Source organism: Calypte anna, chromosome 6, assembly GCF_003957555.1.
Source record: "Calypte anna isolate BGI_N300 chromosome 6, bCalAnn1_v1.p, whole genome shotgun sequence".
Lineage (NCBI taxonomy): Eukaryota > Metazoa > Chordata > Aves > Apodiformes > Trochilidae > Calypte > Calypte anna.
Window position 1 is genome coordinate 28,503,182 of NC_044252.1, and position 61,024 is coordinate 28,564,205.

At 40.1% G+C, this 61,024-nt stretch overlaps 3 protein-coding genes across 3 annotated transcripts in view; all 3 read left to right on the plus strand.

Annotated features, from left to right (window-relative positions):
- The window catches only part of LOC103525227 (pancreatic lipase-related protein 2), a 14,894-nt gene extending 11,048 nt beyond the window's left edge, over positions 1–3,846 (plus strand). The window contains exons 10-12 of the mRNA XM_030453234.1: positions 1,097–1,208; positions 2,814–2,978; positions 3,783–3,846. Of these exons, the coding sequence (XP_030309094.1) occupies positions 1,097–1,208; positions 2,814–2,978; positions 3,783–3,846 (341 nt within the window). The remainder of the gene's footprint in view (positions 1–1,096; positions 1,209–2,813; positions 2,979–3,782) is intronic.
- A 13,013-nt stretch (positions 3,847–16,859) lies between these two features.
- On the plus strand, positions 16,860–31,006 carry LOC103525226 (pancreatic lipase-related protein 2). Its single transcript, XM_008490160.2, has 13 exons — positions 16,860–16,880; positions 19,737–19,785; positions 20,591–20,745; positions 22,073–22,198; positions 23,519–23,653; positions 25,467–25,575; positions 26,190–26,306; positions 26,387–26,509; positions 27,362–27,480; positions 28,309–28,438; positions 28,747–28,858; positions 29,665–29,832; positions 30,943–31,006. Exons 1-13 carry the CDS (start codon positions 16,860–16,862, stop codon positions 31,004–31,006), a joined length of 1,428 nt encoding a protein of 475 aa, XP_008488382.2.
- Positions 31,007–33,763: 2,757 nt separating this feature from the next.
- On the plus strand, positions 33,764–48,796 carry LOC103525197 (inactive pancreatic lipase-related protein 1). The gene is made up of 13 exons (XM_008490114.2): positions 33,764–33,776; positions 34,152–34,200; positions 35,384–35,538; positions 36,048–36,173; positions 38,201–38,335; positions 39,440–39,548; positions 41,304–41,423; positions 41,668–41,787; positions 43,130–43,248; positions 44,356–44,485; positions 45,572–45,683; positions 47,338–47,505; positions 48,689–48,796. The coding sequence occupies exons 2-13, from the start codon at positions 34,152–34,154 to the stop codon at positions 48,750–48,752; spliced, it is 1,407 nt and encodes a 468-aa protein (XP_008488336.1). The 5' UTR covers positions 33,764–33,776; the 3' UTR covers positions 48,753–48,796.
- Positions 48,797–61,024: the final 12,228 nt, after the last annotated feature.

Genomic DNA, 61,024 nt, shown 5'->3' on the forward strand with positions numbered 1-61,024 from the left:
AGAAAGTGCAAAATTTCAAATAAAAAAAAAGCTATTGTTTCTATTGACAAAAATGTATAAAGCTGGATTGTTTCAGGATATTTTTGCAAAGTTTGTCAAGTCAAATGGCAGACAGTAAAAAAAAGTAGGTTTAATTCTGATTAATGCAGAAGCAGGAAATAAAGAAAATTCAAAGTAAAATGTAAGTCATCTGAGGTGATGAACTGCAAGGGCAATACATGAGAGAGAGTCTTTAAGGTTCTTATTCCCTAGGCAGTAAAATCTGAAAGCAAATTCAGGAAGAAAAAAAAAGAAATCTTGCATCACATCTCCATAAGAGCAAAAATTTAAAAGAAGGAATTTGAGTACAGAGAAACTGACCATTTTTCCAATCAGAATGCACATATTCATTTCAACATTTACAAACTGTTGAGTTCATAGAAATTACAGCCTGAACCCAAATATAACCTTATGAAGTGGGTGATGAGATCCTCTTTTTAACAGTGAATCAAAGCCAGTACAAAAACTTCCCAATCTTGGTTGCTTAAAATCAAGATATTCTCTGCCTGAGGCCCTGCTTCTGCCTTGGAAAGACATGTGAGGTGACAGGATCTCCTGCCACCTCTTGGGCTCTGCACAGGTATAAAAAAAAACCTTGAACACTCTTGATATAAAGCTCATCCTGGGAGAGATGCTGGTTTTGTTTAATGTATTTTCAACAACAGAGCAGTGCAGGGGATCTCACTTCAGAGTTAAGAGCTGACAGGCTGCCCCTGAGACCCCTGGAATTGCTTAGAATTGTGAAAAAGGACAAAAGTAAAAGTGAGTCCATGTGGGAGAGCAAGGAGCACTAGTGGCCATGGAAAATTAAATACTTGGCATAGCCAATAGATCAGCAAAGATTGCACCTGCAATTTATGCTGCTGTCAAGGAAATAATGCTACCAGAATCACACAGAAGTAATATTTGCCTTAGTAAAAAATGACATTCTGTTTGCTTACAAGTGCCTTTGCTCAGTCCTTTCCTGTCCCTGAAAGGCATGGAAACATAAGAAAAGTTTTGCCATTAAAAAAGAAGTCACTTTACAACCATAATCTATTTAATTTGTCTTTCAAAGGCTGGCGGAAAGAGATTCATGTCAGAATATCTGCAATGGAAACCATGAAGGCAAATATAGATGTAGCCTTGACTGGAACTAATGGGATCAGGAAAAAATACACAATCGACAAGTAAGTTTAACATGTCTGTTGAAAAAAAATGGCTTTATCATGTTAATCATATTGAATTTATTAGCAGTTATGTTTACATGTGTCACCTTGTTCTCTGTGACTCATGATTTACAGGGGTAATTGAAGCAGCTGATAAGTGGCTGAAGTTCCCTATGCTACAGATTGTGATTAAAATCTGCTTGCTGGTGTCTCAAGCTGTGTATTCTCTTTTCTGAGGATGATGGTTAGCACAGCAAAGTGGGCAAGAGTAAAGAACTCTGATTACTGCTGAGCTCAAACATTATTTGGTGGTCTTAGAGAAGATAAAGAGCTGTGAGATGTACAATGATTTAATCTGGGGTCCCTGTCCACTCATCCTGGCCTTTTCCAGTAAATATGAATTTAAATCTCATAAATTGATCCTTGTCAAGAGCACAGTTTAAACACTGCAAAACCACCCCCCTCTCCATTTGAACATAGCCCTGTTACTGGTCTGTACCAGGAGTGTCTCTGACTGCCAAGACACTCCTGCAGGGATACACCTACAGATAATTTCTATGTTAATGTCTCACTGTAATGTGCATTCCCTTCTAATGAATACCAACACCACAGAAGACATGAATGTAAACTATAATTTTCCATTTTCTTCATGGCTGAGAACAAGCAGAAACTTTATGAGAACTTTATGACTTGGATTACTGAAAGATAGAGCTTATTTTCCAAAACTAATATCGAGAACAAACCCAAGGCAGCAGTGACAAAGGCTGGGCTAGCTAATTCAGTGTGTTCATTCTGAGACATTTGCACAGATCTGTTGATCCCTCTGAGTAACCACCTCCTCCTTAGGTACCAACACTGGGTTGAGAAGCTGAAAGCCTGTAGTAGGATGCACAATAACCTCCCAAGGTTAATACAGAGACTTTGTGGCCTTCACCAGTATGCCTGGCTGAAATCTGCACCACAGACTTTAGCCAAAGGGGGAAAAAAGTGACATTTAATCCTCAGAACTTCCTCCAGGTACTCAGGATAAGTCATGTAGGGAGAGATAAGGCAGCCTTAACCCTGCCACAATAGCTCCAGGGAAGGTAAAATTGCAATACTGATTTGGAGGAAGATTTCATCTAAAGTGTCAATGAAACATTCCTTCCTAATCCTTACAGAAAGGTTAAATGAAAAGTGCATTGCATTTTGTGTGTGTAGTTTTTTTATCTTCCCCTAAGTTTAGTTCTGTTACAATACTCGTTCAAAAATATTTTATATGTTTTATATCTTAAGAATTTAATGTCCAAGGAGTTTATAAAATATTTTGCTACATGGACTGAATGATTAGTCATCAGAGAGAACAGACCTTGGTGTTTCTGGACCTGGGACATGATCCCCCCACTGCTGAAAGCATTGGACCTGCATGAGGCTCAAATTTTGCCCAACATCTGTGATTGGCAATTCTAAAAACTAAAAAAAAAACTAAAAAAACCACAAAAAACTATAACAATAGTATTCAGCTCTCAGAAATAGTATTTAACTCTCACAGCATCTCACACCTCACTCCTCTGCTTAAACTGTAGAGTTTTTTTTCCTCCTTTGTAACAAGCTGAGAGCATCACACCTGAGCTTCTCTTTTGGCAGGGGCACTTTCGAACCAGGCAGCACTTACTGGAACAATATTGATACAGAAATTTCTGGGAACATTACAAAAGTTGAGTTTCTCTGGAAAAAGCATCTGGGTCATGCAGACAGAGGCCGCATGGGAGCTGAAGAAGTCACAATAATATCTGGGGAAAATGGCAATGTGTGAGTCCATAATCTAATGATCTTCCATTCAGTGGGTCTGGTGGGTGGAAGAAACAGAGCATCTTTGCATGGTATCATGCCCTTTAAAGCAAGTGGGTTTAAGTATTGAAAATAAAAGCCAAATCCCAATTTCATGGCAGCACCTGGGTGTTGGGCTGACTACAGTAACTCCACCAGCTCAGCACTGCAGTCAGATTTCCCCAAAGGACAGACACATCAAATCTGAAATTTTGGGAGGGTGTAGCCCTGCACTTGTAAGACAGGCACAAGGTTTTCTTCTAAACTTCAGCACATCAGAAACAGCACTGCATGGTGCAACATGGCCTTGGAGGGGTACTGGAGGCTGCCTCTAACCTGATCCCACAGCCCAGGTGCCCACTGGCATCTGCAGAACCCTGGGCAGACTCCTGGAGCACATCTCTGGAGTTGGTTTTAACCAAAACCAATCCAACTGCTGGGTCCTGAGACCTCTCTTTTGTTGAAAGCAGAGTGTGGTACGTGGGGAAAATGGAGTGAGGGATTCACTTCAGAAAAAAAAGCACACACCTTGTCCAAATTAAAAAGCTAATGGAATCAGTCTTCTAATCCAAGCCTGTCTTAGAATTTCATAGTAATTTACTAAAAAGTAGTTCTTCAAGAAAATATTAGATAATACACACACCTTTCATTCTCAAACTACTCAAACACACTCTTTGACCTAATACAAAATAAAAATGGTGTTTCTAGTTATTATCTTTGGCAGCTGCTTAACAAATGTTCCACTGTGCTGAAAAATATATCCTGAAACTTTTCCTCCCTCCCTAGGTCTGTGTTCTGTGGCTGTGGGACTGTGAGGCCAAGGACCTGGCAATCCCTGGTGCTTTGCTGAGGCTCCAGAAGTGATGCTGTGGTTGCCCACTGTGGCAACCCCTGGACTACCAACACCTCCTCAGCCAGCTGCAAACCTTTAACAAGGCTCCTTCAACAGACAGGAAAAATTTGCCCAGCCCTTCACAAAAGCTATTTCTAATTTAGTGGTATCAGCTTTTATCCCTACAAGGGAGTTACACTGCTGGGAATTCCAGTTACAGTGACAGCTTACAAGTGTTTTACCAGTAGCCCGATCATACAGTGTGATGATGTTTCAGAACAAGGGGAAAATAATAACAGAGGGAAAAAATGTTCCAGACAACAACAAACTGAAAAAAAAAAAAGAAAAAAAAAAAAAAGAGAATAACAAAACATAATGAGGAAAGGAAAATGAAGAAGAAAATAAATATTTTTTAAAAAAGAAGAAAAAGGAAGTGTTCTTGAATTGTACCTGCTGACTTGATTAGAAAAAGGACACTGCTCTGTTTTCAGGAGGATCTGATTCTATGTCAGAAATCCAAGAAATAATTTTAAGTATAAAAATAATCAGAGTCTGAAGGGCATTGCCCAATATGTTCTTCCTTCCTGAAGATGACATTTTAACAAAACTTCAGCAGCCTATCCAAAGGACTGCATAGGAGCTGGGGCTGCATTCTGAGTTGTGCAGCATGCCTAGAGAAAATCTACCATCAGAGTTCACCAAGTGTCAAGCAGGACAGCTTAATGCACAGCAGAATATTTGGTTGTTGCCTTTTTCCTGAGGAAGAACTCAGGATGTGCTGAACACTGCTGGGCTGGGACTCGTTGTACCTGGCAGAGGCACCCTTGTTATCCCAACTTTGTTGCACTACTGAGGATGTTCAATTTTCTGGTAGCTTTTAAAATAATTATTTTCTATTTCCAACTAAAGCAGATATTTCCACCTCTACCCTGCCTTTCTGAAGCCACTGAAGTTGGGCCTGAGCTGCATTATTTGCATGTCTACATAGCATTGATCCCCCCAATCTGGCAGCATTTTGATTATACTGGCTAACAAAACCAGACTAGTAAGAGTTATCAGCATCAGCCCACATAAGATAAGTTTCTGTTTCAAAACAAGCTACCCACAAAAATCCTTTCGGTTTTTAATTGCCCACTGTGGCCTCAGACATGCAGCTGATTTTTAAATCTAATCATTGGAGTGCAGAAATCCTGTGTGTGAATCAAGTTGGGCAGCTCTGTTCTGTCCCATCCTAACAACAAGCTATTCCAGAATACTACCAGTGAGGTTAACCAGAAGGTGTTAATGAGATGCATTACACAGGGATAAATGTGAGTGATGAACAGGTGTGTTTCAAATTATGCAGCAAGAATTCTGAGATGTCAGAATCCAGTCACATCCTTTGAAGTTTGCCAGAAGAGCTTGCTTAGGAGGTTTGCAGCCAAGATGACAAAACTCTGTGTCCACCTTCTCAGGCTCACTGCTTTGGTACCTTCATCATCTCCACCCATGTGCAGTTGGATCCAGAAACCATCCCAAGCAGGGAAATTCTCCTCCTCTGCCCCTCAGGGAAACTCCTTAGGCAAGCCCTCTTCTTGGGTAAATAGGGACTCCCCTTTTTTGCACTCCCCTGGAGAAGCAAACAACTCCCCAGATACTTTCATGCAATTGGGAAATATCTCTAGGTAATAATTACACCATCTGTAACCCAGCATCCTGCAGAAATCAGGCATGGGTCTCTGTCCCACAGTCACACAAGCATAGGAGGCTTGGTGAAGGAAGACTTATTAACCCTTTCTTACAGTAAGGAAATGAAAAAAAAGAAATGGAAATATTTTCCTTGGGATCATGAAAAAGTGTGCACCAGGGCCAAGCATTGGATCAGGTCACCAGATTTAAGGACATGAGACAGATGTGAGCAGGGCAGTGGAGGCCACTGCTTCCCCCAAGAAAAAGGCAATGCCCCGTTGAACTCAAGACTTCCATATAACCTGTCCCCTCCTGCCTCCTTACTTGGTTGTGCCACTTTTGCAATTCTAAAAATGAATTTGATGTTCTTATTAATTCTTAATCATATTCTTAATTTCAAAAATATGAGATTTCTTTTTATTTTTAAGCTATTGCTTTCCATTCAGCTTTTTTTTTTTTTTAAAGCTATTGCTTTCCATTCTGACAAAACAGAGCAGCTCCTGTGGTCCAGTGACTTCTGCTACAAGTGTGGTCCAGCTTGAAGCACACACTTAAAAATACGCTTTTTCTTATCCAGTCAGTGTGACTAGAAATAAAATTTTGCATTAATTTCTTCCCCTTGTGTTCTTCTGTTTTGCATTTTTGTCATACACTCTTGAGTTAATTTTCATTTTTGGTGTAGTGTAATGAGGCAACCAGGTGCCACTAATTGCCAGGGAGTGGCATGAGCTTGTGTCAAGCCCACCTGTGCCCAATTAGGGTGGGCCCCAACTGTGCATGAGCAGGACCCGGGGGGCCAATAAAAGGCATCACAAAAAAAAAAAAAAAAAAAAAAAAAAAGAAAAAAAGAAAAGAAGAGGAAAGGGTGAGGCTCTGGTGGCACAGCCTGCTAAGACCCAGTACTGCAATGCCAAGGCCCCGGGGGTTCGAGACTCCTTAGAGCCTCACCCTGAGGGCGATGAGCGCTAGTGGCACAATGAAGGTAATACAGTGCTCCAAGAGCAACTGACCTCTCTTCTGGCTAGCTCAGGGCTGAGCTGAGCCTGTGCTTCAGGACTCACCTTTTATTGGCGCCCTGGTCCTGCTCATGCACAGTGGGGGCCCACCCTAATTAGGCAAAGGTGGGCTTGACACAAGCTCATGCCCACTCCCTGGCAATTAGTGGCACCTGGTTGCCTCGTTACACTACACTTTGGTATGGTAAACATCAACATAAAACATCAACAAAAAGTAATTCTTTGCTTATGCAATGGTAGACAGAGCAAGAGAGATTTGTTTTTATGAGCTAAAGATGAAAAAAAAACAAAAACAAAAATACTAAATGGTGATAGCAGCTCCATGTTGCTGGTACCTAATAGTCTTTCTTCTGTTTCTTTCTGTATTTTAAAAATTAAAATTGATGTATGAAACCTTTGGATTCTATCACTTTGTATTAATGGAGTCAGTCAAAAGAAATACATGGGTTTGATATTCCACAAGACACTCTACCTCTGACAAAGACTGGAACAAGCAATTCTTTCATATCTCCACTGCAAGGTAAGCCAGCTTTTTCAAACAATTTAAATTTCATCTTCAGAATGTCAAGTGAGATGCACAGTTTGATATATTTGGCTGTCCTGCTGTAAGGCAAAGCTTTTTTTAATCAAATCTGCATCACTTTTTCTAGGTTTTTTGTTTGGTTTTTTTTTTGGTTTTTGACATATTGAGATTTCCATTCAGTCTTTTATGTTATTTAAATATTCTGCAATATTCTGAGTGCTTCAGAATTTCATTTAATACTCCTTAAGCATTTGTTCACTGGAGAAATTATGTCAGAGTTAAATTACCAGCAAAGCCATTACCAAGCATTCAGCCTCAGTCCCTTTTCCCTCTCCTGACACTCTTTTGGCCATGGGGTGAGGGAAACCAAACACAGATATAAACAAACCTCTTAAATCTTTCATAGAAGAAAGGAACAGCAACAATGAGTAGTCCAAAATACTAACTCTCTGCTCCACTTACATCATCTGTATTTACTTTATATGTAACACAAGAAAAATAATTTTAAGAGAAATAGTATGCTAGTCATAAAGTGAGATATTCAGGTATGCTAATGAGAAAAAAAGGCCATTTTTATCTGAGTTCTCCATAACCAGGAATAAAATACTCTACTGATTAGCACAGAAGACTGTCTTCTTTCCAAAAATCACAGTCTAAGAAAAGTCCTCCATAAATATTTGTAAGCCTAGAAACAAAAGAATAAAATTAAATACTGACCTCAGTGTTCAGTTTAGGCAACTGTCACTCTTCCCACTTTTGATCCTATTTATTTTAGTTCTGCAAGTAGTCAGGTTTTTTTCATGCTACTCTTATATCCTAGAATATATTGATAAAATCCTGATTGCATCACAAATTTGCAGGAAAAAAACCTATTGCTTCAGTTCATTCCAGAATTCCCTTTTGAACTTTCAGCTTTGTTAGAGACGGAGCTTGACTCACTTGCACACAAAACCTTCCCCTATGCCTTCATTCTGCCTTTGAGATTATCTCCTTACTGATCATATCATGTTATAGCCCAGTCTTGCCACTATCTTTCCTTATAGAAATTCCATGGGAAACTCCATAATTTTATCCAGGAAAAAATACATCAGGTTGGTTTTTTTTTCTAGGTACTCTATTACACCTGTTCCTACATGATTTTTTAATAAGCTTTTGTTTCTTCAGGCTCCTGCCTCAAGAAAAGCCTATTCTCATCCACATGGTTGCATTTTGAAGTTTTCCTGACTTTTCACTGTACATTTAATAGAGTCTTTATCTTTGACATGACTGAAGTGAGTGAATGATTAAAGCCACTCAGTTCCTGAGAATGCACATCCTGAAGGTACCTTCTGGTAGATCTGTAATCTTTTTTAAATTTTTTTTCAGCTGACAGTTGTATCATACCAGTTACCAACACACTGGTAAGATCCCATTGCTTGGGAGCAAGTCTGTTTTCCCAGCTAACAATGCTGCAGGGCCATCACCTCTCTCTCTTCTCTTGTATTTCCTTCTGGATATTTTTATAGATAAATTATTTACTTGCCATTCCCCCACTTTCTTCCCTCAATGAAAGTTATGCATTTTTCCTACAGCAGGCTCCAATTCTCAAAATTGTGTCTGTTACATAGAGGGTAATATAAAATCTTGGGAAAGTGACTCAGCTGAGATTTTAAAGCAGTCAGAGCATTCTGTGTAAGCTCTGACAGTTCTGTTTGGCAGGCTCCTGGAACAGAAGCAAAAATTAAATAGAATTAAGAAAAAAATTAAAATCTTTGAGTTATTCTCCCAAACCCAAAGCTGACTGGGGTTGGACTGGCCTCTGGGAGGGTAAACAATTGCTCACTGACTTCTCAATAAATCAACCTACATGGGGTCTCTACAAAATCACTGATTCTATTCTTTTGTATTAACTTCACAATTTCAAATCCTCTCCAAGCTGCTTTAACTTCTTCTGCTTCCAATAATTAGGAAGCAAAAGTTGATAGGATGTCCAAATCTATTCTTCTGCCTTTTTTTTTTTTTTCCAGGCTAAAACAGATCCAAAGAATCTGTTCTTTTATCTTTAATTATCAAAAGATCTAAACACTTCCAGAAAGAACGTGCCTCATCCCCACCCTCAGCACAAACAGAGCACACCCACATTGCTGTGCTGCAGAAAAACATCTCTCTCCTCCCAGCTACCACAAGGTTGGATGGAGCAAGTCTCTTGCAACACCGGAAGCATAAGCAATATCTAAAAATGCAGCATGGCATTGGTGTCAGCCCCCATTTCATCTCGTAATCCCTCCCCCCCCTCCCCTGTTTTGTTTTGGTTTTTTTTTTGACACTAAGGAAGCTTGGGACCTAACATAGGAGATTCTAGAGCCCCAGAAAGGTAAATACTCTCTGAGTGACTGGTTTGCTGTTCAGAGCATTTCTTTTACCAGGCTAAACATTCACAAAGATTTCTCTTTGCCTCTCAATCTTCCAGGCAAAATCTACAGTTATTCTCTTCCATGCTCATCTGCTCCTTTCAAAGAAGTTTAATGTTCTAGACTTAATAGCAGCTCAGCCATTCAGAATAATGAATACAATCCCTTTAATTCTGTTCATTACTTGTGAAGAAAGCCTGATAGTCCCTACTGACTCCTCACTGCCTTTGGTTACTTTCATCATCTGCTCCAAAATACAGCCTTAGTGTTGTTTCCTTCAAATGATATTATGCTTTGCAAGTCCCCAGCTCACAAAACCAGAAGTTACTGTTATCTTTGTTTGCTTTGACTGATGAATTAGCAGACATCATGTATTATGGAAGGTCAAAGATTTCTCATTTACAGAATATTCCTTTTATTGCTGGAAAGGATACACTAAGTCAAAATGTTTTTTTTTCTCTATTCAGTGGAAGTTTTGTTCACTTGACCAGAATGAACTTATTTGACTTAGACAATAGAAATACCAAGAAAGTCTTTCATTTTTGACCCTGCCACTCAGAGACTAAAGGTAAGGTTCTGCAGAAAATGAGTGGTCTTTGTCTACCCATACTAACAATTGCCTAGGAGATGGAATACACAAAGCTGCTTCCAGGTGACTTCCATTCAAGCTAAGAAAGTCATTAACCATCTTCATCTAAAATTGAAATGAGAGAGAAAAATGTTGCTTTTACAATTTTATTCACTTGTCTTTCTATGAAAGTAATTGGTAATTTACATACTGCAGCACTTGAAGTACAGTGGCTGAGATTCCTTTGGAGAACATGATTCTCACTGAGTGTTTTGATCCTCTTTTTCCTGCCTATGTGAAGGTCGCTGCTATCAGAATGCATTTATGTCCTTGATAATGCTCAGACTGAGGTTTATAAACCCACCTGGATGTGTTCACTTGCCTATTGTCAGAGGCAACAGAAAAACCAAGCTTATGTCACTGTCCACAAACCCTGCAGCTCCTCTTAAACCATAAAACCAGATCCAGAAAAATTGACCAAAAGATGCTAGACCTCAATCCCCTCAACATGGGGTAGAAATTATTTTTACATGTAATTCCTACTTGCCATGCTGGCCTCCATCAATTTAATCTGCATCATTGTGTGTTCTGTACTCACTGAGAGTGAAACAATGCAAACGTATATGGTCCCCCTGTATCCACCAGGTTGCCACTTATCAACGTACAGAGCAGGTCAAAAAAAGGAGAAAATTTAGGAAACTTATATTCTTGCCAAATGCCATTTTCAGCTCTTTGTGTACTTTTGTCCCCAGAGGTTTTCTTGCAAGCCTGTACTTCTCTTTCAACTTGTAACTGGGGAGAAGGAGGGCTTAGTGGCACTGTGCTAAGCACTCACACACAAAGAAATAACTCTCTGCAAATACAGCAAAATATTTGAGCATAACCAGGGATTTTAGGCCCCTAGAAGCATTTCAAAGGGGTCTGATTTGCACACAAAGATGTTCACCAATTGCTGAAGATGTTTCATCATTAATAGAGGCAACAGTTTCACTGGCTGCTTTCCATTTAATTTGAATGCCAATATTGTGACAGATGGGGCACATGACATTCCTTATCCTTTTTCCGTGGCTCCCCAGCCTCATTACTCCCCAGATTTATCTAATGAGCTACATCAATGAAATCCAGTCCCTGACTAGCCACTGCTTCCTCCAGATTCCTCTGAGACTTCTCTCTGATGGTGATGATCATCAGATATGGCACTGGTTTGCACCACTTCACAAGAACCAGATCCAGATCCAAGGTCATGTGCTACAAGGAACAAGAGCCACTCTTGGTTTTTACAATGTCTGGCTGGCTGACTGTGTAGTGTACACCTCAGCACATGAGAAAAAACATATTTTCTGTGCTATTTCTGAAGCTGCATCTTCCCTCAGACAATGCACAGATCTCAAGACCACGAACTGACACGAACCATAGATTCAACCCAAGTTACTTCCTGCCCTTAGGCACTTGAATCACTCCTTGTATCAGGAGGAAAGCTGCTCTTATACAGCTCCCTGAACATGTGATTATTGCAGCACTCATCCTGTAGATAGCAGTGTAGTCACTTGAGGTCTTTACCAGGAACTGAAGGACCTGGGCTGTGACATGGTTGTGACACAACCTTCAGAGCACAGAAGAGAACCTGGGACCAACACGATGGAAAAGTCACAAAACCATTGCAGAGAAAAAGATGAATGACAAAATTATCATCACCTTATCTTTCTAGTCCTGACACAATTTTGAATTAAAGTGTAGTTTTTCTGCACTAAATGGATCACATCATTGTCAGGAGCTGCCAGTTATATACAGAGCACCCCAGCTGATGAGAAGGGCTTGGTACAGACACCTCAGCTGTGAACTGAGGACACAACTCAGTCAAATTGGTTGTGAGTACACAGAGGTTGGGTAAATCCACCAGAAAAGCTAATAAATATTGGGCACTTACATTGGCCTCAAGTTGTAACACATTTTTGTCTTACTCCCCCCAGTTTTAAAAGAAGCTAGCTTGCTCTCTGTTAAAAATATAAATAGGTTTGATTATATGAAAACAAACAAGGGTTTGCTTGACAGGGCAGGTATGTCAGACGGATAACAAACAGATAACTGGTGTTACACAGCGAGTGTAACAGCGAGTGACACAGTGTGGAAATTAAGCTCCTGTTCTGAATTTCCCCACAGAAGAGACTCAGCCCATTCCTGTCTCAGCACCTGAAGATAACGAGCTACCTCAAGTAAGAGTTTCATGTCATGAATTTTACATACAGCAACCCCTCAGAGGGCTAAAATGACCTCGTGTTGCTTCTCTTCAAACCCGTGACAAAAGTGTGAGAGGTGAGAACTTTGATAAATTACATTTGAGGAGAGACAAGGCAACATCTGTTACATCCAGCAAGAAGGGTATCATTCCTCCAAAGGTTGTCCCTCACCCACACAAAACCTATAATTAGACACTGTGTGGGCAGGTCCCCACCCATCACCCTGGGACTGATTCCAAGTGAAAAGAGCCAGTAGCAACCAGGATTACACAGGGAGCTCAACAGAGCTTGCAAAGCAGCAACCCCATCTGCACTCTGAGTGGTAAGTGGCTGAAAACTTGGTAGGGTTTTTGGGCAAAGTGTCCTTACTAAGTGCTGGTTGGGGTTAGAGGAGTGGTGAGGAGTCCTACTTGAAACAGGGCAGGGCTGGAGGGAATGGTTGGAGTCAAGAGGTGAAAAGCAGCAAACAGCAGCAGGCAGAGTGATCCTGGGGACACCTTGGCAGCAGCTCCAAGGTTGATAACTTCTCAATAGCAGGAAATCCCAGTAGGAGATGGGAAGTTCTAGGCTCTGATAATGTAATGCAGCTAGGGAAACAGGGTGGGTTCAGTGGGGCTAAGGTAATTTTAAGATTTAATTTGCCTTTGCGTTTTTAAAGGGAGAAAAAAAAGTGACTGCTTTTGCCATGGAATCTGGACTTCCTTTTTTTTTTTTTTAAGGGAAAACACAATGGCTGACATGAAAAACAAGGATAAGTTAGGCTAAATAATTGTTAGAAACACTGCAAATTTAAAGGGAGAATGGGAATGGAAAAGAGTTCTAGAGCTGCTGTGTGGAAGAAAGTGGCAAAAAAAGACATTGTTTGGTAGCCTGCTGTAGAAAGCAAACCTGGAGGTGCTCATCAGCAAATAGTGCTGGTCTTAGAATTGGCTAAATTTAACAGTAGCTTAAACATGAGGAAAAGTGAAGGTCCTGGAAAGACAGAGAAGGGGCCAGAGGGTGACTGCAGAGCAGCTGAAGGCTCCCTAGTTGGCATGGAATTGGCACAGCCTCCTCCCCAAACTACATCATGTTTATTGGGTTCTTTATGATGTTTGTGGACAGATTAAATGACCATAATTGACTCTGTAAACTTAAATGTATGAATAGCAGCATAGGGTCAATGTGAGAACCCTATTATTTAGGAAATCAGAGAAGATAATGCAAAAAGGCCCAAAGTGGCAAGCCAAGGACTTTGTATGTCATAGGTTTTCTTTAGTATTTTCCTTCGATTTCTTCTAAGAAGCTGACCTTGACATCTTAGAAGCCCAAATCTTACTGCATTCTCCAGTGATGAACAAATATATATAAATATATATACATATGTATGAGCTTTGCATACTTACTAACCTTTCATTGGAACACTTCCCACTTTAAACGCCTCAAGAAAGAATTTGCATCACTACTCTGAGTCATTATTTCAGGTTGATGCCCTAATCCACTGTCTCAGATTCAGTTTAAGAGGTCAGTAGATACTCAGAAAACGCTATTACCCAGACCAGACAACATAAGTAATCCCTGCCCTGTTCTGGTTGTAACTTCATATTGGGTGATATGGAGAAGGAAATCTACACAGGATTCTGGATATTTTTGCTTCTCTCCTAACTTGATTTCTCTAATGTTAAATTTGTGGATTTCAGAGCTGTTGAGCAGAGATCAGTTTCCTCCTGAAGAACTTCACTGTACCTAACAGCTGGTGGGGTGAGTAGAGCAGAAAAGGTGAGAGGCTGAAGCCAAGATGCTCTGTAACTTCCTAGTCATTTGTATTGAAGTAGCTGCCATAGAGCCTTCATCCAGAATCAGGACCCTATTATGGGTTATTAATGGGGAAGGGATGGAGATTAAATTAAGTCTGTTATCAATTATGCCAATTACTCTGGTACTGGAATTACCAGCCCTTTGTCCAGTACTATGCTACCTGTTTCTATGTTTGATAATTTAGACAAATGTTGTGTCTGAGTTACTGAATGGGAAACTGTACCTGGAAAAGATGGAATTCTTTGCATACTAGTAAAGAACCTCTACAAAATTCCATTCAAATTAAAGAAACAAAAAATTATACTTTCCTTTCAGCTATGTGTTTATCAATAAATATGTCTGTGATCTCCGTCCTGAGGCCTTAAGATACTACTGCAATAATTGCATAGTAATGTTAAAATTTTTAGGTATGCAATTAGCTAGAGTTTTATAAATGCCTCGGGCTCAAAGCCATGCAAAAATTTACTGAAAGAACAGGAAATTTAACTTGTAACTTCTATATGCAAAACTCTGGATGGCTTCTTCTCCTTTGTGTTGCCTTTACGCTGTTAACTGAGCGCTTTGCCAAACTACTGAAATATATGAAAGCTTAAAATAAAATATTGGAAACACAGAACTGACAAAAATATTTTCTCTTTAAGGACAATGCCAGTGCAGGAATTATAGGAAGTATGGTCAGAGTGGTAAAGATAGAAAAAAAACCATAAATGAGAAAAAAAAAAGATCTGAAAACAGGTGAAGAATTTAAACTGCAGTATAGGAAGGGTGAAAAGGAGGCCTGAAAACTGCTTGTTTTGAGCATAATTAGCCTAACAAAGCTGTCCTCAGCATAAGCTGCTGAAGTGACCATTTAACTTCCATTTGGCTTCTTTGAAACAGGAAAAAAGTGGAAGGCACTACTACTTAAATCATCAACCCTTGTCCAGGCAACTTCTCACTGTCACATCAAAATGTGATATAAATGCATCTTAAAAGTACCTGTGTTCTTTGCTCTGTGACTCCAGCTGGTTGTTTCAGGATAACATACTAGACTTCATTTTTTTCATGGCTAATTCTTGTTCTACCACTACTACTTTGTTAAGGTGCCTCTTCTTCTGGTTTCAGGTTATATATATCTCTGGGGAACACTTACATTTCAAAATCCTAGGCTAAAAAAGTCCTTTCTTCACTCCTTGCTCTGCATCCCTTTTGTTTCCATTCTCATGATGGTCCAAGAAGCATTGCTATTATTTTCTCAAAATCCGTCTTGAACTGTCCATGCAGCTCAAGTGAAACCTCTGTATGATATAAATAATACCCTCATCTATATATTGAATACATTATATACCCTGAAAATACTATTCTTTCATTTTTTTATATTTTTTTTTGTGGAAAAAAGACTAACAAGTACCTTCAAAAGTCACTAGTAATACATCAGCAAGCCTTCAAAGGCCTTTTCAGTTGTTTGCTCAGATTTTCACCTCCATTTTGTATAAGTGGTGTGACAGCATTTAGTTTCCCAAACAATAAAAAAAAAGCCAACATTGGTAACCTGTACTTTTCATGTATTAACCCCTTAGTCTAGATGTCAGTATTTTTTCAGTATGAGCTCATGTCCAGCCACACCAGTGTTAAAAACTGGCATGCAGTGTAAATACCAGGAACTGACTGCTCTAAAACCCTAACCAGGGATGGATGATCCATCATGAGCAGCGAGGAACCATTGGGTCAAAACCTACAGCTACCAAACTATGATCATGATGTGATGTGATGGTGCACAGCAGCAAAAACTCCATTTGTAAACCCAGGAGCTGCCTTCTAGTTCTGTGCCATTCTAGTCTGAGATATAATAATTACTCAATTTTAAATCTACTTAATCCACGTGTTTAATTTTTAATCTTCTTAGCTGCTGTAGCAGTGCACATATATAATTTTAACGTCTTAATCAAAATATCAAGTAGCAGAGCTGATCTTATTGAAATCCAAGTATCAGGAGACTTGTACTGTTGATCTTATAAGAACATCATGTTCATTTGTCAAGTCATGTAACTGAATTCAATTGCACAACTTAATCTTTTAACAGTTTTTCAAAATTTTTCTTTCTATCCTGAGAATCATGTGGAGAGTTTTGTTTTTCTTCATGAGGCTGATATTGGACTGGAACTCTTCTGGTCTGACATTCTTCAAGTGATTCATTCTATTTTTTTTTTACCTGTTAGCATATTGTTTTCTTCAAACTACGCATCTGGAATTTTCTTACTAATCAGTAAAAGAATATTTCAGTAAGTTTTTTGAGAGCTTTTTGTACTTTTTTAAGGATATAAGGTAGGAGTTACCAAAGTCCAATGATTTAATAATACACAGTTCCAGCAGCTGATCTACAGCAGAACTAGAAATACTGACTGAACAGAGTATCACCATGAATACTTCATTTTTGTGTGAACATCATCAGCTGGTTCTGGCAAAGAGAGACAAAGTGTACAAATTTCACTTGAGCTGCATCATCACCTTTTGGTCCATTTTATCTAGCAATGGACCAAAACCATCACTGCTTTTTGATTCTACAATGTATGTAATATCCCTTCTTAACTGATGTCTTAATTCTAAAGGCCATAAATTGTTGGCACTGCTGTTTTCCTTATGAAATCTGCCTGACTTCTAGCTATTACCAATTAACAATATTCCCCCTTTTCATCCTCTGGTATTCTTCTAGTTCCTTTCACTTCATCAAGTTGACCTGTAGGTTTTTAATCTCTTCTTTATTACTTTTTTTTCAGAGCAAAGCTACCTAATCTTGATTAAAGAGAACAGTACCTACTTTATATTCTGTTACTGCTCACCAAGGAATGAGACATGAAGGGTGATAAGAGAATGGTGAGTAAAATTCTTAGCAAATAAATAAATAATATAACTTGGTTTGCATTTAAAAAACAAAAGAAAACAAATCTATCCACTGCAGTTAGATTATTAAGTTAATAATTAACAGCTAATTAACAGCTCTGAGGTTTGGGCTTTCTTCTGTTAAATAGACTCTGCCTCTGTGTGTGTTCCTGCTGATGTCCTGAGGAAGGCGTGTGGGTACCTGTGGGACTTGAACACACTCTGGTGACAGTCATTGTGCTGACTTTCTCATATCTCACAAACCATCCACTGATGGCCCATGACTCACAGGTTGAGCAACAGTGGCCAGAAGGTGACTTGAGGCCTTCAGTGAAAGGCAATCACTGCTACAGTGCAGGGTTTTATTTTCTATGAATATTTCCATAAGTATTGCCCAAGCTGAATAGCAATTTGGAAATGTGTAGTGCTGGTTTTGCATCAAAAGTTCATGTCCTCTGTCCAGTGAGTGTAAGAATTGAGCTCAGCATTCAGAAGCAATACTGGCTGGGCTGAACTCACAGTCACTAACAAGTCATTCCTGTTCCTCTTGTTCAGCATAAGGCCTCTTAAATGCCCAGTGAAAGAATTTTTTCCCCATCAAAGTGTATGCTGCTTCAACTCTTTTGAAAAGACATAATTTCTTAATCACTTTGCAATCTTTCTGCCATTAAGTTAGACCAATACAAAAACCTACCCACGAAATAACTGCCTCCTACCCAAGCTACACCTCTCTTAAAAACATCCCACACTCAAAAAAACCACCCCAAAACCAAAACACACCCAAAGAAAGAAACTTGCATCTTCCATTTCTTACCTAATTACGTTGTAATTTCTATTTTCTGCCTTACAAGGAAGAACCTCTGAAAGAAAATTACTGATCACTTGTATTTGGCAAAGCTCCCACATTTTCTAAACTTACTACTCATTAGCTGCCTTTTTGATTTTGGGTCTGCAATGACATTATACTCCCCTTCCTGCTGTAGTGTTCCCTCCATGGACTGTCCATCTCCTGAGTATGAGACCTCCCCATGCAAAATAAACAAATCCCTTCTACTGACTGCCAGGAATCTTCTGTCCCTGAGCAGATAGTTTGCTTCTCTATTGACTTCACCAGTGGATATATTAGGACTGGAAATAGAATTGTATTTCCAAAGAAATTTTGTATTCCTCTCACTCTGCAGCTGGCACCTCCAGCTCACTGCTCAGATACTCAGCCTTGCTCCTCTACCCTATCACATTAACAACGAGTTATTACCACACAGGGACTTCAGAGTTGATTACAGAGTGCTCAATGACCCCCTCTAGATTCTAACTCATCCCATTTGGCTTGGATAGGTAGCCATATCATCACAGCCAACTAATCCAACTTCCTCCAAAAAATCAGAGAGGTGGATCCTGTGTCTCCTGTCTGGTATCTGACACACAAGCTCCAAGGACAAATGCTGTGAAGTAACCTATTGTTTCTATTTCATTTCTGAGAACATTTGGTAGTGTCAATGACCTCAGGAGTGGGGGTTTTCCAGCTTTCTCACATTGCCAAATCTCTAAAAATACTCCTTGGAGACAGTTTCCCACATAGCAAGATTATACTTGCAAAATTTACCATTATTTCTTAATTACTTCTCAAGCTATTGCAGTGGCCTGGGGTGACAGGTCAAAAGTTCTGCTTTACAAGAAATGCAGTATGTGGAAAATGAGAAGCAGGAGCCATAAGAAACACCTAGAAGGGGGAACAGTGTATGAGGACAACAGTGTATGAGGCAAATGAGAGGTGAGGAGAATGGTGAAATATGTGGAATCCCTGGCCATGGAAAAGCAGGAAAGGAATCTGAGATGCGAAAGTGCAGAAGCACAAAGGGTCCTTGGAAAAAAAAGCAGAAACAATCTGAAGAATAATATCATAGAATCATTTCAATTAGAAAAGACCTTTAAGATCATCAAGTCCAACCATTATCCCAGCACTGCCAAGGCCACCACCAAACCATGTCCCTCCACACCACACCTCCATGTCTTTTAAACAGCTCCAGAGATGGTGACCCAACCTCTGCCCTAGGCAGCCTCTTCCAGTGTCTGACAACCCTTTCAGTGAAGAAACTTTTCCTAATATCCAATCTAAACCTCCCCTGGCACAACTTGAGGTCATTTCCTTGTGTTCTATAGCTTTTTACTTGGGAGAAACTGCCAGCACCCCCCTCATTGCATCTTCCTTTCACGTAGTGGTAGAGAGCAATAAGGTCTCAGCTTCCTCTTCTCCAGGCTGAACGCCCCCAGATCCCTCAGCTTCTCCTTTTTTTGCTTTAGACCCTTCAGCAGCTTTGCTGCCTTTCTTAGGGCATACTCCAGCACCTCAGTGTCCTTCCTGTAGGGAGGGGCTGAAGCTATCAAGCATCCAGACTTGACCAATTTACAGGGAACACTGTCTTCATTTCACCACACCTCCCATCTCTCTCTTCACAGCTGGGAAAAAAATTAGGACCTTGTGATCTGCTTCACTCCCTCAGCAACCTGCATGCAGAGCAGTATTGGCTCTGCAATAAATGTAATGAACAGCAAAACTGAGGGGAGAGAAAGCATCACCTTCCTCCTCCTCCTGGCAACACATCTCCTAGGATGCTCCATCCTAGGAGCCCAGGATGCTCACAGCTGCCTTTGCTCCAAAGGCATGTTTCTGGCTTATGGTGAATTGGTGCCCACCAGGACCTTCAGGTCTTTTACTGCAAAGCTTCTTTCATGCTGATGGCTCCTCTGTGTGTACCAACCAATTTATGAGGTTACCCTCTTTGCATTATACTCTTAAAGGAAAAATCACTCTAAATAAAGTGCTTAACCTGTATGTTCAATTTGCTTTAGGTGGTTGGAATGTGGATTATTGCCTTTTATCTCCTTGGCACAGTAGCAGGTGAGACACAATGTCTATAAATAAACTACCACTAGAAGGTGAATTCAGACAAAATAATATATAGGAGATGATGACTGCTGTTTTCCTTTACAATGAAGTTGTAATATCATTTGCCCATTGGGTCACTGGATGAAAATATCTATTAGTGTGAGTAGATCCAGTGCAAAAATGCTCTGCTCTGTTTAAATTTTATTCATAATACAAGAGATAGAAATCTGAGCTGCAAATTCACAGTCATGTGTCCTACTTCTATCAAGATGGTGCATGAGCTGCCTTTACATGACTGCTGCATACAAAGAACCACTCAGCAAGAGGGTGCTTAGCATGACAGGCTGCTAAAACATAAAAGTTGAACATAAGTGAACAAGAGACCTTTTTGATCAAGAAAAAACTACCATATTGAACTAAATTATTGTTTCATTCAGAGTGCAAGGTCACTGTGTAGATATCCTTCCTTCCTATCAGTGGGAACACTGTGATTTGGAGTAGGGAGCACAGAGGAGCAATTCTAGCAAGCACTTCCAGGAAGACTTTTAAAAGAAATCAAATCAATCCATTACAAACCAAGAAAATGATGTCAAAACAGTGCCTGGGTCTTCATGTGTGTTATCCTGTACTTATTTAGCTCCCCTTGTGCTACCTGCTTCAGGCAACATTCATAAAGGAAATTAGATTGAATCTTAGTTTCAAAATTAACCATGAAATTAAATCCTTAATTTTCTGCTCTCCAGACTGTTGCAGTCTCAAATACACCTTCAAGCATCAGAGAATCTGAAATATAAACAAGCTGTTTCTTGTACTCCAGGTAAAGAAGTTTGCTACGACAGGCTTGGCTGTTTTACAGATGACCCACCTTGGGCTGGGGTACCAGGGAGACTTCTGACAGGTCTGCCTGACTCTCCAGAGCATATGAACCTCACCTTCAATCTCTACACCAGAGAAACAGGAAATAACTCACAGGTGACATTCATTTTTAACATCAAGAACTGACTAAACCTAGAAATGTTGGTTGACTTGTTAAAAAGTCTATATCAGTCATCACAGGCAAACAGGTCAGACTAAGAAGATAGTCTGAAGGTACAGGAATGAATGTTCTTCAGGTTAAATATTAAAAGTTGTGAATGAAGTGTAGGACACAACAGCTTCTCTGACATTTTCCTGTTCAAGGACATGGGCTGTTGGTGACTCCCTTTTCCATGTCTGGAAGTCTCTAAGGGAAGCTGAAAATTTGTTCAAGCAAAGCAACCTCCTGAGGCTTCAGCTGGGAGAGCAAATGGGAGCTGAGTCAGGAGATACTGTAACTTCTGGAAAGAAAAGTCTGAATAGGACTGATTTTATGCCGTTTCCAAAACCACTTCCCACCTTGAAATCAGAGTGATCTGACATTGTTACCTGCCTTTTATGCACTCTGAAAATAAGACAGAACCATTCAAGTTGCTTGCACCCTGAAATGCCAGAACCTGTAACACCAAGGGCTGAGACCACATCACTTCAGCAGAAGCTTACAAAGCTGCTAAATTCCTTTTGGGCTGCCAGACATAGTGTCCTGAGCTGTACAGGGATATTTGGGATTCCTCTGGCTATGATGCCATCACTGTCATTGCAGACATCATTGCTTACAGCTGTCCTGGTTGTCACACTGAGACTCAAACTCAGACTCTCTGAGGAAGAGAAGTTATAGCTGGAATAAACTTTAATGATCTGCAGAGCAAGGGGGGACATATGAGCACACAAAATACATTCAGCAGCAGGTTACTGAGCACTTCTGTTGCTGAGAAAATAAGTTAAAATACAACTTGCACTGCTTCCTATACTTACATGTATCTGGGGCAGAGCTGTTCCACACCCAGGCTCCCACATCCCAGCCCCTGTATTTGTCTGAAAGCAATGCAGACAGAGAGCATTCTCAGAGGAAAATCAGCTTCAGCCCTATTGCATGAAATTCTTTCAGCCTTTCTGCAACAGCTAATGACAAAAACAGGCATGGAAACATCACCCATCCAGGAAAAAAAAGAAAAGAAAAAAAAAAGGGGGGGAGGTCTTCCTACCTTAAGCAAGACAGAGGAGCAGCAGAAACCACATAGACACAAGAACTTAGGAAACCATGGTGAAACTGAGGAAGGACAGATACAGATGTCCCTTGGGTTCCAAAAACCACAAGCTCTGCCCACTCACAATAGTCCCTTGAATCCTACAGATGGGATGACCTAGCTGACTATTTTTAAATGTTTTAAACTATGAATAGTTAAAACGTCCTAACTTTTTGTAAATTTTTTTTTCCACACAGGTGATCTCAGCAATAAACTTCTCAACCATCCAAAACTCAAGGTTTTCCTCACATAGGAAAACCTCCTTCATCATTCATGGATATGGCAGCACTGGAAAAGAAGGCTGGGTGGTAGAAATGTGCTTGGTAGGAGAGAGTATCCTCTGATTTCCATCAGCAATTGTAACTACAAACTGTCAGTATCATTCAGCCACTGATTTCCATGTTGCAGTTCATTAGGTAGCAGCAGTTGCCAACCAAGAAACAAATATTACATAAGCCAAAATATTCCCAGTATTGAAGATGCAGCATAGTCACAGCTTCTTGGTCATCTGTGACATTAGGACTTCTCTAGGGAATTCCCATTCCCAAACCCTACAGATCAGATCAAAAGAACACATTGAACACAGATATCCCCAGTCTCCACACCAATGTCAGAACATTGGATCAGACATGTCAAGTCACTGCTTCTTCCATTAAAAGCAACTGAGGTGTCCTTGAGCTTGTAAAGCTCAAGTTTCAGTCTACAAATACTGTTCTGGTTCACCACTATCCAGTTCCAAAAAAATCTGCTCTAGTTTCTTCTTCTTCCACACTGGCAGGGAAAGGACATGCTAGAAAAAGATCTGGCTAAGTCACAGATCTGAGCATTAATTTTGTTTATAAATCTATGACAACTTTTAATTTAGGATATCAATTTCACAGGTTTTCAGTTGAAAAGAAACAGCAATTTGATCTTCCTTTCTTCACTACCAACTTATGGTGCCTACAGAAAAGGAGGGAGTCCAGAATTCAAAGCACTATTGCTTCAAGCTTCTCTTTTCTTCAGCACTCACCTTCAGCAGTTTTTCATTAACGAATTTTTTTCCACTTTTTATTCTTTCTCAAACCTTGAATAAGTCTTAATCACAGAAAGCTGCCACTTTAGAGTTTAATACATAACTCTTCCAGTGGAAAAATCACTGATCTCTACAAGATGTGTCTTGTACTGATCTCAGTGATGTGTACTGAAATGGCCAAAACTTTCTTTGCTGAAATAGATACTTTCTGGTCTACTCCAAATCTTTTCAGTCTGAGACAACTTTCTCAGTTTTAAATGTGCTTGGTAAATAAGTCTTCTTCCTATGCTCTTAAACTACCAAAAAAGTGAAATAGAAATCACTGTACAGCTGTGTGGCTCTTATGAATATTTCAGATATGTATAAAAATGGTTTATAAAATGAAATATTTTTATTAAGGTCTTTCATAATTGGTACTTTTGGGGAATGAATGACATGTACTCTGTTTTGTAAGAAGATGCATGTTTCAGTGTGGCAGGGGCTGTGGGGAAGAATCCTGTTTAGTAAAGAATGAGAATTTCCATAATTACATTGCCTTTTAATCTTGATTCTGATTTAATTCTGAGTTAAGCTGAACCTCTGTTATTTTGTTGCCTTAAATACCTTCCTTTGTGTGTTCCCCCATCAGCTGTTACTGGAAGTGGAAAATATCAACTGCATTGCTGTGGACTGGAAGGATGGGGCAAAAGGCACCTATGTCAGTGCAGTGAACAACATCCGTGTCATCGGGGCTGAGGTTGCTTATTTCCTAAAAACTTTACAGGTAAAAAGAGACAGTTTTACCACCTCCAGTTCTGGAGTGGATGGAGTGGGGTTATGCTGCTGATTTCAAACCTTGCCCATGTGGCCAGCCAGGCCTTCGGAAAGGGCTGTGCCAGGCGTGAGGTTGTGACCCAGCTAATGACAGTGACAGTGACACTGATGATCAACTCTGCCAGGGCTGCTCACGGCCAAAAAAAAAACCCCAAAAAAACCAAACGCAGATGAAGCTTTTGTGGTAGGAAAGAGGTGCCGATCAATCACGGACCAGTAGGTGGCAACATTTCCATAGGATGAGAGAGGCCAGAATTCAATGGGAAGAAGTGAAACCTGGGAGCTCAGTGCTAAGGTGACTTTTGCCAGCGCCGTATATATGCATATATATATATATATATATATGTGTGTGTGTGTGTGTGTGTGCTACAAATACCCCCTCGATTTAGCATCAGGGAAATGAGCAGAAGATGTTTCTCTAGGTGATTCCATATTTGCTGTCTACAGGCATGTGATGAAGTGTCCTAAACTTCACCTTTGTGAAGGGAAATGCTCACCTTAATGCCCACAGCATGGAGCTGCTCGGCTGCAAAATTTAGGATTATCAGCATTTCTCACTGAAAGAGTTAGGAGTACTTAGAACTGCTGGAAAGTAGAACCCTGCCTGTGTACAGTCTTGCTCCTGGTCAGGAGGTGTTCATCTCAACATGCTGCATGATAGCTCAGAGCCCAAAAGGAAAAGTGCCAATTCTGCAAGCACCTGAACCTCACAAAATACTTCCCTAGAATCAGCCAGGCTACAATCTGCTGCTTCTACATTGGAAAATTGTATCTAGCCTCATGCATATATTTCTTTGTATTCTTTAGTGTACAAATCCCAGGTCATTTTAAGATGGGTTCAGTTTCTCATTGAATACCTCTATTGCTGCACTATTAGCAGTCCAGGCCTCTCCATCTTCCATTACAAAAATGCATAAATGATCTTTAAACTTTGCTTTTCCTCAATTTACAAGCTTCTGGAGTTTCACTTTAGGAAATGTTAAACTGCTTTGTAAATGAAAATACTGCAGTAAAACAGGTCCAGAGGAATGTGCAGCCTAACAATAAAGGCAGGCAGGCCTATTCTGCAGATTTGCTTTTACTTTGGTACACACATAACAAAACTTAGTGTAAAAAATTCTAAGTAATTAGCAACCAATCCTTGTTGGTTGTGGTTGTTAAAAAACAAAAAAAACAGCAAATACCTGAATGTGTCCCCCAGCCCCTTGCATGCAGCCTACACCCTGATTAATCTCTATTCCTACCTTCATTGCATGTGTAATATATCTCAGCAGTGCAGGTGTTGTGCAGGTGACTGCTGGCAAGGAGGAGAATGAGCGTCACCCCAACTAAGTGGGCCAGTGAAAATATTGCTGATAATATTACTGAAAATATTACATATTCTAAGCAAACACATGGAGAAGAGACATGATAGAAGAGGGCTTATAATAGAGTACATAAACATATTTTTTATGAAATTAGGGTTTGGTCCAAATGAGAAAGAAGATTCAGAATTTGTCAGCAAGAGTCATTGAATACAGTAACCACATGCCAACACTACAGCAGTGACTCTGTCATCACTAGGCATTTAAAAATCTAGTATGGATCATTTTCTATCAAGTTCTAGTGTAATTAAAACACAGTAATTAACTCAAGGAGCTCATACCTTGCTAGCATGCAGGAAGTCAAGCCAGATGTTCTCAAGGGCCCATAACATGAGACACCCTCTTTGCTTGCTGTTTAAAGCCTGTGTTCTTGTCTCCCCCCACTGTCTCAATGTTCAGAAAAAATTCAGGTATTCTCCTTGGAAAACCCATTTAATTGGCCACAGCCTGGGAGCACACACTGCAGGAGAGGCTGGGAGAAGGTTCCGAGGGATCAGAAGGATAACAGGTAGGCTGTTCACCAGGGTACAGAGCTGATGGAACATATTTCTGAAGGAAAAACTTGCAACCCCCCAGTCTGTAGATGACAATGAAATCAGTGGCAGTGCTGGGGACACCCTGCATAGAGGCAGGCAAACTTTCTGCTTCTCAGAAAGAAAGGGCATTCTTACATTTTCTTTCTCTACTTAGGTTAAAAGCTCTTTAGTGGAAGACTCAGTGGAAGGGCAAACACAGTTAATATGCTTGTGACACTACTTTTATTCACTGAGTTACACCAAGCCTTACACAAAGCTCCACCAAGAATCCTCAGTTTTTCCTATCTGTAAAATTTTGCAGGCCAGGAATAAGCTCACAGGTAATAAAATGCCTCCTTCATAGCAATACAATACCATTATATAGCCTGTTGGAAAATATTTCACTTTTGCTGGAATCATTTTGCAGAAGGGTTCACAAAACTACACTATTACACCTTTTTTTCAGTTTAGCTTAGAATTCATATAATTATTATTCAGCATGTCTCATGAAATACTGAATATCTGATGTTGCAAGTTGGCAAAGACAAATTAACAGATGGAACAATTCTTTTCCTTCCTCAACCAATAAATGTGGGGGTTTTTTTAGGTTTGGACCCTGCTGGGCCCTATTTTGAAGGAACTCCTCCTGAGGTGAGACTGGATCCCTCAGATGCAGACTTTGTTGATGTTATTCACAGTAATGCTGCTCACTTTCCTACTGTAGGTAAGTGTTGATGTCCAAGTAAGTATCTCCAGGGATGGGCATGTCACCAAGACACTGACATCCCCACATGTGTATCTCAGGGCTTGGAATTTATAACACCAGTGGACACCTGGACTTTTACCCAAATGGAGGAACTCTGATGCCTGGATGCACTGATTTAATTCTAGAGGTGAAAGAAAGTGATTTTGAAGTTATTCTTGCAGGTAAACACACACACTCCCAACATGCAGAGTACTTACAGCCAATCCTGATATGTGAACTGTGATAGTTACTGTCTGATTGAGAGAAAAAGAGGAGAAAAGATTTTTACTGAGAAGTGAGAAAAGGAAATAAGAAACAATAAATTCTGGATCAGCTACTGGGAGCACTCTAGGGAAAGGAGGTATAATAAAGCTTTGCTTCTGTGATTTGAAACTGGATCTGCAGAACACAAAAAGGCAGGGAAGAGGAAGTCTGCAAGTCCAGCAACCCCAGGAGTTTTCCAGCCTGAGACAGGCCCATGTTGTGACAAAACCAGCAGCATGACACCACTGTTTCTTGCAGATGCTGCAAAGAGCAGCAGTCACTTACAGGGCATAAATAAGGGAAAAGTACTGAGTCTTCAGGGACTGTACAAGCCTCACCTCTCCACCTTAGACTTCTTTCTCTTCACAGGTTTTGGAGAGGCTGGCAGACAGCTGGTGGATTCTCTTGGCCCTATTAAGTCTTTTAAAACTGCAAGGTCATCCTGCTGTGACATCTCATGTATATACATATATAAGCATATATATGTATATATATGGCTGTCTTCTTAAAAGGGACTAGTACACCATAGCAGACCAGTGCATCTCACTTGAAACCTTGGGGTAACTGACACACAGGTCTCTGGGTAAAGCACAGATAAAGCACTAGTTTCTATTGCAACTAGAAATGTTTAAATTCAGACCAAAATGACTCCAGGACCATGCTGCTGTTCTGCTCCATGCCTTGGCTGTTTCCATGGTGAGGCAAGTACAAGTCTTGCAGAGGAGGACAGGAGTTTGTTTCATGGATGCTCATAAACTTTGTTCCAACAGATGCTCCAATCATTGGGGGATGCCATCACTCACGCAGCCATGAGTTTTATTTTCAAAGCATCCTTTATCCCACTGGGTTCCTTGGATATCCCTGTGAAAAGTACGAATCCTTTGAGTCAGTAAGTACCTCAGGCCAGCAGTGGGTGAGCTGTAAATAAAAATAACCCAGGCATCTGGATTCACAGTAGCTCTGGCTCCATGCACGGAGCGGGTGGGTGCTGCTGGTGCCTGTGCTCTCCTGGTGGGGGTTGGCAGGGGGAAGCATGCAGGGAGGGACAATTATCCCACTCTGGAAAATGAATCCTGTAACACCTGATTTCACCAAACAGGAAAAAAAGGCAAAACCAACCAACCAGCCTAACAAACAACTAAAAAAAAACCCAAAAAACCCAACCAACCAACCAATCGAAACCCACAAAAAACAAAAAACCCCAAACCACACAATTCTAACCCTGAAGCTTTATGGATGTAAAGCTGTATGGATGAAGCTGGACCTACCCTGCTAATTCCTAGCTGAAAGAGAAATTCTGAGCCCCCCAAATCATACACTGTTCTCTAATTTGCACTGGGCACTGATTAGAGCACTTAAATAAATGTATTTGGGAATGATGCTCCTTTTTCCCCACCCCATCCTGTGTTGCAAAGTTCCTTTCCACTGGGAGGGTAAAATGGGCCCAGGTTTTGTCCTAGGCTTCAGCTGAAAAATATTTTGAACTAGGGGGTTTCAGACATGATCCACATAGGTATTAAACCTGCTCCTCCCACACCCCCTTGGTATATGCATGTGTGCAGAAGCCATTGTTTGGAACAAGTTCATAAGGTTTTGGTGTAAGATGTGACAACACATAGCACTGCCACTGCTTTGCATGATCAGAAGAGCATCTTGAGCCTTATTTTTGTCAGCTAGGATGAAAAAAGTACTCCTCAATAATTGATGTTTTCCCTAGGGAGACTGCTTCCCATGTCCAGAGGAGGGATGTCCAATGATGGGGTACTATGCTGACAGATTCCCAGCAAAACTGAAGAGGGTAGATCAAAAGTATTTTTTAAATACAGCAGCAGACCCACCTTTTGCTAGTAAGTGGAGGTTTGCTACAGCTGATTTTATGTTTCACAAGTGATTGCCTTGATGTGATTTCCTTCTATTGCTTGTATAAACAAGTGCTAATTTCCCTAACAAAAACATGCTACAGTAGTTATCAAAATTCAGGCCCACTGGGTCTTTCTTGTGCTAACAGGAATGAATTCTAGTTAGGAAAAAAAAGAAAAAGAAAAGAAAAAAAGACTTAAAGAGTTATACAAGCATTTAAATTCTAGTATACCAGCATTTTTAGATTTCTCATATCAAATATCTATTGAGTTTTATTTTGTTTTTCTCTGTGTAGCTTGGAGACACAAAGTATTTGTCAAACTTTCTGGTGTAAAGGACATGAAGGGGGACATAAATCTAATTTTCTATGACACGGAGGGGAACACAAAAGAATATGAAATTGCCAGGTAAGATAAATTAATATTTCCCTATAGCATTTAACTATGCTACATTAATATACACATTTTCCACATATTTAAGCAGTGCAAACACTTATTCTGTGCTGCAGATGTACTACATATATCAGGTATTAAAAAAGCTATTCCACAGTTAAGGCCTCTGAGAGCAGATGGTTGCAGAAAGGAAATGGAAGTCACTGCCTTTCCATGAGTTGTGTGACTTTACTATAAATTAGGAGCACAGTCTGACAGTAGCAGTTCTGTCTTTCTCTGCCAATTTATAAAAGTGGATGCACCCTTTCACTCCATGACATATTTAAAGCCATTACTGCTACAATAAAAAGCACATCTGTATGGTCTGGCAAGTGAGCTGCATTCTTAGCTCTTATTATCTCCCACTGCCTTCTGTACCTGCTCTGAAATAAGCACTTCCACACATTCTTCCAACATCTCCTGTTCAGATGAAGACCAAAGCTTCACAGAAGTTCCCAACTCATCTATAAAATCTTCCCTGAAGACCTCACCTGGAGCTCTCCCTGCAGGGATAACTGCAAACCTCAGCACACTTGGGTGCTGGAGCCTCCCCCATGTCATCTCCTGGTGGTCTCCTGCCACATGTACATTTAAAAAGTCCTTGGAATTGTTCTTCATCCTCTCCCTGTTCAGAACATAACACCCCAGAGTCCCGGCCCAGCTCAGCAGAAGTGCAAATTACTGTAACAAAGAGGAGAACTCAAATCTTATTGAGAATGTGATTTAGTTCAGCAGTCTCTAAGCTGTTCAATTTACCACTGCTACCTTCATTCTGTTTGCAGTGGAGTCCTCTCTCAAGACCAAGTTTATACAGAATTCCTTGATGTTGAAATTAACCCCAGAAATATAAAAAAAATTGAATTTCTGTGGAATAAAACCATATTTACTCTGCTCTGGGCAAGACTAGGAGCAGAAACAGTTAATATAATTCGTGGACAAGATGGGCAGAGGTAAGTATAACCCTTTACAGGTCAGAAGTCATGGGAAAGAAGTGCAAAAACTCTGGGAGACAGGAATTAAAAATGGCCTTCATAAATTGGGCACATGGTTTGCCATCACCAATGTTAATTTCAGTAATGACAAGGGCAAGGTTACACGTTGGACAGAAAATCAAATGTTAGAGTACAGACCAGAGAATAATTGTCTGGAAATGAGTACAACAGTGAATAATTTGGAATCTACACTGTTTTGCCACAGCAAAACAATTACAAACCAAGATAAAGCAAGTTTCATTCCCAGGTGCATCCCCAGGAGGATTATATGGAAGATCTGGGGTGTCATTACTGTGGTTTGAATAATTGGGATAAGAAAGTGACCAGAAGCAGTGTCAGGTTTGGAGAGTATACTTCAGGAAGAATAAACACAGACTGAAATCTGGCAAAAGAGGTTTAGAAAACTCAGTCTGTGTAGAGCAGCTGATGGGAATGTGTTCCTCAATAAAGAAAAACCTTGAGAGGAGCTTAGAGACAAAGGTATAAGCTCTCTGTGAAAGGTCACAGTGAACTGCTCCATATATTCACTGTGTTTAGCTCAAGGTTTAATTGACCTAAGAAGATGAAGAAATATTAGTTAGATATAAGGAAAAATCTTCCTGATAGTTTGGCATTGCCTTGGATTATTTAAAGAAGCTGATGAAATCTCTTTTCAGTGTGAGCTCTTAATACATGCTGCAAAGCTTTGATTGAGACAATACCTAGCTAAACACCTAGCTTAAAAAAAAAAAAAAAAAAAAAAAAAAAAAAAAGAGGAGCTTAACAAGACACATTTCTGACTTCATCTAGAGCTCTACATTTGTGAATCCAGAGATTAATCTTATTCATGCAGTAAAACTCCAATTTTACAGCTGGTCCCCAAAAGAAGGAAATTCAGCTTGTTACTGTTAATATGCAGATGCTAATATTCTGTACAGCAGGCTTTTAGGAAGGCTTAAGTGGGATTATGGATCAAGCTAACAGCCCTCAAGGTGACAGCTGACAGCCTTTCTTTTTTCTTTGGGAGAAAATAGATAAATAAATCTTGATTAAAGTTGGGGGGGGGGGTTTGTTTGTTTTTTTCCCCAGGTCAACTTTTTGTGGCCATGGAACTGTGACATATGGAGTTCCCCAGCTCCTTACACCTTGCTAGAGGTCACTGAGTAGAACTGTTCTGTACAGGACAGCTGAGCAAACCATCAGTCCTGTTTTGGGAATGTCATTACACAAGGCTATTAAAACAAAACTTTAAACTGCCTGTTGCTTCCTTTATTTTTTCCAGTTTTTTGCAAACACACTTGTCTGCGTTTTTCACCCCTGAACCAAGTTTATTGTGCTCATAACTATGAAAGCAAGTGGAAATCATACCTACTAAGCTCCATTTGTAACACTGCACAAGCTCACTCTACTAGTGCCTCAAGAAAAGCAGGTAAGAATTTTTTTTCCCACCATGTCAATAATTTGCCAGATTTTCTGCCAATTAATCACTCTCAAGGCAGCACATTACATCAGCACATGCCTGGGGCTGGGAATAGTCCCAAACACCTCCTCTCTGCAGCCTCCTCTTGCTCAGAACTTTCACACCCCACACAAGAGCATTGCCCTCAGATGATGCTGTGGGATGAGGCAGGAACAGATCAGGCCCAGGACACCACTGCACCTTCAGGGAAGAAATAGGCAAAACCAAACCTCAAGTGTTCCTAAAGAAACCAAACAGCTAAATCACAGCACTTGGCTACTGTTTAATTTCAGCCACATAACCCTTGCTGTCCCCACTGACACTCCTGGGGAGAAACTTTGAAGAACTCCAGGCTCTGCAAAACCTGGGATATGAAAATCAGCACAACTGCTCTGCAAAGCATGGCAGGAGGGAAGCACTTGAGCTTTAAGGGACTAAGGTAGAAGGTGTTTTTTTAAGTATAAAACCCAAACCCTAAGTTAATGAATAGGAAGAACTATTTGATTTATTCACTCTCGTTTCCCTGTGTTTGATAAGTGATATACAAGCATTTGGGCAGATAACCTTCTAAGAAATAGGAGTAGAAATACAACATTAAGAATTTATTTATAATGAGCATCGATATCTGAATTAATTTTTTTTTTAATGAAGGACAACAATCAGTGTAGCATCCTTGACTGAGCACTAACAGCCTGGATGAAATTAAAAGCATAATTAAACACAAGTCTGAGGTTCAGCCAAGACAGATCTGCAGTTTTGAGCACTCCACGTCCCCTGAGGGCCTGGCAGGTGGCAGGGAAATGGGGACAATGCTGGGAAGCACCGGGCTCTGTCCTGCAGCATGGGAAATCCAGTCCTCCCCTCTGCCTCCTTCCTCATCCAGACTTCAGGCCTGCAGAAATATATCAAGGCCCTTTTTTTTTTTTTTTTTTTTTTTGCCTCCTCTCTTAAAAGACAGCAGTCCCTGGCTGTGAGGCTGCAGGGACCAGAACACCTCCAATTTCCAGCCCTGTCCCCTCTTCCCAAAGGAGAAGCAAGCAGCTGAAGCCCCTCCGACCACAGGCAAAGGAATTGCCCAGTTATTTAGTTTGCCTTCCATTATTGCTGTGTTGAATAAAAGCAGCAGATTAATTATGATAAAACCCCGATGCAAATGTTTTCTACCAGCTCTTAAATTAAACAGGAAAGACTGTTTCCTCCTCATTTTGAACAAGTCTTAAAAAATATCAGCATACCAAGACATGCACTGATTGTCTGCTATCAATGATGTGCACATATTAACACCTTCAAATGTTTAACACCTTCAGCGTCCTCTAGTTAAGGATGCTGAAAAAATTCAAAGCTTAACTACTATTTCAAGAAATAAACCCCACAAGCATAGGTGAGAGCAGTGTGATCCCTACGGACACAGCTGGGATCCATGTGGTTGTTCCCAGAGGTGGAGATTAGGGAATATCAGCTCTGCAAAGACAGATGGCCACAGCCAAAAAGCAGAGCCAGACTGACAGAACAGAGTTAGCTGAGGTCTTATTTCTTCTTGAGCCTACTTCTGGCCTTCTCCTAGAGAGGAACAGAGACCAAGGGGTTCCCAGGCACAATCCTGATCATTTGCTCATTGTTTTTCACCTTTTAGTTGTTGTCTCTAATAGAGAAACCTACTGAGTTCTGTAACACTGCAACTCAAAGCAGCCATGTCACAATATCTGATAGAATTTTGCGTGGGATTGGTGTATGTTTTCAGCAAGTTTGCTCTCAGTTCACCCCTCAGAGATTGGCCTTCTCTAAACCTGGGCTACAGGGGTAGCACAGAAAGGATCCAAAGGGATAGACAATTGCCATTTTGTATCTACTTATTTAAAAAATTAAATAAAAGGGACTCCAGGAGAAGGTCAGATCCTTTCACTATGAAAAAACATACAAGGTCCACTAACAAGTTTCCTAGAGGGATAAAGCTTTGCCAGATTGAGCTGATGTCAGGACATGGTCACAAAGAAGAAGAAGGAGCATTCCTTCTTCCCAGAAGAACAGGAGCATTCCACATCCAAAGTCACTTGACACAGGGCAAGGGAGAGGGCTTAAAGATGATGTGGTTCCCTACTAAATCCTCCAGTACACCCCCACATCCCAACTCACAACACTAAAAACAAAAGCCTTCTGAGCTAAGAGCAGCCCCTAAATGCACTGCCACACAGACCCACATAATTCTCTTTAATGTCCCACTCCTGATGTGTTGCTGCCTGGAAATTACCCTACTTCAGGAGCTCCAATCTTATTTTGGGCTTAAGAAATCTACATCCATGGATTTTAGAATTTTCAGAGAATCTAACCAGTAAAGTTGTTTTCCAGTTTAGCTATAATCTGGAATAAATGTTCCTATCTTTCTGGGAACATTTCCAAGGATAAAGCAGACTATAAAAAGTACGTGCAAAGCTTGCACATTGGTGTGGAGCTTGAAGGCTGCATTGTAAGTATTTTGGGTTTGTGGGTTTTTCTTTTACCTCACCAGATTTATGGTTTCCCAAGACACAGCAGTATAAAGGGGATTGGCAGTTCACAGGGGTATCCTTATGCTATTTCTAAAGTAGCTACTGTACACACAATTAGAACAGTAGCCTCAGAAGGACAAAAAATACTCTGGATTTAAGTTTTACTAGGTTCAGGAGCCCCACAATCTCTAATGGAGCAAGAAAAACAGAAAGCTGACTGACAGATCTCATGTGGTGCTCAGATACACAGAGAAGACAGACCCAGCATCCTTTTCACCTTTAAAAAATTCAGCACCAGAAAGCTAAGTGCACTTGTTAGCAAATCCTAGCTACTTCTTTTTCTACTATTCTAGATGCTTGGAACTTGGATACTTGCACTATTTCTGCTCAAGGCAGCAGAAGGTAAGTACATGGGGTTAGTACTTGTGTAGGTTTCCTATGCTGTATTTTCCATTCTACGCTCTGGTTCCTTAAAACTTGCTGTACAGATTCACTTTTCTGTATAAGCACAGTAAGGAGAGCACATGAGAGTGTTGTCTTTTCCACTCTTGAAATCCAACCCCAGCAGCCTGCAAGAAGGTCCAAAGAAGGGCAACCAGGCTGGTGAAGGGACTCGAGCATAGACCCTACGAGGAGAGGCTGAGAGAACTGGGGTTGTTCAGCCTAAAGAAGAGGCGGCTCAGGGGAGACCTCATCGCTCTCTACAACTACCTGAAAGGAGGGTGTAGCCAGGTGGGGGTTGGGCTCTTTTACCAAACAACTTTCAACAAGACAAGAGGGCATGGACTTAAGTTGTGCCAGGGGAAGTTTAGGTTAGATATTAGAAAGAATTTCTTTACAGAAAGAGTGATCCGTCATTGGAATGGGCTGCCCAGGGAAGTGGTGGATTCTCCGTCCCTGGAGATATTTAAAAAAAGACTGGATGTGGTACTCAGTGCCATGGTCTAGCAACCGCAGCAGTGGTTCAAGGGTTGGACTCGATGATCTCTGAGGTCCCTTCCAACCCAGCCAATTCTATGATTCTATGATAAGCTCTGGTGCTTTCTATCTCAGAGCAAAGCTGTTGCTCTACAAACCCAGGAAATGATTTGTTGTACTTTACTGATGGAAATGGGACAGAAGTAAGGTGGGACAGCCTAATAACACTACAGCTTTATATTTAGCATAAACCACTGGCTGTATTGTTTAACGTTTCTTGTGTACAGTGTAGTCAGCTGTTGAGCACAGTCTCAAAGTTCTTGCTGATTATTTGCAATATCTTGGCTTGGTATGAGGAGAAACTCATCAGCTGTCTGCCTTAAGCAAAACAGCTGGGGAAAGATAACCAAGTTATAGTACAGGATAACCACAGAGGAACTCTATTGAGTATTTTGCAGATGAGCTGCAGGGTGGCTTCTTTCCTTGGGGTGAACTTTGAAGCCTTTGAAGATCTGAGAGAGGTCAACTGCTGGTTTTTGCTTTCTTTAAACCATACGATTTGAAACAGATCAAGAGACCTCCAGAGAAGAGATGCTCTGAGTTCTGACAAACCTGCTTCACTTCTTTACTTAGTTCACATATTATCAATTTGATGTGTTTCCTACAGGCAAAGAAGTTTGTTTTGAAAGGCTTGGATGCTTCTCAGATGATCTACCATGGTCTGGGACTACAGAAAGACCAGTCTATAAGTTGCCCTGGGATCCAAAAAAGATAGACATTCACTTCCACCTCTACACAAGAGAAAATCAAAATGACCCTCAAGTAAGAACTGCCGTGATTGAAACATGAGTACATTACATGTACTAAGAATAAAAACAGACTCAAGCTTTGGTCCTGGAAAGATTAGAAATGGCCAAACCTCCATTTTAGCAAAGAGACAACCTCTTTTAGCTCTTTGGCAGAGTCTCTGGAACAGAATTCCCGCCCTCCTCCAGCCCTCACAAAGCAGACCTCCCCCTTTCTTTCTGTATGGCCACTGAGAAGTGCTGGGAAAGTGGGCATTTTTAAAGTTACTGGGTATTTTTTTTTCCACAGGTGAAAGGAAAACTCATTAAAAGCAAAGTCTTGGATGCCCTAAGATATGTGTCAAAGCCTGCTTTGAATGGAGATACAGACCTCAACCCACAGTCATGTGGACACTTTCAGACAAGTTTTATATTCCTTAACTTTTAAATGCCTGTACAGATGAGCTTAGTTCAGATCTCTACAATTTTGGTAAACTCATTACAGAAAGCAGATTTAAATGTTCATTAATTTAATATCTACAACAGGAGGTCTTTCCAGCTGATGTCTCAACCATTGAGTCCTCAAATTTTAATGCAAGCAGGATAACCAGATTCATTGTACATGGATTTATAGATCGTGGAGAAGAAAGCTGGCTGTCTGACATGTGCGAGGTATGTACCAAAGAAAGGGAAATCCTGACCCTGTGAAGTTCCTTAGTTTGCATTTATGAAAACATTCCTATAAATTGTTGGTTTACTCTATTTCTAACCAATTTCTCTCATGGCACTTGGATTGTTAGGAGGGAGAAAAAGGCCACTTATTTTCTAATTGTTAGCAACTTATATAGGTAGCAAAGATAAATAAAATGCATCAAATTCTTCCCTTCAAGGAAGTGAGTGACAACAGGATTTGGCTCAATAAGTGCCTGATTTCTTGGTAAAAACAACACAACCCCTGGAGCAAGATACTGCTTATAAACAAAGGCAATTCCAGAAATAACTGCAGACTCAGAGCTGCTGCATCATAACTCCAGACAAGTGAGAGGCTTCTAGATGTGGAAAGTCTGGCACAAAGAAAAGGCTGCTCAGGGGCTGAGGACATGGGCTGACCATTAGGAGAAGTAATAAAGCTGTAGAAATACAGCCAGGAGGGACCTCAAGGGGATCACTTTGAAGAAAGCTTTCAACCTAGGACTTGCTAGGAGCAGTGAATGAAGCAAAGCACTCTGCTTTTCTGGCTTTTGCACTAGTAACCCAAGTTATTTCTTAATTCTGTCCACATATGAAGTTGCAGTCCCAGCTTTGTGGTCTTGTCAAATCCTATAAACACGCATTCGTTCTGTTGCAGCTGCATCTAATGAAAACTCTGAGTTACCCAGCACATAAAGCAAAATAGCAGCTGATTGTATATGCCACTTTTTAATAGTTTTTCAACTATCTCACAGCTACAATTTTTAAAAAATTCTATATTCCTATTTTACTCTTGAGAACACTATGAAAAACAATGTGAAAGTTCACTAAAATCAATGTATTTCTCTTTTGCTGTATCTCTATTACCTGCTTCTCTTTGACACCAAGTCAAAAGAAGAGAAAGGAAATTTATTTAACAGTTTCTTGTTGGAAAAAAAAAATCTGTTATTATCACTTTATGAACATCTAGGAATAATTGTTGGATTAATAATTTGTTCAGAGCATCAGAAGCACATCAGATCAACAAGACAACTCATATTTTGCCTCAGCTAGTGCCTTAAATTCCTTTGATTAATTTTCATGATGGTGAAGAGACACAAGATCAACCTTTAAACTCTCTCTCTTTTACAGCACTTTATCACAATACTAGAATTTAGTTTAAAAAAAAAAATGGTCACAGTGAATCTTTTCAGTAAAGAGAAGAGCAAATGGAATTAGGAATACATCAGTCCTCCTATGTGTATCTGTTATTTACTTTCCTTCCCATTAAGTAATAATCCTGTCTACACTTTTATTTTTACCACTTATACCACAGACACTTATATTTTCTGTCTTTTGCCAGCTCTAACTAGTTATGGATGCTTTATAAAGTCTAAACATAAAACAAAGAAGAATATTCATTCCAAAGCTGGTAAAGTAAAATACACTTAGCCAAACAATCCAGCTTATAGGAGAAAAGCAAAATTTCAGATTCTGTGTCAGACAATAAAATGTTTGCCTGTATATCCATATGCCCATAAAGCCCTAATTCTGAAATTAATGCAGCTACACCAGTATTCTATACACCCTCTCAGAAAAAGATACTCTCCTTACAAATCTAAATTGGAAAAAATATTTTTATCAAAAATATAAGTTTTAATTGATTCTGAATTAAAGAAGTACTTTTTAATCACCTCAGTGAATCAGTACATGAGTAGAGCTCAGAGCTGCATATGAAAGTTGAGTGAAATTGAAAAGTGCCAACATTTATATTGGTTTTCTTTCTGTAAATCATACTGCTATGGATAGCTGAACTAATGCTGTGGCCATGACTGCAGCACAGCACCCTGTCTCAGTATTGTGTGAAAGAGGCATGACCACAAATACCTGCTAAAATTTTGCTTCTTAAAGAGTTCTCATAATAAATTCACAGAGTGTTTCCGAGCTGAGCCGTAATAAGCAACACAAATAATTTCCAGGCAGTATTTACTGTGGGACTCTTTGGATTTTGCTTTTCTTTTACAAACCAGAGGATGCTTTCTGTGGAAGATGTGAACTGCATCTGTGTTGGCTGGAAGAGGGGGGCAAGGTGTCAGTACACCCAGGCATCCAACAACGTCCGTGTGGTCGGAGCTGAAATTGCTTATTTCATAAAGGTCCTTATGGTAAGAACCTTGTGCTTATAAAGTTAGAGTTATAATGCTGACTCAAAAGAAATACCATTCAGAAACCTTTGTGAATGTTAATGTAACCAGCAGAAAAGATTTTTTTAGAAGTTTTGCTGAATACAGACTTTTTTTTTTTTAAATTAGAGAACTACATCACAAGAGTGGGGTTTGCAGCTTATGTACATCAGGTCCTGCAAGACATCTCCACAGTACAGCCAAACAGTTATTCCATAGGTGTTAACAGCTGCAAAGTGTTGGTTTTAAACATTTTAAAGTGCATGTTTTAAATATGGAGAGGTAACTGACACAGCAAACAACAAACTGCCTTTCCATGGAGACAATACCTACCAAACACCTCTCAAGAGTGCCAAGAAACCAGGTGGCAGCCAGCAGCAGCTGGAAGACAACTGCTCCCAGTGAACAATTCCATCTGGAGACAAATCAGAGCACTCTAATTGCTCAGGGAAAAGCTGTTCTGCACAGTGCCCAAACCTACAGAAGGTGCCATGTGTCCCCATGTCTTCATGTGGGAAGTGATGCTTGGTTTGAAGCCTTCTTTTAATCAAAGTGCTTTCAATACACATTTCCTATAAATGAACTATAAATCACTTAAATAGTTAATACGCTGGGTGTAGGTCTGCTCTGACCCATGTCTCGCTCTCTCCACCTGCATTGCAGCTGCTCAATTGCTGTCCCAAAGGGTTGAAGGTATCTCTCCTTTTGTGTCCTCCTCCAGCTGCTTGGGCTGCCTGACCTGCCAGGTGTAACTAAAAGTTCCTGCCTGGCTACATCTTGCAATGCAAAAAAACATCCTGTGAACCTCAATGGTTCTAGGAAGTAAAATGGCTGCAGAGCCTCTCAGGACTTTATTATCAAAGCTGCCAAGAGTTTTAAAAGCCTCCAAATGAGGGCAGCAGCTCAGTAAGAAGTTTTGAAAAATCTGGTTTGGACACAAGTACCTAAGCTGGCGAAGAGATGCTGAAATCCCATAGGAGTACCCAAGTAAAATTCCTCTCATCAAATTAAAAGTAATTTTTTAAGCTCCTATTTTACTCCTCCCTGCTGCTGCTGTAGTAAGGCTTTATATTGCTATATTTTCAGGAAGAATATGACTACTCTCCAGCTGATGTTCACATCATTGGCCACAGCCTGGGTGCACACGTAGCAGGTGAGGCTGGGAAGAGGCAGCCAGGGATCGGCAGAATAACAGGTAAGTCAGGGACTGGAGTCACAGCCCCACCTCAAGACACTGCAGATTAACAAAATGTTCTTTGTTTCTCTTACAGTACTATCTGACTGCAGGCTGTAGTTTTGTAGAGGGTACTCTGGGCCCTAGAGAACTTAGCATCTTTCTGGCCAGCCATAGGGGTTCAGTTTTCACCTCCCCTTGACTCTTGTGAATCCCACGCCCCATGCTTGAGAGAGAGGGAGCCTCTTGCTACTGCTGAGCTGGGTTTTCTTATTCAGTTCTTTCAGAGAAAACAGTTTTGGGTTGTTTTATAGTTGTCCACATGTCACCTTCAATGCACGGACCCTGGGCATCCTCCAGTGGTCCCATAAACAGTGCCCATGTCTCACAAGATGCAACAATAAAGATTGGCCAGAAGCATTGTCATCCTCCCTTTGATCCAACAGCAAGTTTTCACTTTTCAGTATCTTTTGTCCTATCTCTACCTACACTACCTGAGAGGAAATGGCTCTTGAAGGAGTTATTTTGCAACACTGCAAAACCTAAATGATGGGAACAGGTATGGCTGAAAGGCAGAGTGAAGCTCTCTGTGCAGCACAGCCACTGCTTAACCACTCACCATATCCCTGCCCTGTTCTTCCAGGCATAGCCCTCATCTTTCTTAAATTAATTGAACTCTTTAACTGAATCCTTAAAACAAAACAAAAAACAAATTGCAATCAAAAAGGCAATATCTAAAAAAGATATTCCAGAGACCTCACAAAACAGAGCTGCCATTTCAAGTATTTTAAACCCTCCAACAGTCTCCCTGAGAAAACAAAAATAAGAGACATCATCAGCTAAACTGGTGAGCAAACCACCCCTTTCTCAAAATCCAGGTAACTCACCCTAAAGTCTACGTTCTTTAGCTATTTTTGAAACATGTTAAGCAGTCCCAGAGTTTAAAACCAGGGGCTTCATCATGCAGGCAGCACCAAGGGCAGTGTACATTAAGCAAAGTGACCTTTTATACATGAAAGACAATTTTGAATATTATTAACAAAACCCTTTTCAATTGTAACTTTTCCTCAGGGGTTTCAGGCTTGGGGAACCACGGACTACAAAATTCAGTCTAAAAGCAAAACCAAATCTGATGCCCAGGAACAACATAGAGTGTAAACATTAGGTAGCAAAAATTATGCAATTTGCAAGACTTCACAAGCTCCTGAGATTGCTGCAGCAATTTGAGAGGCAAATTAATTGTGTTTTCTGCTGGGATCAAAAGCAAAGACTGCAACTTCAAAACTAGATACTTTTCTGACATCTGACTGGTGCCAGAGCACCATCCTCAGCACATCCAAGCACATGGGGTGCTATTTGCATCAATTCCTGTACTCTCGAACAAGGTACTCAGGAAACCATGTAGACCCATTATATGGAATCAGTTACCTGGGATGTAGACACAGTGACCTCAGTTTGAAAAATATTATTAAAGGGAAGTTTCATTAAAAACAAAACAAAACAAAACAAAACACAGAGAGATATATATCCAAGTGCTGGGATTTGATATTGATGCAACTCAGTAGAATGCCACAGGCTTCACACAGAAAACCTTTATTCCAGCCTGGGAGAAAAGCCAGTTGGTAAGTGAGGGCACACATCCTGCTTTGGTAGCAGGAATCATAGGCAACTATGTAGGTGATATTCATCATATAGAACATTATTATGTTAGATGTAATGTGTAGTGATACATCTACATCTCTTTACCTAGATACAACAGCAGTGTTTTTCTTGCAGGATTGGACCCTGCCCAACCTTACTTTCAAGGCACTCCAGCTGAAGTCAGACTGGATAAATCTGATGCAGAGTTTGTTGATGTTATCCACACAGATACAGCTCCCACAATCCCTAATTTAGGTAAGTGTTCATCTCTCTTGTATTAACACCAAATTATTTATGCCCTGTGTCACTTCAGTAGCTTAACCACTCACCAAGACTCAGTTGTGCTACATGGACAGAGAACAAATACCCCATCCTAAAATTCCACATCCCAAAATTCCAAGCACAAACAAACTTCAAGCCAACAGCTCTAGGTAGGAGGCAACATTAATTTAAAATTAATTAATTTAAAATGTTCTTACCTCTGCTTTCAATGTTTCAGGTTTTGGCATGAGCCCAGCTGTAGGGCATCTTGACTTTTATCCAAACGGAGGGAAGCAGATGCCAGGGTGTGGGAAGAACCCTGTTTCACAGATCATAGATCTTGATGGCATCTGGGAAGGCAAGTAAATTGATGGCATTTCAAATTCAGGGGAAGGTCACCCACCCCCTCTGGGGTTTTGTATTTGCTTTTGGTGTGTCCACCCCTGACAAGTGCAGCAAAACTGTGACTGTCCTCAAAAAAAAAAAAAAAAAAAATTCCAGAACTAATTAAAAACTGACAAAGGGTTTGCCTCTGGAAAAAAAGTATCTAATAGCAGAAGCAAAAGTTACTGAAACAGTCAAAAATTTTGAAGGCTCAGTAACAACACATTTCACTTTCTCGTTTATTTTCAGTTTAGGAGCAGCCCTGGGTGGAGTGGGGCAAGGAGGCTCCCAGGTACTGCTGGTAGGGATCTTCAGGTGTAATTCTTCTCAGGTGGAACAATCAGTCTCATTTTTGTTTTTAAATTACCTACAAGCTGGGATGCATTGAAATGATATCATCCTGTCTGGTTTTAATTGGCTAAAAAAAGATTGGCTGCTCAAAACCACTCTTGTTTGCTGTTCTGATAAAACCTCTTAACACCAGAAAATTTTTATGTCTTTAGAAAGTCAAATTGCACATAATACTAAAAAAAAAAAACAACCCAGGATTTCTGCTATAGATATTTTCCAGTATATTATCCAAAACCTTGCTTACATTACTGCAAACACCTTAAAGTCTGGGTATCCAAGAACTTCTCTGTGGTAACTAGACCTTTTCTTCACGTTTTATTCCATGGAGCTGGAGGTATTACTACTTTTTCTATTAATAAACTTGTTACCAATAACAGGGAATTAAATCCCAAAGAAATAACTGCATTACATCTCATCTTCTTTTTAACCTGAAGTCAGGAAAATAAAAGCAACAGTAAGGAAAATAATACATTCATTATTTCCAATTTAAGAATCTCCCTTTTGTAAGCACCCCCCAAAATGATAATAATGATTTTGTTTTGAAGTCCTCAGCTGGAACCAATCGGCACTGCCCTAGGAAGTTCACTGGTAAAGACTTTTTCATCATGTTTCCCATTGTTATGGTAATGCAGCTGTTGCCTACTTCAGACAATTCTCATTTCCATTCTGAAACTCGGTCAGATTACTTGGACAGGAGTTTGTCTGGGAGGGCAGAAGCTGGGCTGAGCTACACAGTCCACAAAGCTTTTCAGGTTCACATTTTACACTTATCGAGTCAATAATATTCCTTGAAGCACCAATCTGTTGCAAAAGCAAACTTCAAACCCTGCCTTTGATACTCTAAGCATCGTGAAAGGCTTTGGAGGAGGCCTGAAGCATCCTGATGACATGGTGATGGATGTGCAAGTATCTTCCCTCACATAATAACAGAAAGGAAGAACTAACCTGGGCACATCTTTTCACAGGCACTCGGGACTTTATGGCTTGTAATCATTTACGGAGTTACAAGTACTACTCAGACAGCATTATCTACCCTGATGGATTTCTGGGCTATTCTTGTGCTTCTTATGAGCTCTTTGAATCAGTAAGTACCATAAGACCATGCCAAAAATATAGCTTTTATTTAGACATCTAAAATTCAGTTTATTTATGCAAGCTTGCACCCAAGAGGTGTATCCGTGAGAGGAGTAAATTCTCAGGCACTCCGCAGGATTCTAGCATCATGCAGCTGATGTGGTCAGAGTGGGAAAAGGCAACAACAAAACAGGGACAGTCCTGAATCTGTGTGGATGTGACAGCTCTGAAGTTACTGGAGCCTGTGTGGCTTTCTCAGCCCTTCTCTGCTCCATCACACTGGGGAAGGGGTAAGGAGCAGGGCCTGCCCCTTAACCACCCAATGTGTTTATCAAACAGCAATGAGTAGAATCCCATCCTGTTGCAGATGAGCTTTCAAACATAGCTTGAGCATCTTTTCAAAACAACAAGTAAATAACACAGATGGCCTGGGTCAGCCCATGGTTAAAGCCCTGTGGTGACTTATGATGGCTTTAGGGACCAAGTGCAATGTTTTATGAACCAGGTCAGAAAACCCTTCCCTGTCTCAGACTGGAAGATAGAGAACTGCAGCCCAAGAGCAGCTGGGAGGTATTGGGCTGGTTATAGCCCATAGGCAGAGGTATAAACTTACACAGTGCTTAGATTGACCTTTCTGTATTCTAAGCAGGTGATATAGCTCATGCTTCTCAGACCACTCTGAGAAGGTGACCCCCTGCTTCTCTGACCAAAGTAGAAAGCTCCTTTCACATCAAAAATTAGCTTTGTTTTTGTGAGAAAGCTCTGCTTGACCCAACCTGAAGTTGTAAGGAGAAACAATTCTTTCTCACCAGTTCCTGGGAAGGACACCTCCTCCTCCCTGCTCCAGGTCAAGACTGGTCAAAGATGCCACTGATGGGGCTGGATGGAACTAGACAGCATAAAAAAAAAAAAACACAGCCCTGAAATATCAGAGCCTTTGAGAAAGCTGGGTGGCTTGCAGGATCTTGCTCAAGTCACAGAAAGAGTTACTTGAAACTTGTTGTTGCTGTGATATGGGGCCAGTTAGATGGTATGGTAAAAATAAGTTGTGTGATTAATTTTTCTTTTCTTGGCTGCCTGGATATTTTTATTACTAGATCATTATTTTTTTCACTAGGGAAACTGTTTCCCATGCCCAAAAGAGGGATGCCCAAATATGGGTCACTATGCAGATAAATTCAAAGGGAAAATTGACTCTGGCTTCCTGAAGCTTTATCTGAATACTGGAGAGGCCAAGGATTTTCCTCGTAAGTTTTGATCACTTCCCTTGCTCCTCTTCCTTGTAAACAAACCTTTCCATTTGCCTGTTTTACAATTAATTTAAAAGATCAACAAACTTCATAGCAATGCCATGGCTCTGCAGTCCTTCATGCTTTCTTCTTTTTTGATCCAATGCTGGTGTTGGACCCTCCAGTTCAAGAAAGATGTTGACAAACTTGCATGGTCCAGTGGAGGTCACTGAGATGTTTAGGGGGCTCCTCTACAAGATGCATGGAGAAAGGAGGACAGGCAATGCATGGACATTAAAGCAAGTGAATTTTTTATTAAATAGTATGGAAAATATTGTCCCAATCTCATGGGTTAAATGCTGGAAGAGAGGCCCAGAGAGGCTGTGAAATCTCTGTCTCTGGAGTTGTCCAGATCTCCTTTGACAAAGGCCAAGAACAAGCTGATCACAGCTGCCCCTGTTTTGAGAAGTGGATGCACCAGATGACCTCCTTTAAACCCCAGGTTATCCTAAATCTCAGCTCTCACACCGTGGTTCTTCCTTTGTAAATAAGAATTAGAGGGAGAAGAGCTGCTTTTTGAAAATTGTGTGCAAGAAGAAATTATTTTCCTTGAGCTTCTGAATTTTTTTTTTTACATTCCTTTTACATTGCTTATATTCTGGTATGTATTCCATATTTATTTATATTTATTTCTAACACCTTCTCCATGCAGCTTCACTGCCTATGAAAAAATGATCAAAATGCTGAGATCTATATTGTGTTTGCTAGGTTATGGACAAATTTTTTCTTTTTTTTCTCCCAAAAGCTAACACAAATGTTTACCAACTTCTCAGGTTGATGTCACTAGGACATAATGACAGATCTGACTCACTGATGTTTTTGTATTTCTTATGCATGGTTGCATCCCAAGGGAGAGCAGGGAGCACCAAGATTCAGGTGTGAGAGAGCATTCTGTTAACCCTTTCCATTCCAGGCAGTCTTTGATGCAGTGCTAATTTCCTTTTGCTTCCAAATATACTGTACAGACCAAAAATAAAAAGCATTTTTTTTCAGAGGCTCTTTATCCCTGGGTAAAATATAATTTTCTGTATTTCTTCTGTGTAGTTTGGAGATATAAAGTAACTGTGACCCTCTCTGGAAAGAGTAAAGTGAAAGGATATGTGAATATTGCCCTGTATGGAAGTGATGGGAACACAAGGCAGCATCGGATCTTCAAGTAAGTTCAAAATTCAATTTAAAAAAACCTTCAATTTCAGAATGCTTAATTAATATTCTCAATTAATTTTTCTGCTTAAAATTGTCCTATTTTACACAGCACATGTGTATCTACCTCCAGATACAGCTTCCTGATGTAAATTCAGTGACAATTGAGTCATTCTGGATTTGAAGGTAGAAGTTTGGAATGCAGGATTTGGATTTTAAAACATTAGAATGTGGTGTTGTTTACTATTCCACTCCACTAGCAGAGTTCTAATCTCTTGGTCTTCCACAGGCTTGTAAAATGTGGCTGCTAAAACTACCTCATGATTTACTACTACATTTTGGGGCCCATAACTTCACTAAAGCTTACACTGAAGCTGCTTGCTTGCCTAATGAAGTTTCATTTATTTCCATTTTTCTTGTTTCAACTCAAATATCTGAAATTAAGAAGAACAGGGAGTAGGTATTTTGATGTGACTTCTACATTTGTTTGGGTTTTTTTTTTTTTTTTTGTTCAGTTTACTTAGAACTGTATTACTTCTACTTTTCCAAGAAGGACTTCACCTGTTCAGGTGTCTGCTATGAGCTGATCCCTGTTTCCAGCATCCTTGCATTCACTTAAGCTCAGACTGCCAGGAACTGAATCCAGCACTCTCAAGCTGCTGTTTGCAGGGCCTGTGTTGACTCAGTTGCTGGAAAACAACTTTTTTCCCCAGCAAATTTTGCTCTGACCTGCCAGGCACCACTGTGGATCCAGCAAAGAAACAAAAAGCCAAAGGGGTTTTGCCTCTTATTTCCACTAAGGATTATTTCCATAATCCTTATAATATAGAGGAAAGTAAATGCTTCCTCTGGAGTGCAAAGATAAGGGAAGGAATAAAAATCCTGTCTTATGAAGCTTATTAAAAGTATAGTGGTTGTTGGTTTCTTTTTTTTTTTTTTTTTCTTTCTGTGTGGTTCTGCTGGGTCCTTTGCTTTTTTGCCCCTCCTGTGCTTCTCAGGTCATGTAGAGAATCATAGTTCTGCAGTGATAAAGGCATCACACTCCTGGCTTTATACAACAGGAGTACATGGAAGAGTACTGGGGGGAGGAAGAAAGGAAGAAGATTGAAGAAATTTTGGCCCATTTTCAGTGAGATTTAGTAGCTGAAGCCATTACTAGTCTCAAACTGTGGCATTTAGAGCTGGCTTGCTATATAGATGCAACATCTATATGATGTGGCCAGATTATAAGATACAGTGAGAGGGGATGCACAAGTGTGGGCATCTGCTGAAGATCCAGACTGAGCAGGTGCTGCATGATTCTTCTGCTCATCCCAACCAAATCCAGTACCTGTACCACATAAATTAACTAACATTAAATGAAAACTTCACTCATATGCAAAAAAACCGCCTACATGAGCAACAGGGAGCAAGGTTTACCCTCTCCACAGGGTTTGTCCTGTAGCTGGGTCTTCCTTCAAGGCATATCAGGACCTTTCTGACAAACACTGATTTGGGATGTATTACACTGGAAAACTGGCAATAGTGTTGTTACCATCCTAGAAGCTAAATATAATTTCTCTGCTAACTTTCTACTCACTTGTGACCACAGCCAATCAGTTCACGGGACTAGTAATTAATATTAAAAGCCAGTGGGCCTCACATACCTAAAATGTGGTTTTTCACAGGGGAACCCTCCGGCCCAGCAACACTTACACAGGTTTCATCGATGCAGAAGTTGATGTTGGAACAGTTACAAAAGTTAAATTTCTTTGGAACAACCACCAGATAAATCCAACTTTTCCTAAGATAGGAGCTGAAACTATCACAGTACAATCTGGACAGAATGGAACAGAGTAAGTATATTCATTGTGAAAATCCTGAAAGTTATTTGGGAAAATATGTGACAAAATAATACGTGGGGTGAAAGCACTTTCTCAAGAAAAGCTATTTAAAGCATCCAAAGACTCTCAAGGAAATCTTTTATTTCCTTCCTTTCAAGACATTGTTCACCCATAGTTCAGTTCACTACTACTTCAACCCTTCACCCTAAATAGCTTCAAAGAAAAACTTAAAATATTTCCAGGCTTCAAAAGAGTGAGCTTCCTGTATGACCTTTTGGGTGAGAAATGTTAGAACTGGCTTGGATTATCAGCATCATCCTTGCCATGTTCCTACTGACTGTGAACAAGGACTGGTTATCTCTCTGAACTTGTGTTGGGATGTGTAAATCACTGTCAGCTGGAACCAGTGGAAGTTTGCCACTGGTATTCATGGTCTCAGATTGTGACTGACAAGAAAGACCCATGATAGAAAGCCTGCCCTTCCAATGAGCAACACTAATACTTGGAAGCTGCACTTAAAATCCTCAGTCTAAAGCTGAGGGAAACAGGCAAATGTCCTGGATGCTCAGTTTGTGACACCTGAGTTTCTGATCCAGTTTTACTCATTTTCTTCAACATTTTAACCTCCTTGTTTGCTTAATCAGTTATGTTGTTTCATCCACCTCATGATGAGGCATCTAGAAAAGGAGTTACAGGATATATTTTAGATCCATACAGAAATTCATAGTTAAAATGCCATCACTTAAAAGACAACAGGGGAGATGACAACAGTTTCAAGCAAAGCAATATTAGTTTAACCAGGAAGCATTACCTTAAGCAGAGCTCCTAAGTCCAGCTGTAGTTTCTATTCACTCTTCTGGTGTCTCATGCCATTTGCACAAGGAGTTGTGCCATCTACATAGTGGTGGTAGCATAAAATCTGAAAAAAACCCCAAACAAATAAAAAACCCTAAAATGTAGAGCAAAAGGATGGCAAGCAATGAACCAGAATGAATACAGTCCATCAAAGCTTTCCCTAGCAGTTATGTTTCAAACTTAGGAGCTCAAAGCATGTTGTGTTCCTTTGCATTGTGACCAGATTGACTTATATTAAAAAAAATAAAAAAAACAAAACACAAAAAACTCCACTTGTATATCTGAACAAACTCAAGGCACTTGTTTTTTTGTGGTTTTGTTTTGTTTTGTTTTTCTTCAGGTACCATTTCTGTGGTTCTGAGGATGTGAGGGAGGATGTTCTGCAAACTCTTACTCCTTGCTAAGAGTCCATGTGGATGCCCCAAACCTTGTTACCAATAAAACCTTGTCATGCATAAAACACTGGAGTCTGAAGTTGCAATGCTGCTGATACGTGCTGGGGATTTTCTGCTGGGGTTTTTTTGGGGGTTGGACACTTCTTCACATATCAATTTTAGGAGTGAATGAGCCAAAACCCTGATTTTATCCTGCTTCAAAATAACTTCAGACAGGAAGAGAAAAGGGGAAAAGTGGACAGTGGCTCTAGGGCAGTACCAAGAGAAAGCAGACCTGCTTGTAAACAGGAGAGGATTAAGGAATCTGATGTTCTTAATCAAACTGAAGGCTAAACTCAAAATTACTGTGAGATAAAGGTGAAGCAGAGATAGGAGGACAAGTGGTTCAAAAACAAGGACAGAAGTTTACTTATAATTACTTATGGGAGATGGAACAGTCAGCATGATAGAGAAGTGATGTGCTCTGCTGTGGTGATGCTGAACTAAACTTGTACCACAGGATCTGGAGAGAGTTAATTTGAGAAAGCTGCATGGCAAATTTCAAATGTTAGAGTAAGTTTCACTAAAATGCTTATAAACAGAACAATCACCAAAGTGTCCTGGCCCTCAGCCTTGAGCCAAACTGCCAGAGGACAAGGTCAAAACAGGTAATGAATGAGGGAATGGCTTCTTTCTCTGCTTCTTGATAAAAACCCTCAGCAGTGTGGACACTTCAAACTCATCTTTGTCCCTAGAGAATCCTGTCCAGGTCCCTCAGCCTGTTGCAGAAGTGGGCTGGTTCTGCCCTGCTGCCAGAGGAACCCCATCCTCACTGGAGAAACCAAGAAACCCACAGAACTGCTGAGCCCTGGAGATCTATTGCTCCTTGGGACCTTTTCTCTTCAGCAGTTTCTCTTGAGGTTCCCCATCCTGGGGCAGCTCTGCTCTTTCTGCATCTCCATGTGACCTTTCCTGCCCCAGAATGTCTTGTCCTGAAGGATACCAACCCCCTAGCAGTGTTTCAGATTCCCCTTGCAGCAGTGGAGGCTGAAACCACTTTATTCTGTGTTGGAGCTCTTCTAATACAGGAGAAAAAGCAGTTTAGTTAATTCAGTGCATCCTGCCAGAGCTCACAGGAGGAAGAGGGCTGTAAAGAGTAGAAAAAAGCCATCAGGATTGAAGATTGGCAACCTGTGGGCATGCTCAGGGGTAGAAAAAGTTCTTTATGTGAAAACCAAGGTGTTCCTTGGTTTAACCCAATTGAAGGGAATATCTCCCAGCAGTTTCAGTTTTAGTCAGAGATGTGCAGGCTTCTTTTTATGTTTGAAAATATTTTAAAAGGACCATGTGCTTCCTGCCCAGGTTAAAAGGCACTATCCAATTGTGCTGACCAAGGAGCATGATATAAATCCACTTTTAATCTGAAGAATCACTGTTTTCTTAGTCCCTGAAACCTTGCTCTAGGAAGGATAATAGGGAACAAAAACATAAAACACTAAAGGGGATGCTCCTTGCTGCACTGTCATAGATGTGCAGGTTATTAAAGTACTAAACCAATTTCTTGTCCAAATTCTCTCAAGAGGGAAAAATATATGTTTTTTTCCCTGTCTTCCCTTCCTGATATTGTTTCTTTCCCTGTGCAGCTCCCCCAGGGTAGCAACAAATGCAGTGAGAACACAGCCAAGTTCTGACTCTGTGGGGTTTTTTCTTTCCCAGCCTGTGGTGTTGATGAGGGATACAGGCTAACACTTACTTTGGTTCCAGTTTTTCCCATCTGTAGTCAGTCTTATAATGACAGGACAAGAGAGTAGGGCTTAATAAGTTTAAGGATGTAAACTGTTTGTGCTGCCTCAGGTAAGTCCAGTTTTGGGTTGCTCCAGCAAAGCTTTTTTCATCTTTCTGTAGCTATGGGGCAACAGCTGTGAGGAGGCAGAGGATCCAGCTGCAGGACTCTTTTTCAGACTTAAAGTCCAAGAAGGAAAATATGTCCCCTCTGCAGGGAGATAAATAGTTAAGGGTTTACTCAGAGCCATAGACATGGGAGTTGGCATATGATGCTGGGGCTCTTTGATGCTCTTTGGCATCACCTGCTTCCTTCAGCCTTGATATTTGTCTCCTCTAGAATTTGGCTTCCTGATGTCAGTGCCTCCTGCTGAGGAAACCTCAACAGGGTTATTAACTTCCTAACACTGCAGAAGAGTTTCTTCTTTGTCTTTTGTTCTTTTACCTTGGTATAAGCTGATTCTTGCCTACACAATTGTTTTGACAGTTGTGATGTTCTCTGCATTATCCTTTGCCATAGCCACTTCAGCAGCCCATGTAATTTTAACAAACACCTAACAGAATCAAGATGTTAAAGTTGACAATAGCATAATAAAAAATCTCCTTTTAATAATGAACTGGAGCTGCTGTCATCTTGTTTTAGCAGTGTAAAATCTCTTCCCCCCCTCCGCTTTCCAAACACTTTACAAAGCTATTACATAAAATGCAATGTTAAATGAACAACAAATTACGTTCCCTTTAGCTAGCTTTTAATGCTAATGGTGCTATTTATTCCTGACCTTTTGAAATATTAGATTTTTTAAATGACAACATAAAAAGAATTCTTGTTTGAAAACGCGGGCGACTTTAAACCACACGTTATTACCCGTAAGTACAGCATGCACATGCATCATTCATTTCAGTGTCCCATTTATGGCTAATTGGTATATATTTCAGTTGACATATATTGTTCTCCTGCAAACGTGTCAAATTCCTTAACGATGTCTGTGACAAAAGCATAGTGCTTGAGATATATAAATTATGCTCCTTACCATATAATCATTCTTATCTATCAGGAATGCTATTTGTGACAAACCGTGTTGAAAAATACACACTAAATTGATTATTTTATTTTTTTTTTAAAACTTCACACCATTCATTGCAAGCCTTTGATTGAATCTTTAAATGTAGAAATGTTTTGGGTTTTATCTGCATCTTTTTGTAGCTTTTGAAAAGCTTACTTTATTTATTAAAGGAAGAGTAGCACAGTGCAGATCTTAAAATCTATCTTTTGTTATCAGCGTAAGAAAACAAATAGGCTTTAATTGTGGATATGGAATGAGTAATTTGGTGAAAAACACTTTGTGCTGTAGTTTAGGTTTTATAATTCCTGCCAAAGATTACTATTATTTTCTTGGTGGGCAGTGTTACAATCAGAATTTTAAACATGGGATCAACTTGGGCCACGAATTTTCATTGCATTTTAAGTTGTCATGTGCAATGTATTTCTCTCCTATATTACAAATCATCTGAGAACAATCAAAAAAATACTGAAGATTTCATGTGACTCTAATTATTACTGAGATACAGCAGTGCTCATTGTTGTCTTTAGACAATGCTGTCTGTAGCCATTACTTTGCTCCATAAACCAGGGGATAATGAGGTTCTATCTTTCAAGAAATATTTGAGCATATCTTAATTTGGCATTGATGAATTCTCCTTCCTGAACATCTTGAGGGTTTTTTTTAATCTAGTTTGTCACATTAAGCTTTCAACACCTACCCACAGCTGACAGCATTTGTGTACACATATTTATTTCCATACCTTTTGGGGATGTGTCCTCAGAGGCTGCAACTAGGAGTTTTATGTTATGCCTGAAGGCTATTTTGTCCTTAATTTGAGTGTAAATCACAAGCTATTTTGCCACACCCTTATACTTCAGGAATATATATAGTCTGTATAGTTTCATTTAATTGTGAAAAAATGAAGCTAGAATTGTGAAAATTTTGTTACTTCTGAAAATTAGAAATAGTTTCTTTGACAAAAGAGGTATTTACTTGAATATTGTCTTTTGCAAAAAGAAATATATATAATAAGTTCAGATACTAATTTTTTCCTTTGTAAATGCTCTCAAATTTGAAGACAATGAAAGAGTAAAACGTATCAGCATTTTTAATCAGCCAAACCAGAAAAGCTTTAGCAGGGGGCAGAGTCAGAAAGGAGAGGGTTGATGTGATGCTCCCACAGCCTTGGATGAAAAAATACTAAATAATGGCCTACAAGCCACTTCTAAATTGTGCCTGTTTACAAACAGAAACAAGATGCAAAGCTCTCTTTAAATTAATCTAAATGTTGTAGTCAATTACACAACAACAATGGAGTGGCTACTACACTGGTTAGCATCCTGAAGATATGTATTATGTGAGACCCAAAGACAAAAGTTGCATTCAAGTCCCTCTTTGTGCTATGGCCCATGTAATTATTATTGTGGTACATATCCTATGAAAACTCTTACCTTTAATTGCATTAAGTGGATAATTGCTTCACAATTAGGGAGGTGAAGGGGGAAAAAAGGGGATCTAAACCCCCCGAGCAATGTGCCTTTTTTTGCATAATTCTCATTAATATAATTTTGCATGTAATTTTATGTAAACATTAAGTTTCACTCTCATTAGAAAGAACAACAATGAACAATGCTGGTGGGCTGTGGGCCTCAGTTTGGGGTGTGCAGTTTCAGTTTGGATTCCCCTGGGAGTGCTGATTGTCCTCTCCGGGGAGCGGGGTCTCCCGTGAGAGCGGTACCATTCCTCCCTCAGAAGAGGGAGTTCTTTCATGGAATTGGAATATGGAGTCATCAGTTTAATCACATGGGATGCAAAACACACAATGAGCATGTGTGTGCCTTGCCTGAGAAGATGGAAGAGAAGAAGCCATCCCCAAACAATGGGGTTGCTGACCGCAGCCTGAGTCAAGCTACACAACTTCCAATGGAGCTTATGGAAAATAAACCCAAAATCTTGTTTTAGACTGACAGCCTCTACCCTTCTGTCCTTAATTCCTTACTCAAAGACCAACCAGCTTTCATTTCATTTGGTAAGAGAATAGAAAATCAGCAAGAGAGGAGTGTTTAAGGGGTTCTCCACCACCTTCAGCTCCACCAAGGCTGTTCTCAGTCCTTTGGGAAGATCTGGGACCTGACCTCATGTCTCTCTCCAACCTTTTTCAACTCCACTTTGCTTGCAGTTTTGGAAACCAGTGCAACCTGCTCTTTATTTTTAGCCCTACAGAGGCACAACAAATTCAGCAGGGAGTCAGACAGGAGGATGTGTTTGCTCCCCTGCAACAACATCCATCTCCAAACCCAAATCTCGCACAGAATGCAGGGAGAGCTGAGGAATGAAGGCTGCTTCTTTGTAATAAAGAGAGACTGCAGATCTTCCTTAAGCCTTTTTTTCTTTTTTTAATTTAAAAAAAGAGTCAAAATGTCTTCAAAGGGTCATGAAAATCAGCCTCTGGGTTCCTCCCAGTGAACCTGGATGACAGACCCTTCCTGGGTGGCTGCAGCTGGATGGAGCCTGAGGGGCAGATCCTGGCAGCGAGGTGCCATTCCTCACTGGGTCTGAGAGGACAGTGACATGGCAGCAGAAAAGGACATATTTTTCTTGCAAAGGACAACTGCAGGGGATTAAAAACTTCCTTTTCTTCAAGGCAAATGTGAAGAGAAGAGAAATGTGACTGCACTAAAGAATAATTCTCCTTTTGACCCCCAGAGAAAGAGGTGCCTAATGAAAATATATGATCACGGACAGTGTGAAGATAACTGTCTGATCAGATAATGGGATTGTTTTCAGTGATAAGAATGAATCCATTACTAATGCAAATAACGATAATAATTATAATTTGCAATACAGTAAAAATCACCTAGTCTACCACCTCCTCTGACAGGAGACTGTATAATAAATTATAGGCTGAGAAAAAAAAAATTTCAAAGGGATAAAGGTTAAAAGATTAAAAAAAATTCTGAAACTTAAATGCTTAACAGGGAAGTCAAGACCTGAAAGCAGAAATTGCTGCTATTAAATAAAGCAATTGTGAAGAATGAGATATTATGGAATTGATTAATAAACCAGAAACCAAACGTTTCCTTGTATCACTGCCTCTTGTCACAGATTTCAATAATTCTGAAAGAACAAAAAATTAAGAGTTGGCGTATAACAGGAAAATTAATTATTTAAATGTAGGTGAATATGCTAATAGTACTCTGGGAAGATGAATATAATTTAACACACAAAAAGCCCTCAGAAGTGTTCGATAAATATGGGGAGTTGCACCAATTGGTTTTGCTCTGCTTTGGTATCCAAAACAGCTCAAGCAGTTCCATCCCTCCCAGGCCAGCTGCAGACCATACATATCTCTAGGGCAAATCTTTTGGGATTCTCTGGACACACTGAGCTTCTCATACCAATCCCATCAACTTCTTTGTTCATGTGAGAGCTCTTGGGAATGGAAAAACTGTGAAAAGTCCTCCGTGGAGGAGCAGAATAGGGCAGATGAAACAATATTCTTGTATTACAGTTTGCACTAGAGTGAGCTATGAGTTTACAGCAATTCTGCTTTCTCCATCTGACAAGCAGAGAGGACCCAGTGCTACCCAGGGTTACTGTACATTGTCACATAGATCTAGGTGATGGAGCCTGGGGAATCTCCTAAGAGAGCATGTGATTCATCCACACCCATCCATTTGGAGTAAAATAACAATCAAATGACTGAGTCTAAAGTACTGTCTTCCAATACACTTAATTTAGGTTTGTGCTTTCCCAAAGCACAGCATGTCCTGTAACAGCCACAGGAGAAGAGTTGAGGATGTTAATGACAGGGTGTGTGTAAAGGAAATTTAAAGAGCAGAAGTGCTGACACCAAACCCAAAGTAAGGGGTGACTACCAGAAATACCAGGAAATCAGTTTTCAACTTCAGAGTGAAGTACAGTTTTCTGCAGTTGAGAGTATTTTATTGGAGTTTTTTTTTAAAAAAACAAAGCTCAGTGTATCCTGCTTAAACTCCCCCAGCAAGTTGTTTGGGAATGATGGTTTCTCACTCTCTTTGAAGGTTTTTCATTGCAGCACTTTTCATGCAGCTAAAAAGCCCAACACACTTCAGGTCAGAGAAGCAGAAGTAGTTTTTCAGAACTTCAGCAGTAAGAGAATTGAGGTTATGTGTGTGAAAACACACTTTAGCAATGCAAATTCTAACAGCAAAATGAGTTCAAACCTCACATTATGTTTCATAACCATGATTTGTGGTTACCTCATCGGTGCAATTTACCCAAAACACACCCAGCTAATAGAATATGAACTCCTGTGACAAGTTCCTCAGGTTTAAACACTCCCCCCTCTGAGTGCCCACAGAGCTGCCTTTAATCAATGTTTGCAAAAGTCAAAAACACAACGTGCCTCAACTACTCACATTTTGTTGTTTATTGATGCTTCTCCAAGGCTTTCTGGTTCATAGTGGGATTTGGAAGACACAATTCCTCCAGGTGTGTGCACACAGAACAACTTCAGCAGTGGCTTCCAAATGTCCTTCCAACAAAGAGATGTTTGTCTGCAAGAAACCAGCATCCACTGTCAGAAATCTTCAAAGCTGAGTTGTAGAAAAAAGACTGCAGGCCAACAAAACATGATTGAAAGACCTGGGGATAAGAAAATTAGATTCAGAGCAAGCATGAGACTATATAAAAACTGTCAGAATAGGAATGAAATTAAATGTTCCCATGTTCTCCAGAGGAAAGAGAGGCACAGAGCGTCGGGGTTGACTCTACATAAAACTTTAGAAAGGCAATATACAAAGAAATTACATGGGTAGGTGGCACCATTGCAGCAGCAGAAGGTTTAAAACCAGATTTAACAGAAGTAATGAGAATTTTAGGCAGAGCTAATACTGTTTTGCTGCAGTATGGTGAGATAATATTGATGTCTGAGATCCTTTCCAGGTACATACATCTCCTGTGATGTTCTGACAGAGCTGCAATTGCAGTCATCGAAAATACTGGGTGGGTCAGCACAGAGAAAGAGAAGAAAAAAGGTGGAAAGTCGAGAGCCTCAATTAAATACTGTGTATAAATGTATATACACATACTATTTATAAATGTATAAATACTGTGTACTACCTGACTCTGAAGGAGAGAGATGATAAATGCTTCTGTGGGATGTTCTCAGTGTATTTTGGTAACATCCCCCCAGTCCTTCTGGTCTTCAGGCTAATGTGCCTCACCCCTAAGACAAAACCAAATAAGTAAAAAGTTAATTTAAATGTGTTTTGTAAGATTCCCGGTGACGTTACCTGATTCTTCAAATGCCTTCCACAGATTTAAATGCTGACTTTGCTGCCCTTAGCTGCAAAATTAGGACAGATTCTCCTGCTCACCTGTGTACCCTTTGGGAAGGACTTTTCCATGGAGAAGACAGCCAGGTCTGTGTTCCCAGCACCCTAAAGCTACTGCTGCTGTTTGGGACCTCTGCTTCATAGTGAACACAGGCAGAAAATCATCTGCAGAAGGATGCAGGAAGGTTGCTTGTGGAAAAACACACCTGAACCCAGTTCCCCCTGCAGATTTCAGGTAGGAGTAGTAACAGTCCAAATGGATTCAGGTCTGCTCAGTTAAATTCCTTCAATTCTACTCATTTTGAGTGGATAAGGTGTGTGTGTCTGGGGCAGAGATTCCATAAAACTCTGTAAACAATTCATAGCAATGCAGCCTGGGGATGAATTAGCAACTACACAAGGATGGCCCATGGAGGGAGTGCCTTGTGCAGGGGAAGCACTGAGGTTGCTTTTGTACTCCAAAGGAAGAGGATATGTTCAGTCTGATGCTGCTCTTATCAGCTGACGGCAGACGGAAGTTCCTGCTAGAGGTGCGGAGCTTATTTCTCAGAGGGAAGGAAATCCTCCTTGTCCTTAGGAAAGGGACTTTTCTAACTCCTTAGATTACTATGGCTTAGTAATTACAGCTGGCTTTCACAGCTGTCAGTTTCACCACTTCTTTCCACTTTCAAGCCTCCCCTGATCTTCAGGAGCACATGACTGCCTCTGAACTCCCCCATCCAAACCCTGGTTATGCACCTCACCAGTCAATTCCTTAGGTTTCTTTATGTTCAATCCAGAACTACCCTCCTACTTGTTGGCTCTGCTGCAGCACATGGTATTCCCAAAGTAAACTTACTCTGTATTTTTCATTTCTCCACGTTGAGCTAAGCTCACCTCTGGACACTGACAGAAGGATGTGATCACAGCAGTCACAATCTACAGAGTTCTTAAAACAATTCTTTGTCATGAGATGACAGACTCACACTATGTCCTAGTTTGATGACTTCTGCTCTGGGCACAAAGCCAGCATGCCTGGGATCCAGCACCTAGTAAACTTTTCCCTATTATTTCTGTCCCTGAAAAAGGAGAAAAATTATACTACTTCAAAATTACAGCCAGCACCTACACAACTGTATGTTAAACAAAGATACAGAATTTCTTGGTTAGCAAAAATATGTTTGCATTTACTGACTAACCTAATACACTGAACTTTATTCCTTTGTATCAGTGTGTTCAGCTGCTTTTGATATATCCTTTAGTGATGCTGAGGGAATCTTACTGTCTTTGGTTTTGTTTGTTTGTTTGCTTTTTATCCAGGTAGCTTCTCAAAATCTATTTATTTTTGAATGTGTATTTCTTTGGCTACAAAGACTTTGAGAGCTTGGCTGGCAGCCAGACTCTAAGCTCCCCTGAAGTCAGTACAAACCTTTCTATTGAATTTAATGAGATCCAAAACCCTCCCTTAAACAGTGGAAAGGCTCCCTTGCTTAAGTGTTCATGTCATTGCTACTGCACTGTCAAAATTTGCACCTTGGAAATTGCCTTCTGGCTGCCAAACAACAGTTTGAAGTGGGCAGAGGTGATGTCTTGTTGCAGATTGCCAGTTCGTAAGCAGTGTGCTATTAAAACAGCTCTTGTGTTCACTGGTGCTGGCTGCAGGGAAGGAAAGCACGGAGCAATGGAGAGAGAAAAACAATAGTGGCAAAATAAGGAGTTGTAAGTAAGGAATGGTTTATAGCAGTGACAGGTTATCACAGCAAATGGGTTTCTGGGCCATCCTTTATAATACTGAAATACAATGAAAAAAGCCCAATACAAGACAGCATTTGGTTAAGAGAAAGGGAGAAAAAAGAAAAAAAGAAATAATAAAAAAAAAGCCTGGAATGCAAATTAGCTTGACTTGATGCATTTCAGAGCCAAGGCATGTTTGAATTTGGACATTATGTTTCCAAGAGAAGACATTAAATGGTTTGAACTTACCTCGAGTGAGGAGTCTGAGAAAAAAAAAAAAAATGAGCTTTGAATAGGGGAATGAGGGTCTCAAATTCTGCAGTCCAAAGAACTCTGAGGAAAGCTATAGAGAAATTACAATGTAAGATCAATTAAAAAAAGAGGGGGACATCACGTGTTCATCAGTAACTAGAAGTTAAGATTTCAGTGAAATTTGTTGTAAAGGTAGGAGTAAAATTCCCATGCAATAGAAACAACACAATTTACTACTAATACTGCCTTTACAGTGATTTAGTATCCTAGACATAAATGTTTAGCACACTAAAATTCAGAAAACACGTAAAGTGTATTCTCTGGGAATTTAGACTTCAAGGTTTCATTTGAACAATCAGTTTGTTTCCTAAGAACTCAGCAGTAGATCGATGAAATTCTGCAAGAAAAATCTCAAATGCAGGCTCACTTTTGAACACTTATTAGAAAAACTCCTGATGCTGTCAGTGCTCTTTTAGAGCTTCTGTATATAGCTTTTCCAAAATCTGAGAAATATGCTTCCTCCATTGTCTGTGTACCTCAGTCCAGCAGTCTAGCAAAATTTGTGCCAGATTTCTGAGCATTTGTCTTATGAAGTCATCAAAGCCACTTCTGTGCTTAGACAAGGAGTAAGAACACCCACACACTGAAGTCACAGGTATGAAAACATAACTGTCATGAACTGATAATCACAAATACATCTCACATACCTCAGCTATCCAGAGGCTCCTCAGCACTCCTGATGTTTGCTGTGAATGCCTTTTCAAGATGACGCAGGATGGTTTTGCTCCAAGAAATTACTCTTTGCATCTGTGGAACTGCACAGGTTGTAGGGCAAACTTCTTCCTTTGAATATCCACTTTCCAACCTCTAATTTGGAGGGAAAAAACCTCAAAATTCTGCTCCCCCAATGCTTTATTGTCATGCTACAGCAGTCCCACCACAAAACTGTTTCTGTGTATTAGAACACAAGGGATGCACCAGAACCAATAAATCGGAATTTATTCCTGACAAAAAGTTAAGTACAAGTTTTCCAACATCAGCCAACCTAATGAGGCTGGCAAATAACAGGCCTGAATCCCAGTTACACAAAGCACCTGCAGGTCTCACAGATTTTTCCAAATGTTTCTTAAAATCTGTCTTCTCTTGCCCCGAGTAAGGGGACACTGAATCCATTGTCATTGAGAGACATCTGGGTGGTGTTTAATGGAGCTGCTCAAGAAACTGGAAGAAAATCTCTCTGGTAAGGGTAGACATTGCCATCATGAACATTGTTTCATAAGTTGTTATTCCACAGCTATTAACATGAAAACACCATCTACAAATTTCAGCAAGGATTTATCTGATTTTGGTAGAACCAACAATTCATGTAAACTCCTTCCTGTCAAGACAGGGATTTAAATTTTGATTGAAACAGACTCATGAGAGAGAAAAGTTAAAGTCTTAGGAAGTCCAGCAAAAGAGATAAAGTCTGCCAGTAAATCCACATCTATGAAGCTGCCCTGGAAACCAGAGCCATGCACTAGAATGCTGAAAGCAAAAATTGGTTCTTAATGTGCCTCTGAAGACTGTAATTATATTTCCCATTGTACTGGTAACATTAATTGAATGTTTAGCTGAAATCAAGTTCATTACAAGTTAAATACAGTACCTAGCCTATTAGGATGGTGTTTATAATTATAGTCATAAAGCACCTGTAAAACATCTTCATTGCAGCAAATAGCTCCAAAAGTTGTGGCTGCTCTGCAACTCAGCTCATTCTCTGCATCTTTGTGTCTGAGCAGCACTTGTAGACTGAGGTCACAGACACCCCTGAATCACCTCCAGAGCCACTGCCAACGTTGCCAAATTTCAGAGGGACATGGCCTGCAACTGTTAGTAGAGAAATGTAAGACTGCACAAACTATCATTTGTTAGATAAATTAATATATGTTGTATGTTATTAATGTTAATATATGCTATACATATATACATATATGTTCACATATTTGTATATATATATGTATATATAATGTTAATATATATGTTAATATATATGTATGTACAATCACTATACTAGACCTTACTAAACATTCCTAGATCTGCACACATACAAGTACCATATATACTCTCATGCAAATATACCTGGTTATTGGCCAGCTTGTTAGCCTGACTACCACTTTAGCAATAAGATCACTTTTGGCAAGCCTAAAGAGAC

What these genes read in the sequence shown, in the direction of transcription:
- LOC103525226 (XM_008490160.2), top strand. Translation starts at nt 16,860, where the DNA reads ATGAAGGGTGATAAGAGAATG. An exon ending in TGCTCACTTTCCTACTGTAG is followed by an intron (nt 26,307 to 26,386) that starts GTAAGTGTTGAT and finishes TGTGTATCTCAG; the next exon opens with GGCTTGGAATTTATAACACC. An exon ending in AAAGAATATGAAATTGCCAG is followed by an intron (nt 28,859 to 29,664) that starts GTAAGATAAATT and finishes TTCTGTTTGCAG; the next exon opens with TGGAGTCCTCTCTCAAGACC.
- LOC103525197 (XM_008490114.2), top strand. Translation starts at nt 34,152, where the DNA reads ATGCTTGGAACTTGGATACTTGCACTATTTCTGCTCAAGGCAGCAGAA. An exon ending in GGCTGTCTGACATGTGCGAG is followed by an intron (nt 36,174 to 38,200) that starts GTATGTACCAAA and finishes TTTACAAACCAG; the next exon opens with AGGATGCTTTCTGTGGAAGA. An exon ending in ATTTCATAAAGGTCCTTATG is followed by an intron (nt 38,336 to 39,439) that starts GTAAGAACCTTG and finishes CTATATTTTCAG; the next exon opens with GAAGAATATGACTACTCTCC.